At 35.6% G+C, this 71,657-nt stretch overlaps 7 protein-coding genes across 8 annotated transcripts; 5 read left to right on the top strand and 2 right to left on the bottom strand.

Annotated features, from left to right (window-relative positions):
• Positions 1-5,541: 5,541 nt before the first annotated feature.
• LOC142532376 (uncharacterized) lies at positions 5,542-8,628 on the top strand. Its single transcript, XM_075638689.1, has 3 exons — positions 5,542-5,693; positions 5,911-6,904; positions 7,002-8,628. The coding sequence occupies exons 1-3, from the start codon at positions 5,542-5,544 to the stop codon at positions 7,251-7,253; spliced, it is 1,398 nt and encodes a 465-aa protein (XP_075494804.1). The 3' UTR covers positions 7,254-8,628.
• A 16,746-nt stretch (positions 8,629-25,374) lies between these two features.
• On the bottom strand, positions 25,375-27,038 carry LOC142533719 (uncharacterized). Of its 2 annotated transcripts, XM_075640585.1 has the most exons (5): positions 26,855-27,038; positions 26,588-26,736; positions 25,978-26,490; positions 25,595-25,875; positions 25,375-25,472 (listed from the first exon to the last, which is right to left on the bottom strand). In XM_075640585.1, the coding sequence occupies exons 3-4, from the start codon at positions 26,227-26,229 to the stop codon at positions 25,618-25,620; spliced, it is 510 nt and encodes a 169-aa protein (XP_075496700.1). In that variant the 5' UTR covers positions 26,230-26,490; positions 26,588-26,736; positions 26,855-27,038; the 3' UTR covers positions 25,375-25,472; positions 25,595-25,617. The 2 variants fall into 2 exon arrangements, with proteins under 2 accessions (XP_075496700.1, XP_075496699.1); XM_075640584.1 differs by lacking the exon at positions 25,375-25,472 and having other exon boundaries at positions 25,538-25,875.
• A 2,977-nt stretch (positions 27,039-30,015) lies between these two features.
• On the top strand, positions 30,016-35,830 carry LOC142533239 (plant UBX domain-containing protein 7). The gene is made up of 10 exons (XM_075639928.1): positions 30,016-30,254; positions 31,401-31,528; positions 31,623-31,736; positions 32,271-32,469; positions 33,076-33,153; positions 33,998-34,066; positions 34,166-34,309; positions 34,478-34,589; positions 34,985-35,232; positions 35,451-35,830. Exons 1-10 carry the CDS (start codon positions 30,153-30,155, stop codon positions 35,619-35,621), a joined length of 1,365 nt encoding a protein of 454 aa, XP_075496043.1. The 5' UTR covers positions 30,016-30,152; the 3' UTR covers positions 35,622-35,830.
• Positions 35,831-38,817: 2,987 nt separating this feature from the next.
• Positions 38,818-42,794, top strand: LOC142532671 (uncharacterized). Its single transcript, XM_075639018.1, has 6 exons — positions 38,818-39,443; positions 39,539-39,637; positions 40,439-40,616; positions 40,961-41,058; positions 42,315-42,376; positions 42,474-42,794. Exons 1-6 carry the CDS (start codon positions 39,000-39,002, stop codon positions 42,598-42,600), a joined length of 1,008 nt encoding a protein of 335 aa, XP_075495133.1. The 5' UTR covers positions 38,818-38,999; the 3' UTR covers positions 42,601-42,794.
• A 702-nt stretch (positions 42,795-43,496) lies between these two features.
• On the top strand, positions 43,497-46,806 carry LOC142532670 (lipoyl synthase, chloroplastic). The gene is made up of 6 exons (XM_075639017.1): positions 43,497-44,116; positions 44,678-44,768; positions 44,979-45,136; positions 45,734-45,905; positions 46,249-46,359; positions 46,473-46,806. The coding sequence occupies exons 1-6, from the start codon at positions 43,656-43,658 to the stop codon at positions 46,545-46,547; spliced, it is 1,068 nt and encodes a 355-aa protein (XP_075495132.1). The 5' UTR covers positions 43,497-43,655; the 3' UTR covers positions 46,548-46,806.
• A 685-nt stretch (positions 46,807-47,491) lies between these two features.
• On the bottom strand, positions 47,492-48,741 carry LOC142533685 (uncharacterized). Its single transcript, XM_075640533.1, has one exon. It carries the CDS (start codon positions 48,665-48,667, stop codon positions 47,807-47,809), a length of 861 nt encoding a protein of 286 aa, XP_075496648.1. The 5' UTR covers positions 48,668-48,741; the 3' UTR covers positions 47,492-47,806.
• Positions 48,742-59,277: 10,536 nt separating this feature from the next.
• Positions 59,278-61,480, top strand: LOC142532375 (uncharacterized). Its single transcript, XM_075638688.1, has 4 exons — positions 59,278-59,830; positions 60,072-60,277; positions 60,378-60,613; positions 61,327-61,480. Exons 1-4 carry the CDS (start codon positions 59,278-59,280, stop codon positions 61,478-61,480), a joined length of 1,149 nt encoding a protein of 382 aa, XP_075494803.1.
• Positions 61,481-71,657: the final 10,177 nt, after the last annotated feature.

The following is a 71,657-nucleotide window of genomic DNA, read 5'->3' as shown; positions in this document are numbered from 1 at the left end:
TACCATGTCGTGTAATGCTTTGATTAAATCATTGCGTGTAAATTCATCAGAGTCAAAGTCAAATACCTCTCCGGATGTCGAGGTTGACTCGGTATTTGCCATCAGACATTTGATCTCATCTTCATCACTTTCACTCGAATGGCTTTCAGAACCAGAAGATTCAGAACTTGAGTCTGCCCATTTGGACTTACTTTCTTCTGCAACCATTGCCTTCCTGTCTCTTCTGGTCTTTTTATCATTGCGTTTGACACCCTTCTTCCTCTGGTCATCCTTCTTTGGTTTTGGACAATCAGCAATGAAGTGTCCAACTTTTCCACAGTTAAAGCATGCCATATCACTAGGTGATGATTCTTTTTTGAAATTGCGGTTGGGACTTTGAAATGTTCTATGATTCTTTCTCATGAATCTGGAAAACTTCTTAACAAATAATGACATTGCGTCATTGCTTATCTGTTCAGCACTTCTCTCAGAAGTGTTCTCTAAAGCAGTAGCAGAAGATGAACTTGGAGCAACTGTAGTAGTAGAGTTAACAGTAGCTACGAGAGCTTTGGTTGGTGGATTTGCTAAGGGCTCTTCTCCACTTCGAACTTCAAGTTCAAACTCATATGCCCTTAAATCCGAGAACAAGTCGTGTAGTTCTAACTTGTTGAGATCCTTGGAAGCTCTCATTGCCATTGTTTTGACGTCCCATTCTCTGGGTAGGCCTCTCATTACCTTTAATGCAATTTCTCTATTGCCAAAGTCTTTCCCAAGAGCTGAGAGTTCATTTACGAGGCTGCTGAATCGTTCATCAAATTCATTCATAGTTTCTCCAGCCCTCATTTTCATATTCTCAAACTTCTGCATAGCTAAAGACAGTTTGTTTTCCTTTGTTTCTTCGTTTCCTTCACAAATCTGAATTAATTTTTCCCAGATTTCCTTGGCAGTATGGCACATCTTGATTTTGCTGAAGGTATTTTTGTCGAGTGTCTTGTATAAAATGTCCTTCGCAACGTTGTCAAGATTGGCTTTCTTCTTGTCCTCACTTGTCCATTCATATCTTGGTTATTCAAGCATCTGAGGTGCACCTTCGGTGATAGCAATAGCTAGATTTGGCTTTAAGATCTTTAATGGACCATCAGTGATGACATACCACATGTCATCATCTTGAGCCACAAGATGAGCGTGCATTCTGATTTTCCAATCATCGAAATCTTCTTTTGAGAACATTGGAACTTTCCTGAAATGAGCCATATCTATTAAATATTTTTCAGAACACGAATAACTCTGCTCTGATACCACTTGTTGAGGATCGGGTTGAGTTTAGAATGGGGGGTTGAATAAACTCAATGGCTAACTTAATAAATTCTTTCGAATGATGTGCTAAAATCCTGTTAGAGATTTTAACGATTCTTGTTCAAGTATGAAAACCAGCAGATCACAAGATAATGTGCGGAAAACGATCTGTTGGTTAGTGGGTGAAAAATGATAAAGCCGAAAAGCAGTAGATAGCACAAGGTTTGTTTCTGGAAGTTCGAAGATGAATCTTCTACGTCTCCTCTTCTTCTGTTTCCAGAAGGTATCACTAAAAGACTTTGGTGAATACAGCACAACAATTGTACACACCCACTTCAACAGGACTTACCCTTCGCCTATTGAAACTCTTAGCTTTACAACTCAACTTCTTGAATGATCTTAAGTTCTGGAAAATACTCTTTTCCAGTTACAAATTCTTCTATCAATGAAATAGTGAAGTGAATAGCTTGAGAAGATATAACGAAAATAGCTAGCACAATATGATCTCAATGATCAAGAGTATGCAATGAAGCGTGTGCTGCTTTTTCAGTGTTTGAGATCTTTAGATAACTGAAAGTTCTAACAATGCTCGAATGATTTTTTTTTTCAATTCAGATTTTTGTTCAATGCTACATCCTACTTCACGAAATCCTTCATCTCCATATATAGGCTCTATTCAACATTCAAAAACTGAACAGTTCTTTTCTTTTTGGTGGTTCAGCTTTATTGCTTAAAATGGACCCTGCAGAATACATCAAAAGTAATCAGTCGCAGTTCATACCAAAAATGGTATACCGTCTTAAATGTTCTTGTATAGCATTTAATGGCATTTAATGAAGCAATAAATGCTGGTATCACGTTAATAGATCAACGGTAATATTTAGAGATTTTGAGATACACAAGATTCTGTTAGTGTATATTTCGAATTTTGTATCCTTCTAGTTCTGGTTTTAGCTAAGAAATTATTTAAGCAGGTTTTAGCGCGATACAAGTACTTCTGGTTTACAACATCTATTGGTTCTACTGGTTTTGAACTGATCCAACATCTACTGGTTTTGTACTTAATCCAACATCTACTGGTTTTGTACTTAATCCAACATCTACTGGTTTTTCCTTAGCATCTCCACAATAAATTTAATTCTAACAATAATAATCGTTTTTAGATGACCTATCGTCATGATTCATGCATTTTATTTTCTCCTATGGTAAATGAGATATATGTGTCAAGTGGGAGAATGTAAGAAATATGACACATGTTAAAAGAAATATCGTGTAGGAATTGGCGATGGCCATTGCCTACATATTTTGACGAAAACTTGCGTACGCAACCTCAACTTTAAAAAATTGAGATGCGTACACGTTTCTTCTTTTGACATTCAGACTCCCGATTTTTCTCGTTGATGGTATGAGATGCCTATAAATAGAGACGATTGAGGTCCCTAAGTACACACACCTCATAAGAAATATACACCATCTATCGAGAGGTTGGAGTGTTTAGAAGACTTCAACCGGAAGGAAAAGCAGATAAATCAAAATTATTCAATGGCCGGAGATAATTCTCGATCCGCTTCCGCATATTATATCATGTTTATATATACGTGAAAACGTGATTTTTTGAGAAAAATTCTAACAAAGAAAAGTAATATTTTTTACTTTAAATATGAATCGAGTCAATCATTGAGTATGTTCGACTTATATATGAGTGAACCAATATTTGATTTATATATTTTTATTTAAGAATCAAGAAAAAGAAAGACAGAGAAAATGTATACCAGTACATCCATATTGACAGAAGTAGGTATTTTTGCTCATATAAAATCTTGGAATTCATATAATATTCGTAAATAAAATTTTTCTATTTTATACTAGCAAAAAATTTAAAAAACAAATTATATTTTAAAGTTCGCCCACCTTCGTTCGAAATCTTACGCCCATATCCCTACTCCTTCCTTACATAAGCTTTGACAAAAAACAATTATGTGGAAACTATAAAAACTCCAACAATCACTTTCCTTGCGTAGATATTATTAATTATCTCATATCCTATCACTAGTTAAGATATATTAGTGACCTATGTAAGTTTTGTATGTTTACGAGTTGAAATATTTATCTAAACATACTAATTTTTGTTATTTTCGATATCTTGTGAGACAGTCTCATGGATATTATATTTGTAAGATTGGTCGATCTGGTCCATATCTATAACGAAAATAATATTTTTGACCTAAAAAAGTTAAAAGTTGTCATATGTCGGATTGAATCGGAGATTCGTCTCACAAAATTGATATGAAAGACGATTTCATAGAAGTTTTGTGATTTTGAAACTAATAATTTTTCTATATTTTTTTTATTAAGAATGACAGATTATCTAAAATTTTAAAAATATACATCAAGATATAATTGAAGATTTAAAAATAATGATTATTTTGAGAAACTAAAAAAAATATTTCATCAATAAAGTTATATAATGAGGCTATGATTGTAATTTCAAATACGATTTCATCAAATCAATTAGAAATTAACTAATTTATGCGCCTCAACTTTGTTAGTATTAATGCTTTTCATCGAGATATGTGCATACATATTATTATTTTTTAATTTCGAGAGATTATATTAATATTTAAAACTTTGAAAGATTTTTTTTATATTAGGAGTATATGATTATTTAATTTAAAAATATAAATATAGATAGAGATAAATAAAATATTTTATTAGGATATATGAAATATATAAATAAGATACAAAACTACAATTTTTTTAGTTATATTTTTTGTTAAAAAAAATAACGGTAATTTGTAGAAAAATGCATCTGTCTTTGATTTTGTTATGATTCAGTACCCACTAGTTATTTCTTGTGTTTTAGTTCCTGACCAAAAGCCAGCTTTCTTTTTACTACATGGGTCACCTAATTTTACATTTTTACCCTTTTCTAATGAATAAAAAATTGTAAGAATCTCTATTATTGATGTTCATCTTCCCTTTCTGCTCTCCTTCCCACTTCCCCACCCTCTTGTCTTCTGTGCGAGCAACCAATTTATTTTCCTTTAATTTCCTACTAGCCATTATGTATGAAACCCTCTCCCATTCTCCATTGGCAGATTTTACCGTTTTTCCGCTGGTCTAATTAACCGACTCTTCACACAAACCCGTTGACTAAAATCGTGAATCTGCGCAACCGAGCGTAGAAATTTCCCAGCAAAGCCGATTCCCAACCAGGTCAAACCAGCTTCCATTGCCCTCATGTTGCTGCAAACTTTTCCAAAACCAGAATTTCTGGGTCGAAGCAATTTCTGGGTTGAAGCAGCATCTGTGAGGAGGAGAAAATAGGCGTTCATTTTCGGATTTGCGTGGAACTACCACCCTATAAAACTAATAAAGGATGATTAAAGGGTACACATTTCAATTGTAGTTTATTTGTGATCATTTATGTGGGTGTAATTGTTTTTGTGCGTAAAAACTTTTTCTTTTCTTCAATCGCATTTCGGATACACAAATGTGTTTATGACGTTGTATGTTCGTAATAGGATTGTCATTTGCGGAATGAACCATCGGCCCCCTAAAAGACAGCAGAATTGAAATAGTTGAAGAGGGCATGGAGCAAAGTTTAGGACTGCGATTTGCGGACAGAATCTTGAATTTAGGGCAGAGAATTTCCTCAGACAAACACCATTTGCACGAATAAGGTTGAACAAAATAATATGCTTGAATAAATCCAATTTAGGTTTTTTCTGTTAATTAATATTTGTGTCTTATCGTGAAATTGAATTTTATCCCAGTGTTGTGAAATTGAATTTTTTTTTGACTGAATACGGACATTAATTTTATCCCTGTATTTCTGAAATGAGTACCAAAAATTTTGGATGATTTTGCTGAAATATGATGTGAGTAGATAAATTTATGCTTCAATATTGTTTGAGCACAAAGGCAATTTTGGTTCAGTTGTGATTTTATTTTATATAATTCATTTATCCCCATTATTTGAGTTCTTATTTAAAGTAAGAAATTGTAGGACTGATTTTTTTTATGTCCATTTTATTTGACGCCTAAATCGGCATAATCAAATTTTAATATTTTAGATATTCCACAATCGATTTATTGATGGAAGTCGGTTCTAGGAGCGCAATATTTTCGTTTCTTGGAAGTTGCCGCTACGTCAATGGTCTTTATTTGATTTCAATTCCTAATAGCGCAACTCTGATAGAGATATTCGAGAGTTTAGGACGAAAATGTGCGGCTATTAATTCAGAATGAACGATATTGCAATACATGGCACCCCATGAGCAGATTGCAGTAAACCTGAATGAAGATGATGATGTCCGAAATATGATAAACCTTCACAGTTGTTTGAAATTAAATATAATCAAATTGATAGCAGTTGATAAAGATTATCAGAGCCCGGTCAACATAAATGTTGCGAGGTAACTTCCTTATTTTTTTGTTTGCATTTTTTTATTGTTTGTTTGTAAATTTCAGAAATTGCAAAGTTGATAAATGAGTTATTGCTTTTCTTTTTTTTTTTACTACTGTGCAATACTAGAGAATTATTTGCTATATTTTATAGTTCAATTTAAATTAGGTAAAAGAATATTGATGTGTTTCCTCATGTATTTTATTGATTTGTATTAAAATGGTTAGGTTTGATTTTGGTGATGAAGTTTGTTTTGACGGAGTTGACGATCTTGACGTTGGCACTTTAATCAATCCTATTGATGCTTGGATTCATTGCATACGTGGTGTTGGGCAAAAATTTAAAGATGCAGCCGAATTCAGGATTTGTCTTAAAAATTATGTTATTGCCAGTAGAAGATCTTTTAGATACAAGAGAAATGAAAGTGGTAAGATCTTAGTTGTTTGCAGCAAAGAGAATTGTCGGTGGAAAATTTATGCCTCCAAACATAAAGCGGACAATTCATTCGGCATAAGAAAGTGCAACCTAAGCCATAGTTGTGGGGATGACAATTTGCGGAGTAGAGGTCACCCTAAAGCTGATTCATCCTGGGTAGCTAATGTTGTGAAGGAGAAGTTAAGGGGAGAGCCATCATATCACCCATGTACAATGCTGAAAGACATTGAAAGAGATTATGGAGTAGAACATGAGTATCATAAAGTTTGGGCGGGTAAAGAGATGGCAATGCATGATATTCACGGAACTGATAAGGGGTCATATGATAAATTACGATGGTATTGTCATGCTGTTAAAGAAACAAATCCCGGGAGTTTTGTTGGATGTGAAATTGATTCGATGACAAACAAATTTAGACGTGTATTCATTTGTTTTCACGCATGTCTTGTTGGTTTTGTTAGTGGTTGTCGGCCATTAATATTTTTGGATGGAACTCACATTAAGAACAAGTACAAAGAATGTTTATTAGGCGTTGTGGCAAAGGATGCGAATGAAGATATTTTTACACTTGCGTATGCAGTTGTTGATGCAGAAAATGATTCTAATTGGGAATGGTTTTGCTACCAATTAAAACATGTCTTGGCATCCCAATACGTAATGATATTCCGTAGCTACATTTTTTTCTCTGACCGACATCCTGGACTTATCAAAGCTATTCAGTCTATGTTCCCTGGTAGTCACCATTCTTATTGTTTAAGACATATGGTCGATAACTTTGTCAAGCAGGTTTGGCTTATTTTGATTTTTCAATATTTTAGCCATCTTTTTTATTATTATTTTTCAGTTGGTTATTATCTTAATGTTTTAAATTTAAATTTTGTAGGTATTGCGGAGGTATCCTCTCCATAACAAGAAACATTGGTATTCTGTTTTGAAGAAAGCTGCGTACACCCCATCAAGACATGAGTTCTCGCAACATATCAAAAGCATAATCGATTCGATGCCGCTCGCCCAGGATTTTTTTGTGAGTGTGTCCCCAGAAAATTGGGCCAATTCTATGTTTGTGGGTGAGCGATGGGGTGTCATTAATAATAATATTGTTGAAAGCTGGAACAACTGGGTAAAAACAGCGTGATACCTACCTATTGTGGGTATGATAGATAATATACGAATTCAAATAATGACCACGATGCACAAAAGACGAGAAAAAACATTGGAGATGACCGGAGAACTAAGTCCAAGAAAGGAGAAGGATGTGTCAATTGCATACAGACAATCTTGAACCTTAAAGGTGCACAAGTCATGTGGAGCTCTGTTTGAGGTGATAGATGGAGACAAAAGTTTTTCAGTGGATTTGAATGCATGCCGTTGTTCATGTCGATATTGGCAGATTTATAAGCTACCATGCAAGCATGCTTGCTCGTGCATAGAATCGAAGTCTCTGTCGGTTTATCAATTCTGTGATGGATATTTTAAGATCAACATGTACCGCCAAGCTTATAAAGGAATCATAAATCCAATTCCAACATATGACACGAGTGAGGGATATCTGAATGATGGACCTACAATTTATGCTCCTACAACCCGTAGCCAGCCAAGACGTAGAAGGACTAAACGGATACCTTCTCAAGTTGAACAACGTGTGACAACGTGTGGGAGATGTCATGGGCGAGGTCATAATAGACGAACTTGCAAAGAACCAGTGCCATAATTGGTTTGATTGACATAGACATTAATACTATATCGTTTACTTCAATTATCTTTATTTTATTTTAATGTTATTTATTTTTAAAATTCCAAATCGCTATCTTAATTATTTTAATTTATTGCAGGCATGTAGTAGAGTAAGAAAGCTGCTGGGAAGGTTGTTCAAAAAAACTACAAGATGTGGTGGCATTTTGTGAATATATTTGTTTTTGTTCCTTGAATTAATCGACCTTTTGGAGCATTACGTTTATGGTATCCATTTTTTGTTTGCTGTTTTGACGTTATGGTAAGACGTTATTTTAATTTATTGCAGGCATGTAGTAGAGTAAGAAAGCTGCAGGTAAGGTTGTTCAAAAAAACTACAAGATGTAGTGGCATTTTGTGAATATATTTGTTTTTGTTCCTTGAAGTAATCGACCTTTGAAGCATTACGTTTATGGTATCTATTTTTTGTTTGCTGTTTTGACGTGATGGTAAGACGTTATTTTAATTTATTGCAGGCATGTAGTAGAGTAAGAAAGCTGCAGGTAAGGTTGTTCAAAAAAACTACAAGATGTGGTGGCATTTTGTGAATATATTTGTTTTTGTTGCTTGAATTAATCGACCTTTTGGAGCATTACGTTTATGGTATGCATTTTTTGTTTGTTGTTTTGACGTGATGGTAAGACGTTATTTTAATTTATTGCAGGCATGTAGTAGAGTAAGAAAGCTGCTGGGAAGGTTGTTCAAAAAAACTACAAGATGTGGTGGCATTTTGTGAATATATTTGTTTTTTATCCTTGAATTAATCGACCTTTTGGAGCATTACGTTTATGGTATCCATTTTTTGTTTGTTGTTTTGACGTGATGGTAAGACGTTATCGTGCGTTAATGGCATGACAATTTTTTTGTAAACCAATAATGAATATGTTCAATTGCTTCAGTGAGATTGAGTATATAAATACTGGATTGCTTCTGTGATATTGGAAAAGTGTATGAAGTTGAACAAAATACATCAGGATTGCTTTTGTGAATAAATTGTTTTGTTCACTGTTAGTTTCATATTTGTTGTGAGTTGTTGTGGTTTCTTATCATTACAAATATTTCCTTGCAATTGTTTTCCAGGACTTTTAAGCTTTAGTACAAATATTTTCTTTCAAATTTTTTCCAGGACTTTTAAGGTTCCGTACTCTTTTACCCAAATTTGTTGTTAGTTAATATATTATAAATGGAAATATCATTTTTATGCATTCTCAAAATTTTCAGTTACTGTAGTTGTTTCAATGGAACGTTTGGAAGAAAAACAAATTAACAACTGCACATACAACATTTTGAAAAAAACAGTACTTAGTTAAGTAAAAAAAAATTTTACAGCGTTCTAAAAAACATATTTACAACATAATGGAAACAGTACTTGTTGAAACAAATTTATAGCATTCTAAAAAAAAAATTCACAACTGAACTATTTGAATTACATAGTTTTACTTTTGAAATACCTAATTTTACTTTTTAAATACTTGCTTTGGTAAAGGAAATACTGATAATGGATATTACAATACTTGATATTCGAATATGCCTTTCACTTATAAATATCCTCTCACATTTTGCATCCAAGATGCATTTGGACGACATGTAAATGGATATTTAAAAAAATGAATAAATAAATTTGGCAACTAAGCATTGCACTTTTTGACGCATACTTAGTCTTACTTTCAAAATACCAAAATGTAACTTTTAAATAATTGATTTTGTAAATAAAATACTATGAATGAGTATGTAAATACTGGATATTGTAGTAGACAATGTAAGTTCATCAAGTCCTCCCATTTGTATCCAAGATGTATTTGGATGACATGTTCATTTCACTTAAATATTTTTCTTACTTTAAAAAAACAAATTCGCAGTTGAACGTTTTGAAGTACTTAGTTTTACTCTCGAGCTACCTAATTTTACTTTTTAAATACTTGTTTTGGTAAGGTAACTACTCAGAATGGATATTAAAATACTGGATATTCGTATATGGCTTTCACTTTTAAATATCCTCACATTTGCATCCAAGATGCATTTGGATGACATGTAAATGGATATTTAAAAAAATGAATAAATAAATTTGGCAACTAAGCATTGCACTTTTTGACGCATACTTAGTCTTACTTTCAAAATACCAAAATGTAACTTTTAAATACTTGATTTTGTAAATAAAATACTATGAATGAGTATGTAAATACTGGATATTGTAGTAGACAATGTAAGTTCACCAAGTCCTCCCATTTGTATCCAAGATGTATTTGGATGACATGTTCATTTCACTTAAATATTTTTCTTACTTTAAAAAAACAAATTCGCAGTTGAACGTTTTGAAGTACTTAGTTTTACTCTCGAGCTACCTAATTTTACTTTTTAAATACTTGTTTTGGTAAGGTAACTACTCAGAATGGATATTAAAATACTGGATATTCGTATATGGCTTTCACTTTTAAATATCCTCACATTTGCATCCAAGATGCATTTGGATGACATGTAAATGGATATTTAAAAAAATGAATAAATAAATTTGGCAACTAAGCATTGCACTTTTTGACGCATACTTAGTCTTACTTTCAAAATACCAAAATGTAACTTTTAAATACTTGATTTTGTAAATAAAATACTATGAATGAGTATGTAAATACTGGATATTGTAGTAGACAATGTAAGTTCACCAAGTCCTCCCATTTGTATCCAAGATGTATTTGGATGACATGTTCATTTCACTTAAATATTTTTCTTACTTTAAAAAAACAAATTCGCAGTTGAACGTTTTGAAGTACTTAGTTTTACTCTCGAGCTACCTAATTTTACTTTTTAAATACTTGTTTTGGTAAGGTAACTACTCAGAATGGATATTAAAATACTGGATATTCGTATATGGCTTTCACTTTTAAATATCCTCACATTTGCATCCAAGATGCATTTGGATGACATGTAAATTTTATTTAGTTTAGTTTTTGTTCTCCAAATTATTTTAAATAAATTTGGCAACTAAGCATTGCACTTTTTGACGCACACTTAGTTTTACTTTCAAAATACCAAAATGTAAATTTTAAATACTTGATTTTGTAAATAAAATACTATGAATGGGTATGTAAATACTGAATATTGTAATAGACAATGTAAGTTCACCAAGTCCGCGCATTTGTATCCAAGATGTATTTGGATGACATGTTCATTTCACTTAAATATTTTTCTTACTTTAAAAAAACAAATTCGCAGTTGAACGTTTTGAAGTACTTAGTTTTACTCTCGAGCTACCTAATTTTACTTTTTAAATACTTGTTTTGGTAAGGTAACTACTCAGAATGAATATTAAAATACTGGATATTCGTATATGGCTTTCACTTTTAAATATCCTCACATTTGCATCCAAGATGCATTTGGATGACATGTAAATTTCATTTAGTTTAGTTTTTGTTTTCCAAATTGTTTTAAATAAATTTGGCAACTAAGCATTGCACTTTTTGACGCACACTTAGTTTTACTTTCAAAATACTAAAATGTAAATTTTAAATACTTAATTTTGTAAATAAAATACTAAGAATGAGTATGTAAATACTGGATATTCTAGTAGACAATTTAAGTTCACCAAATCGTCGCATTTGTATTCAAGATGTATTTGGATGATATATTCGTCTCACGTGTCATAATTTTTTGTGAAAAAAAAAATTCAAAGGAAAGTTAAGTCAGAGTGTTTGTGGACGAAGTGCTTATTATGATCTACGAACAACTTAAAAAATTTGATACTAATACCATTTGAAATTTTTTTTTACAGAAAAAGATAACACGTGGTACGAATATGTCTGCAAAGGCCCTAGAACTTCTTGCTTGAAAATTTGCGGAAAATTAAAAATTTTCTTTTTAAAAGAACTTAAATGGCCTCATTCATAAAATCACTGGTGAATCAAGTTCAATATTTAAAATATCGCAGCGGAAGAAATAAAGTTTACCAAAAATCACAATTTAAAAATATCCAACGACTGATAAAATGTTTGCGGAATAAAATAACAACTGCTGCACTGAGGTCCTCGGGTGCCACTACTGCCGACCCAAGCTGGCTCACTGGTCCCCGCCCTCGGCCCTGGCCTCATCAGTACCTACAATAATCAAGTCTAGTGAGCCTAAAGACTCAGCATGCATATATCGCAGGTAACGAGTAAAAATCTGAATTAAGATATGCATGAGATAAAATATCATGTCATGAGGCATGCTGAAAATAATCTGTACTGAGCAATTATAATACGTGCATAACTGAACTGATAATCACAGTAAAAATGTTTGCTCCTTGGAGCCTGTACTGAAATAACTGGTAAAATTTTCTGTTGAGATTATGTTTTACGCCTGTGGCCCCTGCACTAAGCTGAACTGATCGGTAACTGGCTACCGGGGAGGCTGAAACTGAACTGAGCTGGTCGGTCACTGGCGACCGGGTGGTACCATACTGAACTGATCGGTCACTGGCGACCATATAAAATAACAATCCCACATAGTGAATGAACCACAAGCCATATCACATAAATCTCAAAAATAATCATTTTCTATTTAATGCACGTAAAATAATTAACTGGCATAATGAAAAGGTCCCGTAATTTTACCAACTGGATTGGATTGGATCGTCCCCAGGCTCGCTGCAACTTAACTGTGCCATGAAAAACATGCAAATGCTAAAACTTGACCAACCATGCAATTTACGTTCAAAAGATGCGACTATGACGCCTAACGACTTCGTATTCAATCATGACTCCGAACCAACCTGAACTGACACTGAACCGACATATAGTCATAATTAAAATACGCTTAAAATACTGAAATGATGCATCTAAAATGATTAGGGTCGAAATCTAGGTGAAATGGAGGCCAAAACATGAAACGCTCTTTCGAGAGTCAATTTGGCACATCGCACCGTAAATTCTCGTACGACCTCAAAAATGATCCGAATGACAAACGGTCAAAAACATGACCTTCCTAGCTCAATGAGGCACTGTCCAGTCCAAGGCCATGGGCTAAAAGCCAACCAAGAACTCGAACGAGCCTTCTAAACGACACAGCAACTTGCTGTAAAGTTCCCAGCAGCTGCGCACCCGTGCGTCTTATGTTGGTTTCGAGTCTATCGGCCATTGGGGCGTGAACCACCCACCTAGAGACCCTTACCAACATCCTAAGGAATGATTCGAACCATGGCTAAGGGCCCTAGGCCAGCCACAATCCGCGTCACACCAAAACTCAACCGAAACTCCAACCAAGAACCAACGTGCATGCGTGTGTAGTGTTTTGCCTAGATCGATATCTTGCGTCGTTCCAGTGGCCATTTGATTGACCATGGCCTGATCTGGACATCTAGGAGCATGATATGAACCGTGGCTAAGGGCCATAGGCCAACCAAGATCCATACCAAGCAACAAAAGAAACGAAACCATATGCTGAAAAATGGAAGGGGCCGAAGGGATATAGGGGTTGTTCTTGATGTTTTGATTAAAAACCTGAGGAGCCATGGACCAAGCCACCAAAAGGGAAACTTAGTCACATCTTAGACATGCTAGGGAAGTGATCTAACCATGGCTTTAGGCCCTTGGGGCAGCCAAGATCAGATCCTTCCTCCATGACAACCAAACTGAATTTTCGAACTCAAAAAGGGACACAAATGGTGTTGCTGTCATTTCTTGCTTTCCAGCGAGCATGGGCTGAAACCGATGGACAAATGTGGTCCTAATGCATCCTATTACATGTATATAAGTCGCCTTGGGAGCCTGGAGTCGAACCAATCACCTGAAACTCACAAACCAAGAAAAACGTGAAGCTTGCCAAGGAATATCAAAAATTCTGCATGTGTTGTTTCAAAATATTTTGACATGGATCTCGATTTTTGCTTGAATAAACATGATCATGTACTGAAAAATAAATGATAATATGACTTGATTGAGGTTTATAAAGAATCTAGACATGCCTTGTTATCGTTTGAAATAGAAACGAAAAGAAAAGACGAGACGGCGCGGAGGAGTGGAACGTTTCTCTTGATTCTTGCTCTCGATTTTTCTCTCTACTCTTAGGCTATGAACTCATGACTTTTCTACACTGAAAATGGATCTGAATGATGAGGTATTTCGGTGGTGAGGGAGGGGAGATAAGTGGTTATGGGAGTGAGGGGGATAGGTGCAAGATATAAGGAAAGATATCAAGACTAAGTCTCCTAAATTTGAATTTTGAATGGTTGTTTGATATCAAGTCTATGTTGGGTGTTTCTAGAATGGTGATGGCCGATTTTTACATGCTAGACTAGGATAGAATAATGCTAATTAGATCATTAAATGGTGCTAGAAAGATCAAAGAATTATGTTCCTAATTAAATACAAGAAAGGGTCAAAGGTGGCAAGGCAAATGAATTGTTTAATAGTCTAAGGGGTGGCCGAAATTCACTAAATAAAAGGAAGGGAAAAATAATTATCTAGTGAATTAATAACCCTTAAAAACTTTACTAATCCTTTAATTAATTTGGTGAGCTAACCCCTTAATTATGCAACTTAAATGAGCTTATTTCTTAATCACCTCAAATAATTAAATTAAATCCTCAAACCTCCCTTTCTAACTTAAATGAACTTACTTGCTAGCTAAATTAACTTCTGAAATATTTTCTGGATCTTAAATTCTATCTCAAAACTCCAACTCCGGTCCGGCCTCACTTGAAATAACTGAAATGCTAAAAATCAAACTACTGAACTGAAATAATAAAATAATTAACTTCAAAGAAATGCATTTAAATAATCATGCAATGAAGTCAATTAAATTTAAAAATCTAGAATTATGCATGGCTTATACGTAGACTGATTTACGGGTTCTACAATCCTTCCCCCCTTAAAAGAAATTTCGTCCTCGAACTTAGAACTCACCGAATAACTCGGGGTAATGCTCTCTCATCTCCGGCTCAGACTCCCACGTAGCTTCCTCCTCAGAATGGTTGAGCCATTTGACTTTGACTCGCTTAACCAACTTGTTCCGAAGTTTCTTCTCCTGACGGTCTAGGATCTGCACTGGTCTCTCCTCATAAGATAAGTTCGGAGTAAGCTGCAACGGCTCAAAGTTCAGGACATGCGAAGGGTTCGCCATGTACTTTCTCAGCATGGAGACATGAAAGACATTGTGTACTCCGGCCAGATTCGGCGGAAGAGCCACACGATAAGCAAGCGTCCCAACTCTGTCAAGGATCTCAAACGGTCCAATGAATCTCGGACTGAGCTTCTCTTTCTTGCCAAATCTCATGACACCCTTCATAGGTGCCACTTTCACGAAGACATGATCGCCCACTGCAAACTCTAACTCTCTCCTCCGCTGATCGGCATAACTCTTCTCTCGGCTCTGAGCAGTCCTCATCCTATCACGGATCTTGACTACTACCTCTGCTGCCTGCTGGACAATCTCTGGACCCAACTCTGCTCTCTCTCCTACTTCATCCCAATGAACAGGAGATCTGCACTTGCGGCCATACAGTGCTTCATACGGAGCCATACCAATAGAAGACTGGAAGCTGTTGTTGTAGGTGAACTCAACCAGTGGTAAGTTCGTCTCCCAACTCCCTGAGAAATCGATGACGCAAGCGCGAAGAAGATCCTCCAAAATCTGAATAACTCGCTCCGACTGCCCATCTGTCTGCGGATGGAAAGCTGTGCTAAACAGCAACTTCGTACCCAAAGTCGAATTCAAGCTCTTCCAAAATGAGGAAGTGAATCTGGGATCTCTGTCGGATACGATCGAAACTGGAATACCATGGAGTCGGACTATCTCTCGGATATACAGCTCTGCATACTGAATCATGGTGAAAGTCGTCTTAATAGGCAAGAAGTGCGCTGATTTGGTAAGACGATCTACAATCACCCAAATAGCATTCGATCCCCTGGCTGACTTCGGCAATCCGGTCACAAAATCCATGGTAATGTTCTCCCACTTCCACTCAGGAATAGGAAGAGGCTTGAGCAAACCTGCTGGTCTCTGATGCTCGGCCTTCACTAACTGACAGGTCAGACACTCGGACACAAACCGTCTGATGTCCTTCTTCATACCGGGCCACCAATACAATAGCTGCAGATCTTTGTACATCTTCGTACTCCCAGGGTGAATGGAGTACGGGGACGTATGGGCCTCTGATAAGATGTCTGCTCGGATAAAATCACTGCTAGGAACCCATATCCTATCTCGGTATCTCACAATACCGTCGCTGACTGAATACAAAACACTGCCCTTGGCTTCATCTCTCTTCTTCCACTGTGCCAACTGCTCATCTGCGGCCTGACCACTGCGAATACGGTCCAAAAGGGAAGACTGAATGGTCAAGGTAGATAGACGAGGAACTCTACCTCGAGGGTAAGTCTCAAGATCAAACCTCTGCATCTCAATCTGAAGAGGTTTCTGCATCGTCAAATGAGCCATCACTGCGACTTTCCTGCTCAAAGCATCCGCAACTACATTAGCTTTACCCGAGTGGTAGCTAATGTCACAATCGTAGTCTTTCACAAGCTCCAACCAACGCCTCTGACGCATGTTCAGCTCCTTCTACGTGAAGAAATACTTGAGGCTCTTGTGGTCGGTAAAGATCTGACACTTCTCTCCATACAGATAGTGCCTCCAAATCTTCAAAACAAAAACTACGGCCTCTAACTCTAGATCATGGGTAGGGTAGTTCTTCTCGTGGATTTTCAGCTGTCGAGAAGCATACGCTATCACTCTCCCATGCTGCATCAAAACTGCACCTAAACCAAGCTTCGAAGCATCGGTATAAAGGACAAACTCACCAGATCCTGACGGTACAGCCAAAACGGGTGCTGAGATAAGAGCTTGCTTCAAAGTATCGAAGCTCTTCTGACACTCCTCGCTCCACACAAACTTCACATTTTTCTTGGTCAGTGCTGTGAGTGGAACGGCAATGGATGAGAATCCCTGAATGAACTTCCTGTAATATCCTGCTAGCCCAAGAAAACTGCGGATCTCGGATGCATTCTGAGGCACAACCCAATCTCTGACTGCAGCGACTTTCGCCGGGTCTACCTCAATGCCAATGCTAGAAACAAGGTGGCCCAAGAACGCCACTTTTTCTAACCAGAATTCGCACTTACTGAACTTTGCGAATAGTTTGTGCTTCTGCAATGTCTGCAACACTGTGGTCAGATGCCTGCTGTGCTCCTCCCGACTCTTGGAGTAGACGAGAATGTCATCTATGAACACTATCACAAACTGGTCGAGGTACGGCTGAAATACGCGATTCATGAGATCCATGAAGATCGCTGGCGCATTCGTCAGATCGAACGGCATCACAAGAAACTCGTAGTGACCATAACGAGTCCTGAAAGCTGTCTTCGAAACATCAGCATCTCTCACCCTCAACTGGTGATAACCCGAACGCAGATCTATCTTGGAGAAAATCGAAGCTCCCTGCAACTGGTCAAACAGATCCTCAATCCTCGGCAGTGGGTATTTATTCTTCACTGTAACCCTGTTCAACTCCCGATAGTCAATGCAAAGCCTCATCGTGCCATCCTTCTTCTTCACAAATAAGACCGGCGCGCCCCATGGAGAAAAGCTCGGGCGAATGAACTCCTTGTCGAGAAGTTCCTGAATCTGCTTCTTAAGCTATGCCATCTCTGTCGGTGCTAGTCGGTACGGCGCTTTGGATATCGGAGCCGTACCTGGCATAAGCTCAATGGAAAACTTCCACCTCTCTCTCGGGTGGCATACCAGAGACGTCTTTGGGAAAAACATCTAAGAAATCTCTGACAATCAGAACATCTGAGGCTGACTGGCTGGGTTCCTCGGGGACAGATAAAAAGGTCGCTAGAAATGCCCGACACCCTCTATGCATGAGTTTCCTAGCCTGAACATACGGAATAATGCGCGGTAAAGGAAAGTACCTGTCCGGCTCAAATAAGAACTGCTCCATTCCAGGCGGTCGGACAAGAACAGATCTCCGCTGGAAGTCTATCAACACTCTGTTCCTCAATAGCCAGTCCATCCCTAGGATGATGTCAAATTCCGGCATCGGTATCACAATCAGATCCGCATAAACAAGATTACCGTGCAGCTCAAGGTCTATATCTCGGATAACATTGGTGGCTGCCATCTCTTCTCCTGACGGCAACAGCTACTGAAAAGGCTGTATCTAGCCCAATGGTCTGGATCTTGAGAAAGTTTGCAAAGACCTCCGAAATAAACGAGTGAGTGGCCCCTGAATCTATCAAGGCCTTGGTAGCGGAACCAGATATAAAAATTCTCCCTGAAAGAGCGGAGCTCTAAGTTGAATCCAGTAGTTACAAGAACTAAACTTATAGACATGCAAAGGTCAAGGTTCTTCTAGCTTAATTTCCCCCAAAATAAATCTGAGTAGAGCATGCAATCCTATAACAGTTCTAAGTTCAAATCTAAATCCCGATTCCCAAAACACGAGAAATTCAAATAATAACTTAAAGTCTAAAGGTACCTGTCAACAACATAATCTCAGGGTTGGTTTCCGCGGCATGGAGAGCAAAAACCCTGCCCTGAGTAGGAAGATTCCTCTGAGGGCACTGCAGCAACATGTGGTCTGGACTGCCGTACTTAAAACACTTTCTGAGCCAGCCATGCATGCTCCAGGATGGCGACGTGAGCACCTGGGGCACACGGGGTGCTCCTGAGTCCTCGGGGCTGGGCGTCCCCGCTGCTGCTGCTGCTGGCCTCGGTTCCTGGGCGGTCCATGAAAAGGCCTCTTATTCTGCTGCTGATGCTGATGAGGAGGAGGGCGGTGCGGTGCCTGGACTGGGCGCTTGCCCTGGCGATCCCTCTCGATATCCCGCAGATCCTGCTCTGCGGCTAAGGCCTTGGAGACGGCAATCTCATAAGTAGCAGGGTCAGATACCCTAACATCCCGGCGCAAGATCGGCCGTAAACCCACCAGGAAGTGCATCAGCTTGGCTCTGGCATCATTTGCGATCAGGGGCACAAAGTGACAGCCCCTCTCGAACTTACGGATAAACTCCGTAACCGTCATATCCCCCTGTCTCAGACTCATGAACTCGGTGGTCAGCCTGGTGCGAACCTCCTCAGAAAAATACTTGGAGTAGAAAACTTCCGCAAAGCGGGTCCATGAAAGTGTAGCCAAAGTCAAGGCTACCGAAGCTCCTTCCCACCATAAGCGGGCGTCTCCAGTGAACAGGTAGGTGGCACATCGGACTCGGTCTGCGTCCCCCAGCTCCATAAACTCAAAGATGATCTCGAGGGATTTGATCCATCCCTCGGCAACCATGGGGTCAGATGTCCCAGAGAATTCCTTCGGGCGCATCTTCATGAATCGCTCATAAACAGCCTCGGGCCCTGTCGGCCTGGCTGCGGCTGCGGCTACGGCTGCGGCATTGTTCCCCGCAAACTGTGCGAAGAACTGTGCCATCCCAGCTAACATCTGGGCACTCATGTCCGGTGGGGGTGGTGGAGGAGGTGGTAGGTCTCCCTCCGGTCTACGCTCCTCCCTGTCCTCTCGGCGAGGCTCCTCCTCTCTGTTGCGCTCCAAAATGCGTCTAGGGGGCATACTGTTCCAACATAACCCATACGTAACTAACATGCATAATTCCATAGTTTATTTTAAATGAACACTGAAGTATTGAAAATCTGGAAGCATGCTGACAAAATAATTCATGCTTTAACTGAAATGCTTGAACAAAATGCTGAACTGAAAAACTTACAGACCGAAGACGTGGCTTCGTGAGCTTCTCGCGGTCAGTAGTAGTGAAACCCTATACAGAACAACCGCTCTGATACCAATTGCAAAGGCCCTAGAACTTCTTGCTTGAAAATTTGCGGAAAATTAAAAATTTTCTTTTTAAAAGAACTTAAATGGCCTCATTCATAAAATCACTGGTGAATCAAGTTCAATATTTAAAATATCGCAGCGGAAGAAATAAAGTTTACCAAAAATCACAATTTAAAAATATCCAACGACTGATAAAATGTTTGCGGAATAAAATAACAACTGCTGCACTGAGGTCCTCGGGTGCCACTACTGCCGACCCAAGCTGGCTCACTGGTCCCCGCCCTCGGCCCTGGCCTCATCAGTACCTACAACAATCAAGTCTAGTGAGCCTAAAGACTCAGCATGCATATATCGCAGGTAACGAGTAAAAATCTGAAATAAAATATGCATGGGATAAAATATCATGTCATGAGGCATGTTGAAAATAATCTGTACTTACGTGCATAACTGAACTGATAATCACAGTAAAAATGTTTGCTCCTTGGAGCCTGTACTGAAATAACTGGTAAAATTTTCTGTTGAGATTATGTTTTACGCCTGTGGCCCCTGTACTAAGCTGAACTGATCGGTAACTGGCTACCGGGGAGGCTGAAACTGAACTGAGCTGGCCGGTCACTGGCGACCGGGTGGTACCATACTGAACTGATCGGTCACTAGCGACCGTATAAAATAACACTCCCACATAGTGAATGAACCACAAGCCATATCGCATAAATCTCAAAAATAATCATTTTCTATTTAATGCACGTAAAATAATTAACTGGCATAATGAAAATGTCCCGTAATTTTACCAACTGGATTGGATTGGATCGTCCCCAGGCTCGCTGCAACTTAACTGTGCCGTGAAAAACATGCAAATGCTAAAACTTGACCAACTATGCAATTTACGTTCAAAAGATGCGACTATGACGCCTAACGACTTCGTATTCAATCATGACTCCGAACCAACCTGAACCGACACTGGACCGACATATAGTCATAATTAAAATACGCTTAAAATACTGAAATGATGCACCTAAAATGATTAGGGTCGAAAAAATCTAGGTGAAATGGAGGCCAAAACATGAAACGCTCTTTCGAGAGTCAATTTGGCACATCGCACCGTAAATTCTCGTACGACCTCAAAAATGATCCGAATGACAAACGGTCAAAAACATGACCTTCCTAGCTCAATGAGGCACTGTCCAGTCCAAGGCCATGGGCTAAAAGCCAACCAAGAACTCGAACGAGCCTTCTAAACGACACAGCAACTTTCTGTAAATTCCCAGCAGCTGCGCACCCGTGCGTCTTGTGTTGGTTTCGAGTCTATCGGCCATTGGGGCGTGAACCACCCACCATAGGCCCTTACCAACATCCTAAGGAATGATTCGAACCATGGCTAAGGGCCCTAGGCCAGCCACAATCCGCGTCACACCAAAACCCAACGGAAACTCCAACCAAGAACCAACGTGCATGCGTGTGTAGTGTTTTGCCTAGATCGATGTCTTGCGTCGTTCCAGTGGCCATTTGATTGACCATGGCCCGATCTAGACATCTAGGAGCATGATATGAACCGTGGCTAAGGGCCATAGGCCAACCAAGATCCATACCAAGCAACAAAATAAACGAAACCATTTGCTGAAAAATGGAAGGGGCCGAAGGGATATAGGGGTTGTTCTTGATGTTTTGATTAAAAACCGAGGAGCCATGGACCAAGCCACCAAAAGGGCGACTTAGTCACGTCTTAGACATGCTAGGGAAGTGATCTAACCATGGCTTTAGGCCCTTGGGGCAGCCAAGATCAGATCCTTCCTCCATGACAACCAAACTGAATTTTCGAACTCAAAAAGGGACACAAATGGTGTTGCTGTCATTTCTTGCTTTCCAGCGAGCATGGGCTGAAACCGATGGACAAATGTGGTCCTAATGCATCCTATTACATGTATATAAGTCGCCTTGGGAGCCTGGAGTCGAACCAATCACCTGAAACTCACAAACCAAGAAAAACGTGAAGCTTGCCAAGGAATATCAAAAATTCTGCATGTGTTGTTTCAAAATGTTTTGACATGGATCTCGATTTTTGCTTGAATAAACATGATCATGTACTGAAAAATAAATGATAATATGACTTGATTGAGGTTTAGAAAGAATCTAGACATGCCTTGTTATCGTTTGAAATAGAAACGAAAAGAAAAGACGAGACGGCGCGGAGGAGTGGAACGTTTCTCTTGATTCTTGCTCTCGATTTTTCTCTCTACTCTTAGGCTATGAACTCACGACTTTTCTACACTGAAAATGGATCTGAATGATGAGGTATTTCGGTGGTGAGGGAGGGGAGATAAGTGGTTATGGGAGTGAGGGGGATAGGTGCAAGATATAAGGAAAGATATCAAGACTAAGTCTCCTAAATTTGAATTTTGAATGGTTGTTTGATATCAAGTCTATGTTGGGTGTTCCTAGAATGGTGATGGCCGATTTTTACATGCTAGACTAGGATAGGATAATGCTAATTAGATCATTAAATGGTGCTAGAAAGATCAAAGAATTATGTTCCTAATTAAATACAAGAAAGGGTCAAAGGTGGCAAGGCAAATGAATTGTTTAATAGTCTAAGGGGTGGCCGAAATTCACTAAATAAAAGGAAGGGAAAAATAATTATCTAGTGAATTAATAACCCTTAAAAACTTTACTAATCCTTTAATTAATTTGGTGAGCTAACCCCTTAATTATGCAACTTAAATGAGCTTATTTCTTAATCACCTCAAATAATTAAATTAAATCCTCAAACCTCCCTTTCTAACTTAAATGAACTTACTTGCTAGCTAAATTAACTTCTGGAAATATTTTCTAGATCTTAAATTCTATCTCAAAACTCCAACTCCGGTCCGGCCTCACTGAAATAACTGAAATGCTAAAAATCAAACTACTGAACTGAAATAATAAAATAATTAACTTCAAAGAAATGCATTTAAATAATCATGCAATGAAGTCAATTAAATTTAAAAATCTAGAATTATGCATGGCTTATACGTAGACTGATTTACTGGGTTCTACAATGTCACCCAAATGAAACTTCGAAGGAAAGACGAACATTTGGTGAACTTACGTTGCCTACTAGAATATCCAGTATTTTATTAAACATTTTAAGTATTTAGTTTGGGCAATCACGTATTTGAAATATGATATCAAGTATTTGGCAAGTAAAACTAAGTACTTAAAATAGTTTGCAACTTAGAAGGGAATTTGAAATTCTTTCCTTCGAAGAAACTAAAACACGTGAGACGAATATATCATACAAATACATCTTCGAAGGAAAGACCAACATTTGGTGAACTTACGTTGCCTACTAGAATATCCAGTATTTTATTAACCATTTTACGTATTTCGTGTGGGGAATCACGTATTTTAAATATGATATTAAGTATTTCGTGTGGGCAATCCGAATGCATCTTGGATGAAAATGCGATGACTTGGTGAACTTACATTGCCTATTAGAATATCCAGTATTTTAATACACATTACGAGTATTTGATTTACAAAATCAAGTATTTAAAATTTAAAATTAGGTATTTAGGAAATAAAACTAAGTATTTGAAAATGTTCAATGCTTAGTTGTGAATTTTTTAAAAAAATTAGAAAGAATTTAAATGAAATGTAAATGTCATCCAAATGCATCTTGGATACAAATGTGAGAATATTTAGAAGTGAAAGCCATATTCGAATATCCAGTATTTAAATATTCATTTTCAGTATTTCGTCTACCAAATCAAGTACTTTAAAAGTAAACGTTGGTATTTATTAAGTCAAACTAAGTACTTAAAAAAGTTCAGTTGTGAATTTTTTTTTTAAATAACAAAAAAAATGAATGAAATGTAGATGTCATCCAAATGCATCTTGGATGCAAATGTGAGGATTTAGAAGTGAAAGCCATATTCGAATATCCAGTATTTAAATATCCATTCTCCGTATTTAGTCTAGCAAATCAAGTGCTTTAAAAGTAAACGTTGGTATTTATGAAGTCAAACTAAGTACTTAAAAAAGTTCAGTTGTGAATTTGTTTTTTTAAATAACAAAATAAAATGAATGAAATGTAGATGTCATCCAAATGCATCTTGGATGCAAATGTGAGGATATTTAGAAGTGAAAGCCTATATTCGAATATCCAGTATTTAAATATTCATTCTCCATATTTAGTCTAGCAAATCAAGTACTTTAAAAGTAAACGTTGGTATTTAGCATAGTAAAACTAAGTACTTCAAAAATTTCAGTTGCGAAATTGTTTTTTTAAATAACAAAAAAAATGAATGAAATGTAGATGTCATCCGAATGCATCTTGGATGCAAATGTGAGGATATTTAGAAGTGAAAGCCATATTCGAATATCCAGTATTTAAATATCCATTCTCCGTATTTCGTCTAGAAAATCAAGTACTTTAAAAGTAAACGTTGGTATTTACATAGTAAAACTAAGTACTTCGAAAATTTCAGTTGCGAAATTGTTTTTTTAAATAACAACAAAAAATTTAAATGAAATGTACATGTCATCCGAATGCATCTTGGATGGAAATGCGATGACTTGGTGAACTTATATTGCCTATTAGAATATCCAGTATTTTAATACCAATTACGAGTATTTCATTTACAAAATCAAGTATTTAAAATTAAAAATTTGGTATTTCAGAAATAAAATTAAGTACTTGAAAAAGTTCAATGCTAAGTTGTCAAATATTTTTAAACAAATTTATTAAAAAATTTAAATGAAATGTTCATGTCATCCGAATGCATCTTGGATGCAAATGTGAGGATATTTAGAAGTGAAAGCCATATTCGAATATCCATTATTTAAATATTCATTCTTAGTATTTCGTCTACCAAATCAAGTACTTTAAAAGTAAACGTTGGTATTTATGAAGTCAAACTAAGTACTTAAAAAAGTTCAGTTGTGAATTTGTTTTTTTAAATAACAAAAAAAAAATGAATGAAATGTAGATGTCATCCAAATGCATCTTGGATGCAAATGTGAGGATATTTAGAAGTGAAAGTCATATTCGAATATCCAGTATTTAAATATTCATTCTTAGTATTTCGTCTAGCAAATCAAGTACTTTAAAAGTAAACGTTGGTATTTAGCAAGTAAAACTAAGTGTTTCAAAAATTTCAGTTGCGAAATTGTTTTTTTAAATAACAAAAAAAAATTTAAATGAAATGTACATGTCATCCGAATGCATATTGGATGGAAATGCGATGACTTGATGAACTTACATTGCCTACTAGAATATCCACTATTTTAATACCCATTCCGAGTATTTTATTTACAAAATCAAGTGTTTAAAATTTAAAATTAGGTGTTTAGAAAATAAAACTAAGTACTTCAAAAAGTTTAATGCTTAGTTGTCAAATATTTTTAAACAAATTTATACAAAAAAATTAAATGAAACGAACATGTCATCCAAATGCATCTTCGATACAAATGCGAGCACTTGGTGAACTTACATTGTCCTACTAGAATATCCAGTGTTTTTTTAAATTTTTTGAGTATCTCATTTAATAAATCAAGTATTCTAAAATAGAAATTAAGTATTTCGCAAGTAAAAGTAAGTTTTCAAAATGTTGTGTGCGTAGTTGCAAATTTGTTTTTCTTCAAAACGTTCCATTGAAACACCTACAGTAACTGAATATTTTGAGAATGCATTTAAATGATATTTCCATTTATAATATATTAAGTAAAATTTGCAAGGAAAAATATTTGTAATGATAAGAAACCACAACAACTCACAACAAATATGAAACTATCGGTGACATAAATTGTAGTCTTCTTCATTTCAAACCTTAAATACTACCTAATACTTCTGAACACATTCAGTGTTGGTTTACAAAACATTGACATGCCATCAAACTCCTATAAGTCTTACCATTATGTCAAAACAGCAAACAAAAAATGGCTACCATAAATGTAATGCTCCAAAAGGTGCGGGAACAACACCAACTTACAAAAACCAACATTGTTATCCTCATCACTCATCATTCACCTCATGGACAAATCATTTTAAACCTTTGAACAAGCCTCGTTCATCAGACAAAATCGCCAAAGCAATCCGAGCTCTATACCCTTCCATTGAAGTACTCCATTCTTCATTCCAAAATGTCGGGTTATCTCTAGCAAAACATTCACCCCATAGACAAACATAAACACCACAATTCAAATCATTTCCTTGTTGCCTACATTTTAACGCAATCACTTCACCTTTGCCAACATCACAATTTTTCACATTCCAAAGATATCCAGACATAAATTTGGCCTGAAAAAGCATTTCAATCAATATTAGTTTTCCAACAAATCATAAAAGATGTGTGTTGTGCATTTTTGTTTAAAACAAATTTTTTTTTTGTAGCCAACTTACAATTTTCATGGCTGCACCTTTGTAAACAGGACCACTAAGAGAATCCCTTAGTGTGAAATACTTATCGCCTCGAGTATACCCGAGCAAGATCCAATGTGCTCTGTAACTAATCGGGAAAATTATGTGCTTACAGCGTTCTAGAACCTCGTTGTTTAGTTCAGGCAACTTGCTCAATGTACTCCCGTCCAACTGTGATGTAAATTCAGAAAAATCTTTATCTTTGACCCTCTTCTGCTTCATTTTCTCGAGCATCCGAATCACGTTAATCTATGCAAATTTTAAAAAAATATTGCTAACTATCATTTTCATAAAAATATTCTTTAATTAACATCAAAAAATTTTATCTGCACATTGGGAGACATGCAGTATATGTCATGCCCATATTTATGTTTTCTATTGTTCAAAGTATTGAAATAGGCATGAATAAGGTCAGATCGTAGTTCGCTGCCAAACAAACAAAGCAGCAACTCGTGCCCATGCAATATCACGTCATCATCTTGTCAAACTATACCACTACAAAGACAAAATAACAAACATAACAACTCAAACAAACAAAAACTGACAAATTATGATTTCGCTATAATTTAAAAAAATACAAGTATCTTTTTACCCCAAAATATCCCCGCATAAGTACTTTTCAATTATGTCTCTCTCTTCCTTTGATATCTGATCATGACCATCATAGTCATGTCTTCCTCGGAACTCCTGCAAAGATTCCTCTACGGCAATTTCAGCTATACCTTTAACATCAATATCATCCTATATAAAAACAGTAAATATGCAAACACAAAATTCATTAACAAAATTTAATGCTTAACAAATCATACAAAATATAAATTATTTTTAGCTATTGCCAAAAAAATTAATTTTAAATTACCAGATCCAAGACGAGTGATGATTCTTGTTTTCTCTTACGCTTTGGGGTCGTACTAGGCGGTGTCAAATAGTCAGGATGTTTTCTCTTTTTCAACCGATCTATTCTTTTTTGAACCGTCTTCACAATAGATGATTTTGAATTAAAAATAATCATTTCTTTCTCTTCTCCAATGTCATTACCTACGTGCACGTTGTCTCCAGAATTTGTGTTCTTTTCCAATTCGTACACAAATACTCTCACATAACTCTCCACTTTAACGTTGTCTTCTGTGTCCGTTTTCATTTTGTTCTCAACCACTTCATTCAAACTTTCAAATGCAGCATCAATATGTGCATCCACATCTTGCTCGGTATGACCTTCATCATACTATGTGTCGCATCCTTGAAGACAAATTGGGTTGTATCATCTTCAACCACTTCAATTTTTCCTTCAACCCTTTAATCTCATTTTCAAGTCTTTTTATATGCTCCAACAATTTTGAATCATTGTATCGAGACTGAACCTGAAAATATAAGTGCTCTTTAAATATTAAAATTCATTAAATAGCATACTATTAAAAAATTGACTATCATCAAATACAAATGTTTACCTCAAAAATCCTCTCTATATCATCAACGAGTTTTTTTTCTCCTCGAATGGTTTGATCGGCACTATCTAACAACAATAAAGAAAAACTTTTAGTTATATTAATACATGTACGCAAAACTATAGGATGATGTAGATTAAATTGCGCAAACCTTGTTCAATCTCACCGCCATTAAAGCAGCCTCTGTCCTTTATAGGATTCACGGGAATCTTGCTCTCTACCCACTTGAATAAACGAGGAAAGCAATGTGAAACACGCGGTTCACCAAGCATAGGAACTCTTTCATACACCCAAGCTTATACAAATAAAATGAATAGCATTTACTACAACCAACAATAACATATATAAGCTTCAAAAATAAAAAAGATAATACCATCAATCCAACTATGCAACCTCCCATATACTTTTTATCATTTCTTTTCACTTTAGAGAATCCAAGATGGTCTTCAATTTCATCACGCAAAAACCTAAAGGCTGCATCTCCCCAACCATATCCAAAAAAAGTTTCCAAATTGTCCAAGTATGGGAAAATAAACTTTGGTGTTCCAAAATTACTAATAGGAAATATAACACAATTAAAAAGCAGCAAAATAAAAAATCTGAAAAAATCATCAATCTCAAGATCATTCCCGGCCAACTCAAACAACTTCTCTGTTATGACATTTCTCTGCACACAGTGCACCCCCTTGAAATGACGCTCAAGGAAGTTTGAACCCAACTTTAAATCCAGGTTAACGGGTTGACCAACTCTCGCCAACCCTATAACGATAGAGAATTCCCTCGAAGTGAATGGCACCTTGATATTGCTTCCAAAACAAAAGCTGCATGTCTCTACTTCAAAGCGTTTAAGCATTGAGTAGACTCTTGATGTGCTTATAGAAAGCTTTTCGATCTTCAACCAAGGTGCCACAGGTGAAGCTTCTATCCTCTTCAATTGTAACTCACTTAATCTAGGAACCAATTGCTCCATCACGGCTAAAAACTTTGTTGGCGAACACCTTGAGTAACCCTCTTTAACAGAATGACCAATATTTGCATCATTATCAGCCGTGTTTGATTTACTCCTCTTTTTAGTCGTCGTCATTCTAATCCACATTAAAAAAAAAATTTACACACGAATAATAACTCAATAAATGTCACAGTAAATTGCCACAAATAATTCAAGAAATTAGACAAACAAGTTGCTACAAACATGAACAACCAATCTCAAATAAATATCTCACGACAGTACATAATGATCTTAAATGTCGAAACATTGATAATGATGTTACATGCGGAAACTAATATCAAATAACAATCAATTCATGTCAAACTAAATCAAACAAATTCTATCAAAATAAACTATAACAAACTCATTTTCACAAGCCGAAATAATCTCACATATCTAGCATTCCAACCATATTCTCTACACTAACACATTCAACCAAATTCGTGCAAATGGAGTTTCACTGACCAACTCTCTGCCTTAAATTCAAGCTTCTTTCCATTGTTTTTTACGGGGCCGACGGTTCTTTTAGCAAATTTCAATCCTATTACGAACATACGTCATAAATCCATTTTTGTATCCAAAATGAGATTGAAGAAAAGATTTTGATTTTACGCAAAAAAAAAAAAAAACAATACAACTACAAATTTTATCACAAATAAACAACAATTGAAATGTGTACCCTTCAATTGTCCTTTATTAGTTTTATAGAGTTGTAGTTCCACGAAAATCTGAAATTGAAGCGCCTCTTTTCTCCTCCTCACCTAAGCTGCTTTGACCCAGAAATTGCTTCCACCCACAAAATCTGGTTTTTGCAACGTTTACGGAAATAGGACAGCAATGGATGCTATGACGTCTGGTCTTCGTTGGTACGGACTCGGATTTGCTGGGAATTTTCTAGGCTTCGCTACGCAGAGGTAGGGATTTGAGCGACGGATTTGTGGCCAGATTCAGTTACACTCAACAGTGGAAACGATGGTAAATTGTGCAAACAAAGGAGAATGAAGGAAAATGGCCAGTACGAAAATGGCGACTAAGAAAATGATGGAAAAACCAACAAATTCTCGCACAGATGAGAAGAGTGGAAGCGGGAAGGAGAGTAGCCGATTAGAAAGATAACATGACCAACAACATTTGGGATTCTAATTATTTTTTATTAATTAATAAAGGGTAAAAAGGTAAAAATGCAAAAAAACAGGTAGTAAAAAGTAATTTGTAATTTAGTCAGATATTAAAACACAAAAAGAAACTGAAGAGTACTGAATCTTAAATAAAACATAGTCACATGCATTTTTCTCCAAATTCCCCAAAAACTAAAACCTTTATAAATATTTCTAATATGTTAAAAAACATATTATGATATCAAAATTAGTTAATTTAACGATAACTTTAATTAAGTATTAATAAAATAACTCATTTATTTATTAGAATATAATAAAATTCCAAAACAAAATCTCTGATATCTTTTTAACTCATATTTATTTTATTTTTTATTTTTATTTTTATTTTTGGAAAACTAATTTATTTATAAAGATACGATAAGATCTAATCTAAATCTAAAATAATAAAATTTGCAAACGTAATGAGATTATTTTCCCCTGTTGAAGATAAGTCATATTCGAAGTCTGCTGCGCCTGTCGTACATCGGTGTTCTATATATACCCAATTCGCACCTCTTCTGGAACCCTACCAAATCAATTTACAAAACCCAGATAAAAAATTGAAAGATGGAAGGTATTCCATCTGCTACGGATCAGCAGATTATGGTGTCTTCGTTTCTCGAGATCGCCGTTGGCCAGACCGCCGAGACGGCTCGCCAGTTCCTTCAGGTGAATGGGGTTTTGGTTCAGTTGTTTGCGATTGCAGTTAATGTGGGATTGTTGATGTATGATTGAATTTCGCAATCTACTGATTGGTTCCTGGCCCATTGCGTTCTTTGCTACTTGAGTGGTCGGTTTATTTATTTTTTTTATCATGTTAAATCGGTTGCTTTTGTTGATTTGTTTGATGTCGAGTTGATGGGCATTTGTGGTTAGTGAATGGAATTGTAGGGGAACTAGTTATGACTGGTTGCTATGTATGCTTATGCTTCTCAGTGGGGAGGTCTGTCTGCTAACTTCTGGTGCTAACTGCTAAATTATGAAAGAGGCTTGTTATGAATTATTATGACTCTAAGATACGGATTTGACTCTGTATTTGCATTGGAAAATGAATGGGATCGGGAAAATACTTTAATTATCATGTTTTCATAAGTGTTTACATAACTAGCTTTTGGAACCATATGCTATAATTTTGACCATAGCTACTGTACAATACCGCTGAATTGATTATTAATTTTACTAAAGCATGTGTCAAGACTAAATTTTGCCTTAGAGATCAAATATGTTTTGGCCGTGAAAGAAGAACTATAAACGCGTGTTCAAATTTGGAGCTTTGTTGGATGGCCCAATGACTGGGATTCCTTCAATTGAAATGAGACGGAAAGACGATAATTGTATCACTGCATTCGATTTCGAATTAAATAGGAAAGAGATCTATCAAAAAATCCATAGCTAATTTTGGCGAAAGAATAACATAAAGACTCTACGAATCTTTTCTATCCTTTTAATTTACAGAGAGTTTCTATTGTGCAAATTTTGAGAAACCAGGGCTATTACCTGAACTTCTAATAGTGAGAGAGTACAAATTGGTTAGCTGTGTTCCTATCAATCGTTGGGACTGAGAGATAAGTCTATTATTTGTAAAGCAGTAGCGACTGGAGGCTAACCAACCTAACCTTGATGTAATTTAAAAAGCACAGTTTCATGGGGTGAAAGTTTTTGTGGTTATTACTTCACATAGTTTTCTCCCTCTCAAATCATGATTTACTGTAGGATGGCCAACTGCTGTTCATCGATGGGTTTATTTGACATCTTAAAAATATTGGATCTAAATCCTTAAATTATGAAATGTTATGTAATGTCTATATGACGCAGGCCTCTAGCTGGAGGCTCGAAGAAGCTATTCAACTTTTTTATGTGGGAAATGATGGTGGAACAACTGCATCTTCAGTATATTCTCCACCTGTGGAAAATGATCTCCCACCCCATGACTCAAACTTAAGGTATGTCATTCATATGAACTTTTTTTAAAAAAATTATTTTTAGTTTTTTGTATATTCCAGTCATGCCTTACTTTTTTCATGTGGGAAACCACAGTGATTGGCATAAAGATTTGACAGATCAAGATTGGGGACAAGGTGAAGGAGATAACATACGATCACCTTTACCTGTGAAAAGGGATGTTCTTTATGACAGTCCTTCGGTCTATGGGTATAGTACTCTCAGTGCTACACTTTTAAACTAGGCTACAGTTATAACTCTGTGTTTAAAGAAAAAAAATATCCGTTCCAAAATGTATCATGTATTAGAGGCAAACAAAAATACACTAGATTTCCGGCTTAATAGTTAATGGCACATGTGTGGGAGTACAAATTAGGACTTTCTAACACTATGAAATTAAGTTATCTTAGGATCTTTTTGTTCTAACTATGGGGATAGCTAACTTTGTGAATTCTCTTTGGTTGAATTTTGAATGCTTTTAATTGAGTGGACAATCCATTATCCTCTATGTATCCCGTCATCTATTTATGGTTTTCTGACAAATCTTTTGTAGTCAACCTACATTTTCTGGAAATATCAAGTTCCTACATTTGAAACTAGCTCAAGGCTTGTTAACCTGGTTATGACTTACGAGACAAATATTTTTTGTCAGTTTGCCCCTATTCATTTTTTTATGCTCTTATTTGTTGTTGATTATCAATTGCAATTTATTGTCGTTAAAGCTTATTTTGTTATATTCACCAGAACAATGAGGATGGGTGGTTCATCGCATGGAACTCATTCTGTAGTCCCGTTCCGCAATTTTGAGGAGGAAATGAAACGTCCTAGAGTCTGGGAATCAGAACAAGGCTCATCCTCTTCTGTAATTAATAAAACACAGGATAACCTTGCATCTTTGTACAGGCCTCCATTTGCTCTGATGTTTCATGGACCATTTGAAAAGGTACGTCATGTAGGTATATAATTTGGAAAATAATTGTGCTATCCTGTGAAAGAACTCTGGTATGCTGACCGTCTCCTTCTGATTTTCTCTATCAAGAAATTGCCAGGCCGCGTTGGTGTACCTTTACATTTGTCTTTATTTGAATTGCTTTCTGTTTCCATTGTCATTGATCTCTATTGACATGTATTGATTTGCTTGTTAAGAGATAATTGCAGCAGCAGACGAGCTAGATTTTTGTTGTACGTTTTGTTCTTGAAACTTGGTGGGAGGATATATCATTTGCTAATCGAAACTAATGAAAATATCCTACTTTCCTTCTCTCTCATGTTCTTCAACTTTGAAACCTCCATACTTTTTTCTTCAATGTTTTACTTATTTTTTCTTGTGATCTTCTCTGTAATTGAATCAAGATGCTTATATGCTTGTTTTTATTCCGGCGACATCTTTAAGATCGATAAAGCAAAAGCTAGAAAATCACGTTGAGGGTTCCTTGTTAAAAAATAATAATTAGTGGGATTGATGCACGTGAATTGATTTATTTATTTTTGCTTTGTTTTCACCATGAATTCAAATAATTACTTCCACTACTTGTTTTTTTAATGCCAGGCTAAAGATCATGCAAAAATACAGAATAAGTGGCTCCTTGTAAACATGCAGTCAACCAAGGAATTTAGCTCCCATATGGTATTATTTATTTCTCTCTTTCATGCAGCAATAGCTTAAAAATTAAAATAACTTTGCTATCAACAAAAGTTTGATTCTATGTAATACCAAAATAACAAACCCATGGAACTGATAAAATTATTGATTTTGCTGCCTTCTATTTGAACCTAGTAAACATTGATTATTGATTGTCCAAGTTTATTTCCAAGTTAGGTTTGTCCAAATTTGAGCTCAGGACTGAAACTCGCGTGGTAATCTAATTTATAATCATCTTCTAATGGATGATAATCTAATAAAAACCAGGACAATATGTCTGCTTCATGTGTCCCAGATGACTGAGTGACAAACATCCCTTGCTAATAGAATTTAGAAATTTCTTAAAGTACAATGCTACCAATTTAGAATAACTACACAAACTCCTTTTTGTTTAGAGTGCCTTTTCTCAATCAATGAACGGCTCTAATTTTAGCGTCTAGCAGTCCCAAATGTTTTCTGAATATCACATTGCACAACTATTTTTGATTAAAAGACCATAACCTTTCTCACCATATAGTCTCTCTCTCTCTCTCTCTCTCTCTCTCTCTCTCTCTCTCTCTCGCGCTCGCGCTCGCTCTCTCTCCCTCTCCCTCTCCCTCTCGCCCTCTCTCGCTCCCTCTCCCTCTCGCCCTCTCTCCCTCTCGCCCTCTCTCGCTCTCGCTCTCGCTCTCGCTCTCGCTCTCGCTCTCGCTCTCGCTCTCTCCCTCTCTCTCTCTCTCTCTCCCTCCCTCCCTCCCTCCCTCTCTCTCTCTCTCTCTCGTGCTTTGATTGACAAGTTTTCTCACCACATGTCCTGACTTTCTCTTGAACTGTATTTGCTGCTTTGAAGTTAAACCGTGACACATGGGCAAATGAAGCTGTTGCTCAAACCATCAAAACGAACTTCATCTTCTGGCAGGTTTGTATTATTCTGCTGCTGACTGTCTATATTATATTATTATGATTGTTGTGATTATTTTTGTTCATTGTGTTGATATTTCAATCATATGTGCTATAGGCATATGATGATACAGAAGAGGGCAGCAAAGTTTGTACCTATTACAAATTAGACTCTGTCCCTATCATCCTTGTGATTGATTCAATAACGGGTCAGAAATTGCGATCTTGGAGCGGAATGGTTCAACCAGAAAGTTTACTGGAGGTATATGAGCTGTTCATGTTATCGCTAAATGCAATTGCACTGAAATATGCAATTGTTCGTTTATTCGTTTTCAATATCAATGCACACTTTCACCTGAAAGATTTCGACTTTTAATTTACGAAAAATTCTTTCATGTCTCCTAACAAGTCTTTCTTCCTTCTGCTCTAGGATCTGTTACAATTTATGGACGGAAGCCCCTCAGATCATCATATTAGTCTATCTCATAAACGTCCTAGAGAAAGTTCTAAGACACCAGTTTCTCATGTTCATTACATACCAGGTTTTTCCCCATACTTTTGGGACTGCTTGGTTCTATAGCTCTTTCATGTTTAGCTAATTCCGCTTCTGACACTTCAACTTATACTAGAGGCAATACGAGAGGCAATATAAATTCAAAAGGCAAAAAACCCAGTGGCTTATATTGAACTTGGAGTTCAGGCATTTATTTGGCATGCTCTTAAATTTCTTTTGGCTACTAAATGGCAATGAAAGCCCTTGTGCACAATAAGAAATATGTGTAGTAATTGACATTTGAAATAACATACAGGTGCTTGATAATTTCATCACCTAGTATGACTTGGTATCAATTTTTTATTATCAGCGACTTGCTCAACTCTGAAAATGACATGGTTGTCTCACGTGATTTTAATTTTAAAAATGCTTAATTGGATGCAGATGAAAGTAATGACGAGGATGAAGAATTGCAGCGAGCACTTGCAGCCTCGATGGAGAATAATGAGTTCGATGGAGGTGCCGTGACTGAAGCAGATGATGCCAATGTCGAGGATAAAGTGAAGAAGCCTGCTTATTTACATTTACCCGAAGAACCCAAGGGCGATAAAAATCTGCTTTGCCGGGTTGGAGTTCGTCTCCCTGATGGGCGCCGAGTTCAGAGGAATTTCCTTCGGAGTGACTCGGTTCAGGTATAAATGCCTTCTGATCATTTTCTGTATTTGCTTGTAGATTAAGTTGAGATTTGCTCTCTAAAGAAGGAAATTGCAGGCATTAATATTATGCGGTGGGGAAACCCCTTTCTTTCTAGATCCCATCTCTGCTAATTCGATTAAGAAACTCGCGATTATAGGATTTTTCAAGGAACTATTTTTATTGCTGCCCGTATGTAATGCATTTTGATTTACAGCTTTTGTGGTCATTCTGCCATTCCGAGCTGGAGAAAGATGGCAAAGGCACGCAGTCATTTCGCCTGACTCAAGCTATTCCAGGCGCTTCCAAAACTTTGGACTCTGCTTCGAATTCGACATTGGAGGAATCGGGTCTTGGCAACACAATGGTATCCGTTACCTGGGAATGAAGATGAGTTGCTGCTGTATTCGGATTGCGGAATTTTCATCTCAACTGCAGCAAAACAGTATTTATGCCCCTTTTCTTGTCTGTTTTTTTTAGGGGTGGAAGAAGGCAAGAAAACATAATACTTGCTCAACTCATCTATCATATCTTGTATATATACCATGAACTACATTTTACCGTTTGGCAACTATTTAATTGGAACCTTTTTTTTTTTTGGTTTTCAAGATTAATTTCAATCTTTATTTTGGCCCTTTATTTTGTTATTCTCACTTTTATTTTTATAGCAAAATCTGTCTAGTACGGGATAATTCAGCGCATATAGCTTTATACTTGTATACCAATTTTTTGATAATTTATTTTTACTCCTTATTTTCTCGTTGCATTAATAATTACTAAATTTCGATTTTTTATTACTAGGGTATTATTTATACCTCATTTTGGTTAATAATCTCCCACCTTTTAACTTTTAAAAGTGTATCAACGTTTGTATAATATTTTTATAATTCATATGGTTTATATTTATATGATGATCAAAATATAATTATAAGAAATAATGACAGATTATATTGTAATTTTGATATATGAATTAAAAAATAAATAAAAAAAAAGAGAAAAAATTATCAAGGTAAGACCTATAATTTAATGGTTATGAAATACAGATTCTATCTGTTAAGTTAGATATAACTTGCTTTAAAGTTTTAATATTTTATTAATATATATAATTATATAACTTACTTTAAAGTTTTAATATTTTATTAATATATATAATTATTTAAATAAACTATGACACCAAAAGTTAGTTAGTTTAAGGGGGGTGTATTGGTTATAGACTTTTAATGACTTATATGGAGTTTAAAAGTTTAGAGATATTCAAACTAGACTTTTATATACTACATAAAAGTTTAGTGATATTCAATGTAAACTTTTGTAGAATTTTAAAAAGTCATGTGGTATTCAAATTTGACTTTTAAAAACTCTACAAAAGTCTATAGGTATTCAAAATGTCAATAGACTTTTAATGACTCTATGGAATTCTATTAAGTACAAGAATTATAGTCTAAGGTACAACAATAAAATGTCAACAAAAGTCTTTGATTCAACCTAAAGATTTGGATGTACATTTAATTGAGAAATCTCCCAAATTCAATTCAAACTTCCATTCTTTTCTCATCTATTTATTTTTCCTTTTATTTGTACTTTTTAAAAACATAATTAAAATTTAATTTTTTATTAATTATTATATAACATTTTATTTTTAATTATTTTCTTTAATTTTAGTTAATCTATATATTAAATTATTGTATAAGCAAATTCATACCGATACTATACCAAAATTTTCGGTATACCGAACCAAAAAAACCTTACATTTTAAAAAAATTTATAATTTATTGTTTTAAAATATTATATATTTTAAAATTTTTGTATATTTTTCCGGTATTTCGGTATATACCAAAATTTTCAAATTAGATATCGTTGTCGTACCGAAAATTCGGTATTGTTACCGTACCGTATCGAAATCTTCGGTATACTTAAAATTCGGTAAATTCAATATTTTTTTGTTATAGTAATCTCGGTATACCGAAAATTCGGTATTTTTTCCCACCCCTAATAGGGTTTGTATTGGCATGTGCTATATTACACAATTTTCTTTGAAAGAAGTGTCAATTTGATGAATTTCAAATTGAACTAGATAATGAAGCTCAATTGTCTTCATCAGCACAAGTTTATGAAGGTGACGATTTTGATTAGTTATTTAATACTCAAAAACAACAACGAGCAAATGCTAATGCATGAAAGGATATCATAGCCAATGGTATGCAGAACGATGTTGATCAAATTGTCAGTAATGATTAGATTTTTTTTTATAAAAGCCTACTCATTATTTTGAGTGTTCTTTTAATAAAATTTTATTATGAACTTATAAAAATATTATTCGTTAATACGTTGAATTGACATAAAGAATTGAAATTTTGATTTCAATAAATTGGATAGTTCATTTGTCGTTTTTCACAAATTAAATTGATTTAACTTTTAAGTAAGTAAAATTCATTTACATTCATAAATAAAAATAATAATTTAAAATTGAATTGGTTATCTATGTCCAATAATTATTTTAAAAAAATTAATAAAAAATAAATCACAATTATAAACTACAAAATTCACATAATTCTATGAAAAAGTTTACAAAAGTCTTCAAAAATCTTGAAAAAAAGTCTATAAGAGTCTATGAAATTTGTTTTACAATTCTATAAGATTCCATAAAAGTCAATAAAAATCTATCAACTCCACAAAAGTCCATCATTTAAAAAAAATCATTAAAAATCTTTGAAAGTATAGAATGAATACACTCCCCTAAGATTTTCAAACTTAATAATATAATAGTATAGATGTAAAATTCAAAGAATGACCTCTTATTATTTCTTAAAAATTTCTGGAACAATATAAATTCAAAGAGTGGGTCTTATGTGAATCCGATCCGTCTCACATGTGCAACCCGTGAGACCGTCTAACACAAGTTTTTGCCAAATTGAAAGAGTGAGTCTTATGTGAGACCGTCTCACGGATCTTAATCTGTGAGACGGGTCAACCCTACCCATATTAACAATAAAAAGTAATACTCTTAGCATAAAAAGTAATACTTTTTCATGGATGACCCAAATAAGAAATCCGTCTCACAGATACGACCCGTGAGACCGTCTCACACAAGTTTTTGCCAAATTGAAATATCATTTTATTAAAAATTCATGTATGCTAATAAAGTTCTTATTATAAATTAAAAATGTGAAAATAACAATTTTATACTTAAATAAATTATAAACCAAGATTTATTTTTAAGTGATAATTTTCAAATTTTTTTACTAATCAAGTGGTGTGCTGATGTTGATAAATGTATTTGTTTATTTAAATACTCTTTTAAGTTATATTTAATTTCATCTAAGTACGTTGGTACAAACTTTTTATAGGGTTGTTTTGGAAATAATATCAGACTCTCCTTGCTTAATTTTGTTCGTAAAAATCAAATCAAATCAAATCAAATAACAATTTACATATAATTAATTATTAATTTTTATTTTTTAATTATTCAATAATCTGAACCAATTTTCACTATTCTGACGAAAAATTTATTAATATAATAACAATATTTGTTTTTAAAAAATAAACAATATCATAATTTTCGTGGAAAATGGGATTTTGAATTGAATTTTATAATTACCACAACACTGCCCTTCGTCCTTCTTCTGCTAAGCCTCCGCGTAGGGCCAATTCCAAGGCCGGCAACTACAACTGCAACCGCAACCGCCGCCGCCGCATCCATTGCTTCCGCTCAGATCGGATTCAATCCCTGTACTTCCATTTCTCCATTTACAATCGTGGAATCTCCATGGCAACCCTTTACACTAGCTGCAGCTCTTGTTACAATTCCACAAGCAGAGTTTCTCGTTCGATCAATCCCCGTGCATTGTTTCCCAAATCCTCGTCCCCTTTTCTCATTTCATTGTCGAGAACGAAACCCAATCGTTCTTTGAAGGCGAAAGCATCTCGAAACAAGTCTAACGACACCAGTATTCCCGCTAAGAAGAATGAACTGGCAAAGGAGGAGGAAGAGGAAGTAGAGGAGGAGCTGCCATGGATACAGGATAAGGCTCTGGATTTGGTGGAATTCACTGGCTCCGTCACTCAGGCCATTCCAGGTCCGCGTGTCGGCAGTAGCACCCTTCCATGGATTCTGGCTGTTCCCTTGGCTTATGTCGGCATCACTTTTGTAATTGCCTTTGTAAAGACTGTTCGGAAGTTCAATTCCCCGCGGGAGAAGCGCCGCAAATTGGTCAGTTTTCTTAATGTGTTTTTATGGCCCGAAATAAGTTTATACCCACACAAAAAATACATGTCTGGTGACTGGACGAGTTAAATTTTTTTCAGGTCAATAAAAATGCTTTGCTTTGCAAATCTATAGATGAGCTGTTTGAGAAGGGGATCAATGAAGCAGGCCCATCAGCTTTAGTGGAACTGGCACAAAAGGTGAGTTATACATTAACCTCTGTTTCTCCTTTGATGATAATCTTGGAATAACTCACACAATGGATTCAAAAGTTTTATTAGAGATTCTTTAGCTTCACTCTACCCAGGCATCTTAATAGGTTTGACATTGTAGAGTTTGATCAATGGCATGTCATCTTGCTCCAAGTTTTGTGGAAAAAATGTTATACTGTAAACCATTTTATCGGCGGTATATTACAAAATTTTCTATTAAAAATGCTTCTCAGGTAAACATTCATGATGAAATTGTATGAAATATATAGATTTGAATTGTTGGAAATATTTGTTCTCTTCATGCAGTGCATTCTTTGATTTCTTTCAGAATTATTTGGTACGGCATTTAATATGGTAGCATCTATTTGGGAAAGATGAAGTCATGATTTTATAATTTTGTGAAAAGATTTGGGTGTACAGATTTGATCATCCTTCTATTTAAAAAATTGAGGGGGAAAAATAGAAAAATCGATTATTTATTACTGCACATATGCACACCTTTATTCGTTGGGAGAGGCAGCAGGTAGAGGAATAGGGTTGTTAGAAGATATCACTTCTGAGATGCCGCTAGAGGATTACGAGTGATTCCTGTACCACAATTCGGCAAAGTTTAGTAATCCATCAATTTATACTTTCCATTGGTTCTTGCTAGCAGCAGTTGCGTGGTTCTCACTTTGTTGATTTATAACGAGTGGCGTGCGTTTCCCTTGTGACTCTTTCCTTTTGTTCCTTGTAGATTGATGAATTGTCTTCATGCAGCTTGATCTGACCACGTTGTTGTATTTCCAGACAGGTTTTAACATGGAGGAGATATTGCGCAAATACATTCGGTACGTGTTGAATGAAAAGCCTTTTAATCCAGATCTGATAGCAAATTTGATCCAGCTCAGGGAAAAATCAATGTTGGATGATTCCCAAGTGGCTGGAATTTTGAATGAGATTTCAAAAAGAATCGTGGCAGAAAAAGGTAGCTCAGAAATCTTATCAATTATTTTGGTTGAAAACATCCTCCTATAGTAAAATCAGTTGATTCTTAATATTTCGTATAATTTCATTAATTTTATTCTTAAATGCAAACTATGCAACGTGAAGATGTGAATGCCGCAATTTAATGGTTCGTGTACGCGATCTCACATTTTTTGTGTAAAAGATAAAATTGCCTTAAGCAACTTGAATCACTGGTCAACAACTGAGCTAATTTACTTGTGTAATCGAATAAACAATTGAATCACTGATTGTAAAATAAGAACTAATTTTAAGAAATATATCTAGCGGGTTTACTCACTGAATGGAACGTGCCTGCATTTTTAGGTCCTGTTGTCATGGATATGTCTGGATATTCTGAAAAGGGGTTCAAAAGAAAACTCGCTGTACAAGCTCTTTTTGGAAAGATTTTTTATCTGGCTGAGGTATGGACAGCATTGATTGCAAATGTTATTTTATTTTATTCTTTTGAATATTGAATGATTTGTTGTTTAGAGTTTATGCATTTATTTTGTCAAGTGTTTCCTGATGGTGGTTGAATAAAACAATGTTGTATCTAGGCTTTGGGGAATTTTTCTGTCAACTGAAAATGTCTCCCTACTTGTATTCTGAATCAAAATAATGCATCATTTACATTATATCTCCTCTTGTACCTGTGTTCAAGTGAAAGTATATTTTTTGCATCCATATTTTTACAAATGTTCTTCATGTCTCACTTTATTCTCTCGTGCTCTAATCGTTCTACTGGTCTGTACATTTGACATGAGAATCGCAAACAATCTGCTGCATCAAATTTTCTCTTCTTGATATGTGTTTTCCCATTATGGACAATAGTATTATTTTTAACATGCATAGTGGCTTTGCTTGCATATATAAGTTTCCACATCATTTTTCAACCAAAGAAGTTCCACTTAGTATGCCACAGCCCTTTGCTCAGATTTTGCATTTGACCCAGATAAATTCGGTTAGTTTACAAAGCCATGATTGTTCAATAGTATACATGTATAATTTCGGAGATATGGAGTTGATGTAACTGAATGGGCACGTGTGATATTCTTTGATGCTCATTATTATCATTGCTAGAATTTCAGTTGATCTATGTTATTATTGATGAGCATTGCTTATTTTAACATCAGTATATATTTTGTTATTTGATATATATTATTAAAGACCTCAATTATGTCTGATGGAAGATTCCAATTATATAGTTGATTTATTGTTGAAAAGATCACCTCCCTGGACACTACAAAAAAAAAAAAAAAAAATTGTGACGGTTTTTGCGACGTGTAGATTATTCAACACTAAACCCGTGATCTATTTGGCTTGGTACTGTAGCTTTTAAATTTTTTGTTGTACTGTTCTTTTGACTATTGTCTATTGTCTTCTAAGTCTCGGAATCCTTGCTGAAAGGAAAATGTGTCGCTTCCCTTTTGATGAAGTTTACTGTATATTTGTGTTGTTGTGGGTGAGTTGGCTTCGGTTAGTTTCTTCCTTTGATTTCACAAAACTCAACGCGGACTCAGAAAGCCGTCATCTGAAAACACCCTTTTTATGTTCTGCAGAATATTCGATGAGAAGGTTTCATGTATGAAGTAATGAACTATTTAGTAAACTTCTCTGGTTAACATATTTTAGTATCTTAATGCTTCTCTTGATAAGTTCTTTTCTTGTCATAAACTAGCTACCCGAATTCTGTGCAAAGGATAGCTCCCTCACCGTCAAAGAAATATTTGGAGTAGCAGAGTAAGTTCTATCATTCACAACATCATTGACGATTGATGCTTTATGCGATCTTCACAGGTCACCAGGTGACTCATTTTGTTGTTTAAATCTTTTTCAGTGAGGATGCAGAGAAGCTTAGGTTACACACAGTTTCAGATGTCGGGGATCTGAATTCACTAGAGAAGATGATTGACGACGATTCAGATAAAGAGGATGAGAACAATGAGTCGTCTGAATTGCCTTGATACAACATCTAACGTGATAAAGAGAAATACCCGAGACAAAGTAATGTAGGTGACATCAAGTTTGATTCGGATATGTAGCATATACACCATCTATTAGATCAGTTTTGTACCTCATTTCCTGGGGAATGTTTTGTCTGAGGATTCTTTAATTCGTGTTCATCAACTTTATCTTAAAATCCAAGTTTTTTATATAATTTGGTGTTTATAGTTTGGTCCAAATTTGACTGATGCGAGGTTGATAACTTCGCTAATCGTTTAGTACATTCCATCGCTTCAATTTAAGATTTCCAATTAAAAAAACCATTACATATTGCATGAGTAAAGTGCAATAATTTGCTCGAAAGTTTTTTTTTTCCCAAACAATAAAGTCAGGTGAACTATATAAGCTAAGAAAACATTAGTCTTTTAGTTATCATTAATGTTATAATAATTTAATATTTAATAAATTTGTAGATTGTTTTTCCATTAGAAAAACTTTGGCTTGATTATTTTCTTCGATATAAAATTTATGCATTTAATTTTAAATTTAGTATGCTAATACATTATTATTTTATCTATTATTTAACTCTGAATATTTTTATATGCTAATACATTATTATTTTATCTATTATTTAACTCTGAATATTTTTTTTATGGGCAATATTTAAAATATATTACAAATTAAATACACATTATACAAGCTTTAGAAAATTTGTCGATTATTTAAGTACTTCTTTTGTACTAAAAATATAGAGATTTATTCGTTTTTTTTTTACATATAAATTAAAAAAACAAATCTGCATACGTTTTTCTAAGCTTTTATTTTAGTTAATAGAGATATATGGGTAAAATTAAAAAAAAAAATACAACTAAACTTAGAAAATGAAATAAATAATTAAGGAGTATTATTCATGTCTTGAAATGAATTATAACGATACCCAGTTCGAAGAGTACGGGCGACGGAGATTCCAACGGCTGGAACCCACATCGCTCCCTCGACTCTTCCGCCATAAATCTTGTTTCAGCTTGCATTTCAGCTCGATTTCGTATCATTTGAGCGAAACCCACTCCCAAAAATGACGCACCAATGTATCTTCAAGACCCCTTCATCTCCCCTGTTCACGTTCAAAACTGCGCATCATCATTCAACGAAACCAAAATCGGATAATTCTACGATTCGGTGCGAATCCCAGGTCGAACCAAGGCCTAAATCGATGACCCTTCACACGGGAAGAGACCCGAATGTGAAGAAGCCCGAATGGCTAAGGCAGAAGGCGCCGCAGGGGGAGAAGTACGAGGAGGTGAAGGAATCTCTATCAAGGCTCAAATTAAACACCGTCTGTGAGGAAGCTCAGTGTCCCAATATCGGGGAATGCTGGAATGGTGGCGGCGATGGCGTTGCCACCGCTACGATTATGTTGCTAGGTGACACTTGTACTCGCGGGTGCCGGTTTTGTGCTGTGAAGACTAGTAGGAACCCTGCCCCGCCTGATCCAATGGAGCCTTACAACACTGCGGAGGCTATTGCCAGCTGGGGGTAGAATTTGCCATTTCCTTTGTAGTTCTTTTATTTACCTTGCTTTTTGAAATTAATTTATTGCACACGGTTCATTTATATGATTTGGGGATTGCTTTAAATTTGGTAGCTGATTATGTAAGTTAATGTTGAACACACTACAAGATGAGCTCCATGATAATCAAGAAATTATGTGCATTGCTGCGATATAAGCTTATTTACTTACGATTGGTGGTGTTTTATGGTCATGTCCTGAGAGAAAGGGGAGCTTTTAGGTTGCTGTGGCGAGAGCAAAAGATTTCATGTCGGCTGAAAAATCTAACCGATGACAGCTAAAGCAAAATTGAATCATAACACAATCAAGAGTATTCTGATTAAGTCTAATAATCTTTTGATGTGACATTTTTCTGTGACTTTCTTTGTCTGCTGGTCTCTCTTCAGAGCAGAATCAATAGAATATATCACATGCAAAAACGTTAGAATAATCAGTTATGAAAGCAGTGACTTAGATCTCATTACTGTCTAAGAGGAGAACTAATGGCAGTGTATGTTCGGCTGTTTATTTTTGTTTACATTTTGCAGTGTGGATTATATTGTCCTGACCAGTGTTGACCGTGATGATATACCAGATGGTGGCAGCGGTCACTTTGCTGAAACAGTCAAAGCCATGAAGGTTATTTATTAATCTTGAAACTTATTTTCTTCACTGTCTAGACTGAGATACACCGCATACTTTTCAGATGTATGTGTGCTTAAATGTGTCTTTGACTTCTTGAAAAGCTTTGGATTATTATTGTCTAAAGGTCAAGCATGGACACAGTTATGTCTGTGCCACGATGACGGCAGTTACCTCATTTAACTTATTATAAACTTCTGTTGGCAGAGGCTGAAACCTGATATCATGGTCGAGTGTTTAACTTCAGATTTCCGAGGTGACTTAAAGGCTGTCTCCATTCTGGTTCACTCGGGCTTAGATGTTTTTGCTCACAATGTTGAAACTGTAAAACGACTGCAGCGTATTGTTAGAGATCCTAGGGCTGGGTAAGTTGTTGAGTGATGTGACTGCTGTTCATTTCAACGGTTTCAATGATTTTAAGCCTGTGCTGTTTAGTCACTCAGGGAAGTGTACTAGAATATCTAAAATGACTTTTACTTGTTAAGGTATCAACTAAATCTCTTGCCTATGAAATTTTATGGTTTAGTGCTTGTGCTGACCGGAAATCTTCCATATTTAAACAACATCTCTTCTTTCTATTAACTTTTTAGTTGGAAAACTTTGATGGTTGTTTTTCAGAAGTCATTGAGGGGCTGAGAACAGTTTGCATGATGCGGACATTCAAAAGTATTAAACTTAGTAAAAATGTCATGCATGAATTACCTCTGATATTAACTGGACATGCAAACTATATCACAAGTTCGATAAAATAAAAATTTGTCGCTCTATTAAACACAAGAAGCATATGCCACCAGCTACTTTATTGTCATGCCACTCTTAGGAAACCTGCTGATTTTCATGTAATTATCTGAATTTTCGGTATTTAGGTCCCTTTTTGTTTTTAAAAAACCCGGTACGCAGGAGAGAGGAGTCAAAGTTGACCTTCATGCTCTTCTTGAATGCTGTTTGGTTCCTTGATACAGGTATGAGCAAAGTTTGTCTGTTCTGAAGCATGCGAAGACAAGCAAGAAAGGGATGATAACAAAATCATCAATCATGTTGGGACTTGGCGAAACTGATGATGAGCTGAAGGAAACCATGGCTGATTTAAGGACCATAGATGTTGACATTTTGACTCTAGGACAGTATTTACAGGTGAGTTTTACGAATTGTGCTTTTATGACAATGAGCTTTTGGAAATTAATTATCGTGCCCAAATTTTTGCAATCATTTCCTAATCCCATCCGACAATATCAACCTTTTCATTTTAGAATTTTACGATATCGTCATTTTCATTTGGCCTTGCAACTGTATTCTCTGATGAAGAATCTGATCCCTAAAGGAGGCAAAACCAATATTTTTCTTGTTCTTCTATGATGGGTTTTACCTCAGATTTAGTCAGTTATTTTCTTTTATGAAGAAAGTAAAAGTTTCTAATAATCTGAACCCTACGGGATGTAATAATCTTAGTTGACTTGTTTCCATCTATTACATGCAGCCAACTCCTTTGCATCTTACTGTAAAAGAGTACGTTACCCCTGAAAAATTTGCTGTCTGGAAGGAATATGGCGAGTCCATTGGTTTCCGCTACGTAGCCAGTGGACCCTTGGTGAAATTCTCTTCCTAACTACTTTCCAAGTTTCTTAAATATGTGGAAGTCGTGTACTCCACAGAATTCGGGACTGTAATTTTTTGTTTGGATTCATTCGGCTCTGTTTTCAGGTCCGATCTTCGTACAGAGCTGGCGAACTGTTTGTCAAGACTATGGTGAAAGAGATGGCAAGTAACACGTCTTGACGTTCATGAGAAAATGCATGGTACAAGAAATTTCATTGCTATGGTCATCCGATGCGACAGTGACTTTCTCCACAGGAGTTCCATTTATCAAATACGAATTTAAACTCTATAATCCATTCTAAAATCTCGTATATTCAAGAGAAAGGGGTTCGTTTTTTGGGACAAAGAGATACCTATATATATTAATTTATTGATTGATAAAATTAGTTGTTACACTTTTAGACATGAAATTTAACCTTGTATCAAGATGTTACGTATCTTTCCTTTTGTTAGTTGGGTCAATTTAGTCAGAAAGTCAGGTAATTGTGAAGGGATCTTACAGTTAAAAGAAATACGGAAGGGCAAAAAATTTGTAATTAACAAGGAAAAAATGCATAAAATTTGAGGGGGTCGTAATGTCATTATATTTTCATGTCCTGTGATCTTATGCATATGCTCGTGGCCCAAGTATCCGAGTCTCACAAGTCACAACAATAACTTGTACGTGTTGGTGAGTAAATAACCAAATCTGAACGAAAGTATTCGTAATAGAAGGGCAAAAAAGCTGTTCATTGGGGAGGAAGGAGCTGGTTTGTCTAGATGAAATTCCAACGACTAAAGCAACTTTTCGACATTTCTAATCGAGGGTAACTACTTGTCCAATTTCACCATTTATGGCACAGGGGAGTGTGTGTTCAACACTACATCAGATTCTGCAGAAAGTTCAAGTTCTCAACAAAGGGATAAACATGAATTATGACTCAATAACTTTAACTCCCTCTATATTGCATGATCCCAATAGTTAAGATCCTCGACGGACTGAAGCGAAGCGGATTTTGGAAACAACTAAATTTGACAGTTTCGAATTATGAACTCAGTCAATCTATCTCTTCCCCTTCCAATGCCAAATTCGATTCACCATCCAATACAAGAAATATCAAGACAGTCTCCGAACTTATAATATAATTGAAAGTGGTTTTTATCAATTAATCGAAAATTTTATCTCTCACCCAAAATCAATTGAACAAAACAAGAAACACAAACCACACATAAGGAGGTATATCAAACATGTAAACAGATTAAGAATCACTAATATGCATCAACAATTGCCAGCAATCTAAATTCTAAAATGCTAGAGAAGGGATGCATATTTGGGTTAAACCATCATCAAGATCTTAGCTTTAGATAGAGTCCTGTCGAGATTCCAAGTGATGATATGGAACTTCTAGCCAAAATGGATTACCGTTCCACCCTCGATAATCTTTTCAACGATAATGAACTCATCCCTTCTCCTTTCTGCCAGATTCTTGAAGCAATCCACCTCTCTTGCTCTTATTCCCAACAACTAAACCTACCTTATCATCGTCTGTCACCAACGCAGGCTGATACTCGTAAATAGGCAGCGCCACGGAGTCGGAAAACTTCAAATGAAAGCATTTGATCCCACCCCATTTCTTTGGAACAATCTCTATCAAACCATCAACAGCCTGAAACACATTTTCGACAATATCATCTCTCTCCATAACACCCCATCTCCCAACTCTAACAGCACTGCAAGTCCCACCACTCAAACATAGTAAACTAGAGGCAAATGCCTTCTCCATCTCCTCCTTCCAATCACCATTAACTCTCAAGTCTACTGGTACAGGAATCTTCTTCTTTTTATTGTAAAATACCCTTCCTAACACCTTGGGAAGTAAAGGGATGACACCCTTTACCGCGAAAAACACATCGAATGAATCGTAAAGCTTTTTCTTGGAATCAAAAGATTTATAATCAGACTTGAGCTTCGATAGCTTGATAACCTGTGATATGGGTATGCCTTGAGATTCCAAAATCTTGTGGGCACCTTCGGAAGTGATTCTTTTCCCGTCGATAATGAGGCAGGTGTTCGATAAGGAAGATCCATCGTGCGAGAAAAGAGAGTGGCGAAGACGGATTCTATGAGGTGCGAGAGTTAGGTTTTCGGGTAGGACTTTTCTCAGGGTCATGGAGAGGTACATAAAATCATCGGTTTCTCCTTCCTCGTTTTCGGAATTCTGCTGCGATTTTAGTTGCAGATTCTTCCACTTCAGAAGGGCTTTCACTGCCTTTAGAACAGTTTCTTCTTCGATTAACTTCGTAGCAGCAGCAGCCGCCATCGCCGGAGAGCTGAGCGAGGTTGTGGAGAGACGCTGCGTCTGGTGGTAGGCTTAAAATGGGCCCAGAACAATGAGGTTTAAATAAAATCAATTTCGGCCCAAACACAGATGACAGGCACTTGGGTCCTCCAGGTCGAAGGCCCATCTACAGCCCATATATACATACATATATATATATATATATATATATATATATATTCTTTTTATAGACAAAATATATGTCCTTTTTCTCACTCAATTTTTACAGACATAATGAAATATATTATTTATATTACAAATATAAATGTTATAAAAATATTGAAATATTAGTATTCTCACTCAATTTTTATTTTTGGATTTATTTACCTTTTTCCTCATTTATGTTGGTTTTCTGTATCAAATTTTGTTTATTATTATTATTATTATTATTATTATTATTATTATTACTATCGAGTAAAATTAAATCAACTTATTGGAATGTTGGTGAAGTTTTTTTTTATTTCAAAATATCATTTAATCATCAAACTTTATATGTTATGTTTCTCTTTTCATCCTATTTTTTCTCGGATTATTTTAATTTCAAATATTGATAATTTTTATTTTTAAATTTAAAAATATTTGCTTCTTTCTACATTTTTTTTATACGGACCACTCTCATATATCGTATGTGCTAGCCTACAACTCACTGGTTATTATAATATATGAACTTGTTAGGATACCCCAAAAAATCTCATGAGTCCAACTCACGGATCAAATTTATTAGACGTATTTCCGACCCGACATATGCAAAATATTATTATTATTATTACAAATACTATTTTACTACATATATGAATCGGATTGATCCATCTCATGTGAAACTTATTTTTTGGATTAACGTTTTTGGTTTGACATGTGACATCAATTTTGTTTTCCAATTTTCTGTGCATTATGTTTGATAAAGATGTTTAAATTTCAATATGTGTGTATATAAATAATTTGACAATATCTCATCGATTTTTTCCCACTTTGTTTTTGCTAACTACTAAAAATAAGATAAATAAATTTTATTACATTTACATAATATTATATATATAAACCATTATTAATTCAAATATTTGAGACAATCTTTATATTTTATAAAATATCAAACTAATTGACTTATTTTGAAAAAAAAACATTATTCATAAATAACTTGATATATGTTATATTATCATAGTCGTGATACTAGCTGTGACAAAATATTTAAGGAAGAGTAGTCGTTATTTTATATATTTTTACCATTATATAATATTTGATCGCTTTAGACTAACCGTGTTGGTATGTGAAATTAAAGTTTATTGAGTAGATATCTTGTGAGATGATCTCATAAATCTTTTTCTGTGAGACGGGTCAACTCTACCGATATTCACAATAAAAAACAATACTCTTAGCATAAAAAATAATATTTTTTCATGGATGACCAAAATAAGAAATCTGTATTACAAAATATGACCCGTAAAACCGTCTCACACAAGTTTTTGCTAAGTTTATTTCAAATCTCATGTATAATTTGTTATATAACTTTAATGGTGTGAGAGTTTATTAGAAAATCTTCGTACTTTACTCCAACATCTTACCGTTTTTTTTCTAAATTATCTCCATTTATTTCAAAGTTCACATGTTTATTTTTTTAAAAAAATTAAATTTATTTCAAAAAAATAATGAAATTATGTGAGCAAGTGAAAACTTTGTGTGATTGTTACCAGTAAGATTAAAAATTAGATGCATGTTTAGTACTAAAAAGATCATTGTCTTATCTTATATTAGTCAAATATTTGTGCATGTGTGGTAATATATTGCAACTTTGAATTTGGATGGTTTTCTCGATATATTAAATAACTAAATAAAATATTATTATTTATTTGCATGAGGTTAAAATAGGTTTTCCCTCGAATTTCACCAAAGAAAAAAAAAATTAATTGACCGGGATTGCACAAAGATGTACCAATTAATTAAGCTAAATAATACAAATTAGAGATAATTACATTCATATCACCAAAGTTTCGTCATGATTACAAAAAAAAATTCCAACACCAATTAAATATTACATATACATATCTTAAATTTTGTAAAAAAAAATAATAAATCCGATAATTTCTAAAATTACACTTTCCTCCAACTTCTTCCCATTTTTTTTCTTTAAATTCTCTTTATTTTATTTCAAGATTCACATGATTGTTTTTTGTTTTGTTTTTTAAAAAAAAGAAGTTTTACACTTTTAGTAGATTAAAATAAAGCTAAATCGAAAGTGAGTGGATTCTTGTAAGTTTACAATTAACTGGATATTTTTATTATAATTCGAAAACCTAATGGAGTTTTTTGCAAAATTTAAATATGATTATATTTTTCTATACCAATTTGTTGTTTAATAAAATAGTTTGTGTAAGGAAATATTTTTCACTCAAGAATTTATTGTTCAATAATTTTCTTTTATTACATTTATTATTTATTTCCATCTTATCTTATCTTACCATTCAAGCGAGCCACAAATGTTGCTTTTTTCTCGTGTGGTCTGCCAAAATTAATTAATGGTCTCTCTCTACTTTCACTCTTTTCCCCATTTTCAGAGTGAAATATTTAAATGTCATTACTGCTTTTTTAAAACTGCCTTTATTATAGCCACTACCCATGCATGTCTCATGAATTTATACATATATATATATATATATATATATTATAAATTCATTATAATATAAGTCATTTAAATCATGCTCTTTTATTCAATGCCCAAGATATTTAAATAAATCTAAAATAGAGGAAAATTTCATGTGTTCCATTGTTATGTTTGGGTTAGTACTTCAACATACAGTGGTGAGGTTTACAGGTTTTTGTATAACTCGGGACCGGCGCAAGAGGGGGAGCACACTCTCCTAGCTCGCCTTTTTTGAGGATTGAGATATTACCGACTCAACTATTTCACGTGACGGAGCTGTGTGTTGGCGAAAGCTCAAAATAAGTTGGCCAACTCTTCAGTCAAACTAGTTGGCTCATATTTTAAGCGTTGTCAAATTTGAATGAAGGCAAATACAATTTGAATTTGCACGTTCACATGCCAGGGGAGCTCTATAAATAGAGCTCTCCTCCGTCACTTTATAATCATCCCATTCTCAAGCCTCATGTTGAGTTTTCTTATTCCTCCTATTAGTTTTATAATATTTGTGAGGTGTTTGTTCTCATGTATTAAGAGAGTGTGTGTTCTCTTTAGAAACACAGTACGTGAGTTATACACCACAAAATATTATAATGAAATTCTTTTCATCTTGCCCGTGGTTTTTACCCTAATAGTTTTTAGGGGTTTTCCACGTAAATCTCGGTGTCCAGTTTATTCTTTATTTTCATATTTATTTTCTCAATTTGGCGCACGTGGGACCAACAAGTGGTATCAGAGCTTTGGTTTAAAATTTCTTAAAATTCTGAGTATGCTCAGGGGTTGCAGCCTAGACTGATCTTCCACATCAGAAAATATTTTTTGAGATTTTTTATTAAGGCGAGATTATTTTGTCCAGTCTACTGAAATTGTTGTAGACATAATGGTGGGCAGGTACGAGATATAAAAATTCAATAAGCAATTTTATGCTGTGAAAAATAAAGATACAAGCAGTTTTAAGAAAGAAAAATTGTTTGGCGGCTATTGGAGATAGACCGGTGAAAATTACGGATGATGGAAAGTGGAATGAGATGAATGACAATGTTGTTGCCAATTTACAATTGGCTATAACAGACGAAGTATTGTAAATTATCTCTGAGATAAAAACGACAAAAGTTATCTGGGATACTCTGACAAAGATGTACGAGGTCAAGTCGCTACACAACATGATTTTCCTAAAGAGAATGATTTATACTCTTCAGATGACGGAATCCTCATCGATGACCGACCATATCAACACACTAAATACTTTATTTGCCCAACTCACTTCCATGGGGCATAAAATAGGGGAAAATATACGTGTGGAGCTTCTACTTCAAAGTCTACCAGATTCATGTGATCAACTTATCATCAACATAACCAACAATATTCTTATGGGCTTTCTAAGATTCGACGATGTCTTAACTGCGGTTCTCGGAGAAGAAAGTCGACGCAAGAATAAGGAAGATAGGTTGGTAACCTCGAAGTAGGCATAGGCTTTACCGATGATAAGAGGAAGATTCATGGACCGTGACTCCAGTGGGAGCCAAAGACGAGGTAGATCAAAGTCGAGAAGTAAGAAGAAAAAAATTTATTGCTTTAAATGTGGCCGTAAAGGGCACTTCAAGAGAGAGTGTACGAGTATCGACAAGAGTTCTCAAGGAAATGTGGTCAATACTTCAGGCGGTGGTGAAATATTATTCAGCGAAGCGGCAATAGCTGCAGAAGGCAGACACAAATTTTGTGACAGATGGATTATGGATTCAGGAGCGACGTGGCACGTGATGTCTCGGAGAGAATGGTTTGATCATTATGAACCAGTCTCAGAAAGATCTGTATTCATGGGAAATGATCATGCCTTGGAAATCGCTGGGGTCGGTACTATCAAAATTAAAATATTTGATGGCACCATTCGCACCATACAGGAGGTACGACATGTGAAAGGACTGACGAAGAATCTTTTGTCCTTGGGGAAATTGGATGACATCGGGTGCAAAACCCGTATCGATAATGAGATCATGAAAATTGTGAAGGTTGCGCTTGTGGTTATGAAGGCGGAAAAAATTGTTGCAAATCTGTATGTACTTTTGGGAGAAACATATAAAGAGGCGGAACTAGCTGTTGCATCAATTGGTTCAGGAGAAAAATTAACAGTATTATGGCATAGAAAGCTCGGGCATATGTCAGAACGAGGGTTGAAAATTTTTTCAGAACGGAAGCTGCTGCCGGGACTTACAAAAGTTTCATTACCCTTTTGTGAACACTATGTTACCAGTAAACAACACAGATTAAAGTTTGAAACTTCTACTGCCAGGAACAAAAGCATATTGGAGCTGATTTAATCGGATGTTTTGCAAGCACCGGTTGTATCCCTAGGAGGAGCGAGATACTTTCTCTCGTTCATTGATGATTTATCTAGGAGATATTGTGTGTATCCAATCAAGATGAAATCAGACGCTTTCCAGATCTTCAAAGATTTCAAAGTGCGGGTTGAACTTGATTCTGAAAAGAAAATCAAGTGTCTGAGGACTGACAATGGAGGAGAATATGCCAGTGATGAATTTGATGCATATTGTCAACATGAGGCCATCAAAAGACAGTTCACGACGGCTTACACATTTCAACAGAATGGAGTGGCGTAGTGGATGAACAAAACCTTATTGGACAGAACAAGAGCTATGTTGATGATTGCAGGTTTAGAAAAGTCATTTTGGGCGGAAGCAACAAAACCGCTTGTTATATTATCAATCGTTCTCCTTCAGTGGCGATTGATCTGAAGACTCCGATGGAGATGTGGACTGGAAAGCCGACATATTATTCTAATTTGCATACATTTGTAAGTCATGTGTACGTTCTGTACAATGAGCAAGAAAGATCGAAGTTGAATTCAAAATCCAGAAAATGTATCTTCTTGGGTTATGCTGATGGAGTAAAGGGGTTTCGCTTGTAGGATCCTACTGTTCACAAGCTTGTCATCAGCAGGGATGTTATCTTCGAGGAAGATAAAGTAAAGGGAGACAAAGGCACACTAAATTCAGAAACTACTATATTTCAGGTGGAGAATAAGATAGACGAAGGTCAAATTTCTTGTGATGCAGTACCAGAGCACGAAGAACTTGAACATGTTGATTCTGAAGTTTCCAATGTGAGGCAGTCAACTCGAGACAGAAGACCATCATGTTGGCTTTCAGATTATGTCACTGAAAGCAATATTGCATATTGTCTATTATCAGAGGATGGTGAGTCATCGAGTTTCCACGAGGCTACTCAAATCTCGGATGTATCCTTGTGGATGATAGCAATGCAAGAAGAGTTTGAGGCTTTAGACAAGAATAAAACTCGGGATCTTGTTATACTATCACGAGGAAGGAAAGCCATTGGTAACAGATGGTTCTATAAGATCAAACGTGATGGCAATAACCAAGTGAAACGGTATCGTGACTAGATTGGTGATAAAAGAGTATGCTCAGAAAGAACGCATTGAATTCAATGAGATATTTTCTCTTGTGGTTCGGCTTACAACAGTCAGAGTGGTGCTGGCATTGTGTGCGGTGTTTGACCTACATCTAGAACAGCTAGATGTGAAAACATCATTTCTTCATGGAGATCTTGAAGAAGAAATCTATATGCTCCAGCCAGAAGGTTTTGCGGAAAAAGGCAAAGAGAATTTGGTTTTCAGGTTGAACAAATCTCTGTACGGTCTCAAACAGGCGCCGAGGTGTTGGTACAAGAGATTTGATTCCTATATCATGAGCCTTGGATACAACAGACTTAGTGCATACCCTTGTACATATTTCAAGAGGTCTGGTGATGATTATATTATTTTATTGTTGTATGTAGACGACATGTTGGTAGCAAGCCCAACAAAGATCAGGTCCAAGGATTGAAGGCACAGTTGGCTAGGAAATTTGATATGAAGGACTTGATACCAGCAAAAAAGATTCTAGGGATGCAAGTTCACCGAGATAGAAGTAACAGAAAGATTTGGTTTTCCCAGAAAAATTATTTGAAAAAATCTTGCAATGCTTCAACATGCAAGATAGTAAGACCATTTCGACCCCTCCTCCTGTTAACTTCAAGTTATCCTCCGATATGTGTCCTAATAGTGAAGCAGAGAGGATGGAGATGTCTCGAGTACCATATGCATCAGTAGTTGGAAGTTTGATGTTCGCCATGATCTATACAAGACCGGACATTGCTCAAGCAGTGGGAGCAGTTAGTCGGTATATGGCAATCCTAGACAAGAGCATTGTAGCACTGTCAAGAGGATCCTTAGATATAGTAAGGGTACCTCAAATGCTGCATTATGTTATGGAGGATCGGAATTTACACTCATGGGCTATGTCGATTCAGATTATGCAGGTGATCCTGATAAAAGAAAATCTACTACTGATTATGTGTTTATGCTTGCAAGGGGAGTAGTAAGCTGGGTCTCAAAACTGCAAACAGTTGTGGCATTATCTACAACAGAGGCAGAATACATGGCAGCTACTCAAGCTTGCAAGGAGGCAAATATGGATTAAAAAGTTATTGGAGGAGATTGGGCACAAACAAGAGAAGCTTTCTTTATTTTGTTACAGTCAGAGTGCCTTGCACATCGCAAGGAATCCAGCCTTTCATTCCAGGACGAAACACATTGGAGTCCAATTTCACTTTGTACGGGAAGTAGTAGAAGAAGGAAATGTGGATATGCAGAAGATCCATACAAAAGATAACATAGCTGATTTTCCGACCAAGCCAGTGAACACTGATAAGTTTGAGTGGTGTAGATCCTCAAGTGGTCTAGCAAAAATGTAAGCAGCGGGGAATGACAATATTGAAAAGATGAGTGGAGATGTATTTGATTCTCAATCAAATCTCCAAGTGGGAGAAATGTCGGCAAAGTCAAACTAAGTTGGCCAACTCTCCAGTCAAACTAAGTTGGCTCACATTTTAAGCGTTGTCAAATTTGGATGAAGGCAAATACAATTTGAATTTGCACGGTCACATGTCAGGAGAGCTCTCCTCCGTCAGTTGATAATCATCTCATTCTCAAGCCTCCTCTTGAGTTTTCTTATTCCTCATATTAGTTCTATAATATTTGTGAGGTGTTTGTTCTTCTATATTAAGAGAGTGTGTGTTCTCTTTGAAAACACAGTGAGTTAGTTGTACACCGTAAAATATTATAGTGGAATTTTTTTTATCTTGCCCGTGATTTTTACCCTAATAATTTTTAGGGGTTATCCACGTAATCTCGGTCTCCAATTTATTCTTTATTTTCATATTTATTATCTCAAATTACCGCACGTGGGACCAACACTGTGTAGGTTGGGTTTGTCATTTGGTAGTTGAGAAATTGTCAATCTAACCCACTTATTGTTATGTGATAGGGCTAGCCGACCATATTAGCACGTGCTTAACTCATTTTTGATATATCTACTTAGGGCACTACCCCAAAAATCTAAAGGTGAACATTTATCCTCAAGTATAGGTCCATTGAAAAAAATATGGATTTCAATATACTGATAAATCCAAAGAATTATTATAAAAAACCATATGTTATTATTTAAATATTATTACTTATTTGAATAATACATTACTTATAAAAATTAATTAACACCAAAAAATGTTATATACGAAAATGCAATTTAATTCATAAAAAATGTGTAGATGGAGGATAATATGCTTATTTCGTCACGAAACATGACCGATGTATTTAATTAATACATTTTTTATAATTTTATAATTTATTATTTATATCACGTCAATCAATAATTATAACAAAAAATTATATTATTATAAATTATATCTTTTATTTTATTTATATTCATTTATGGTAATCAAACCAAATATATTATAATTTTTATATAATATTTAATATCTTACTCATATGTTGTAATAGTTACGGTAATTTAGAGAAAAATTCATATGTCCGTTATTTTGTTATGATTCAGTCCCCATTAATTTTTTTTTTTTGTGTTTTAATACTTGACAAAAGTCCAGTTTTCTTTTTACTACATGTGTCATGCAATTTTACATTTTTACCATTTTTTAATGAATAAAAAATTGTATGAATCCCTATTATTGTTGGTCATCTTTTTTCTACTCTCCTTCCCGCTTCCCACTCATCTTCTCTTCTGTGCGAGCAACCATTTTTTTCCTTCAATTTCCTACTCGCCAGTATCTATGAAACCCTCTCCCGTTGTCCATCGGCACAATTTACCATATTTCCGCAGGTCTATGTAACTGACTCTTCCTAGAAACCCGTCGCTCAAAATCGTGAATCTGTGTAACCAAGCGTAGAAAATTCCCGCAAAGCAGAGTCCCTACCAGCGCAAACCACACGTCCCAGCATCCATTATCGTCCTGTTGCTGGAAACTTTGCAAAAACCAGAATTTCTGGTTCGAAGTAATTACTGGGTCGAAGCAGCGTATGTGAGGAGGAGAAAATAGGCGCTTCATTTTTGGATTTCCGTGGAACTACCACCCGATAAAACTAATAAAGGACGATTAAAGGGTACACATTTAAATTGTCGTTTATTTGTGATCATTTTTGTAGTTGTAATGGTTTTTGTGTGTAAAAACATTTTCTTTTCTTCAATCTCATTTTGGATACACAAATGGATTTATGACGTATGTTTGTAATAAGATTGTCATTTGCGGAAAGAACCACGAAGCAAAGTTTAGGGCTGCGATTTGCGGAAAGAAGCTTGAATTTAGGGCAGAGAATTTCCTCAGACAAACACCATTTGCATGAATAGTGTTGAACAAAGTAATATGCTTGATTAAATCCAATTTAGGTTTTTTTTTTTGTTAATAAATTTTGGTGCATTATCGTGAAATTGAATTTTAGCCCAGTATTGTAAATTGAATTTTGTTGTTTTGACCGAATACGGACATTAATGTGCATGATCTTGGGAACAAGTTTTGTTTAACAGAACATGTTAGTTTAGAGAATATGTTTGAAATGATAGTTATGTGAGATTAGTTTGGCTTGTCAAAATGAGTTAGTTTTAGTTTATTTTGACGGAATGTTTTTGATTTGGTTTGACAGAATGAGATTGTTATTTGATATTAGTTTCCGCATGTAAGATCATTATCATGTTTCCACTTGATTTCTTTTGTGAAGTATTTTTTGTTTGAATTGACTTACCTTTTATCAAACAATTTTGAAAAGAATTGTTAAATTATTACGATGATTTTGTAGTAAATATTTCTAAAATGAGTACCAAAAGATTTGGACGATATTGTTGAAATATAATGTGAATAGAAAAATTTCTGCTTCAATATTGTTTGAGCACAAAGGTCGATTTGGTTCGGTTGTGATTTTATTTTATGTAATTCATTTATCCCCATTATTTGAGTTGTTATTTGAAGTAAGAAATTGTAGAACTAATTTTTCTTTTGGATGTCCATTTTATTTGACGCGTAAATCGGCAGAAGCAAATTTTAATATTTTAGATATTCCACGATCGATTTGTTGATGGAAGTCGGTTCCGGGAGCACAATATTTTCGTTTCTTGGAAATTGACGCTACGTCAGTGGTCTTTATTTGATGTCAATTCCTAATAGCGCAACTCTGTTAGAGATATTCCAGAGTTTAGGACGAAAATGTGCGGCTATTAATTCTGAATTAACGATATTGTAATACATGGCACCCCATGAGCAGATTGCGGTAACCCTGAATGAAGATGATGATGTCCGAAATATGATAAACCTTCACAGTTGTTTGAAATTAAATATAATCAAATTAATAGCAGTTTCAAAGATTATCAGAGCCAGGTCAAAATAAATGTTGCGAGGTAACTTCGTTATTTTTTTGTTTGCATTGTTTTTATTGTTTGTTTGCAAATTTCAGAAATTTTAAAGTTGATAAATTAGTTATTTCTTGTTTTTTACTACTGTGTAGTACTTGAGTATTATTTGTTATATTTTATAATTCAATTTAAATTAGGTAAAAGAATATTAATGTGTTTCCTCATGTCTTTTATTGATTTGTATTAAAATGGTTAGGTTTGATTTTGATGATGAAGTTTGTTCTGACGGAGGTCACGAGCTTGACATTGGCACTTTAAACAATTCTATTGATGCTTGGATTCATTGCATACGTGGTGTTGGGCGAAAATTTAAAGATGCAGCCGAATTTAGGATTTGTCTTAAAAATAATGTTATTGCCAGTAGAAGATTTTTTAGTTACAAGAGAAATGAAAGTGGTAAGATCTTAGTTGTTTGCAGCAAAGAGAATTGTGAGTGGAAAATTTATGCCTCCAAACATAAATCGGACAATTCATTCTGCATAAGAAAGTGCAACCTAAGCCATAGTTGTGGGGATGACAATTTGCGGATTAGAGGTCACCCTAAAGCTGATTCATCCTGGGTAGCTAATGTTGTGAAGGAGAAGTTAAGGGGAGAGCCATCATATCACCAATGTACAATGCTGAAGGAAATTGAAAGAGATTATGGAATAGAACTTGAGTATCATAAAGTTTGGGGGGTAAAGAGATGGCAATGCATGATCTTCATGGAACTGATAAGGAGTCGTATGATAAATTACGATGGTATTGTCATGTTGTTAAAGAAACAAATCCCGGGAGTTTTGTTGAATGTGGAATTGATTCGACGACAAACAATTTTAGACGGCTATTCATATGTTTTCACGCATGCTTCTAAGTTTTATTAGTGGTTGTCGGCCATTAATATTTTTGGATGGAACTCACATTAAGAACAAGTACAAAAGATGTTTATTAGTCGATGTGGCAAAGGATGCGAATGATGATATTTTTACACTTGCGTATGCAGTTGTTGATGCAGAAAACGATTCTAATTGGGAATGGTTTTGCTATCAGTTAAAACATGTCTTGGCATCCCAATACATAATGATATTCCGTAGCTACATTTTTTACTCCGACCGACATCCTGGACTTATAAAAGCTATTCAGTATGTGTTCCCTAGTATTCACCATTCTTATTGTTTAAGACATATGGTCGATAACTTTGTCAAACAGGTTTGTCTTATGGTGATTTTTCAATATTTTTAGCCATCTGTTTTTTTATTCTTTATCAGTTGGTTATTATCTTTAATGTTTTTAAATTTAATTTCTGTAGGTATTGTGTATGTATCATCTCCATAACAAGAAACATTGGTCTTCTGTTTTGAAGAAAATTGCGTACACCCCATCAAGACATGAGTTCTCGCAACATATGAAAAGCATAATCGATTCGATGTCGTTCGCCCAGGAGTTTCTTGTGAGTGTGTCCACAAAAAATTGGGCCAATTCTATGTTTGTGGGTGAGCGATGGGGTGTCATTAATAAAATATTGTTGAAAGCTGGAACAATTGGGTAAAAGCAGCGTGATATCTACCTATTGTGGGTATGACAGATAATATACGAATTCAAATAATGACCACGATGCACAAAAGACGAGAAAAAACATTGGAGATGACCGGATAACTAAGTCCAAGAAAGGATAAGGATGTGTCAATTGCATGCAGTCAATCTCGAACCTTAAAGGTGCGCACAAGTCATGTGGAGCTCTGTTTGAGGTGATAGATGGGGACAAAAATTTTCAGTGGATTTGAATTCATGTTGTTGTTCATGTCGATATTGGAAGATCTATAGGCTACCGTGCAAGCATGCTTGCTCGTGCATAGAATCAAAGTCTCTGTCGGTTTATAAATTCTGTGTTGGATATTTTAATATGAACATGTACCGCCAAGCTTATAAAGGAATAATAAATCCAATTCCAACATATGACATGAGTGATGGCTATCTGAATGATGGGCCTACCATTAATGCTCCTACAACCCGTAGCCAGCCAGGACGTAGAAGGACTAAACGGATACCTTCTCAAGTTGAACAACGTGTGACAACGTGTGGGAGATGTCATGGGCGAGGGCATAATAGACGAACTTGCAAAGAACCGGTGCCATAATTGATTTGATTGACATAGACATTAATACTATATCGTTTACTTCAATTATCTTAATTTTATTGTAATTTAATTTATTTTAAAAATTCCAAATCGCTATCTTAATTTTTCTAATATATTGCAGGCATGTAAGTAAGAAAGCATCATGGAAGGTTGTTCAAAAAGACTACAAGATGTGGTGGCATTTTGTGAATTTATTTGGTGTTTTCCTTGAATTAATCAACCTTTTGGAGCATTACGTTTATGGTAGCCATTTTATGTTTACTGTTTTGACATGATGATAAGACTTATCATGCGTTGATGGCATGACAATTTTTTTGTAAACGACACTGAATATGTTCAATGTACAAGTATTAGGTTGTATTTGAGGTTTGTAATGAAGAAGACTACTGTGTTGATATCAAACTCAATTGATTCAGTGAGATTGGAAAAATGTATGCAGTTGAACAAAACATCGGATTATGTGTTTGTAATTGCAATTTGTAGATGTGTTATGAAGTGATTATGTCTTAATCATTAAATTGCTTTGTTCACTGATAGTTTCATATTTGTTGTGAGTTGTGGTTTGTTATCATTACTAACATTCCCCTTGCAAATTTTTTCCAGGAATGTTTCGCCAAAAATACTAACTTTTAAGCTTCAATACTTTTTTCCCCTAAGTGATCGGGAAAATTATGTGCCTACAGCGTTCTAAAACCTCTTTGTTTAGTTCGGACAGCTTGCTCAATGTACTCCTGTCCAATTGTGATGTAAATTCTGAAAAATCTTTATCTTTGACCCTCTTCTGCTTCATTTTTTCGAGCACCTGAATCGCGTTAATCTAAGAAAATTTTAAAAAATATTGTTAACTATCCTTTTGATAAAAATATTCTATAATTAACATCAAAAAATTTTACCTGGACATTGGGAGACATGCAGTATACGTCATGCTCATATTTATGTTTTCTATTGCTCAAAGTATTGAAATAGGCATGAATAAGGTCAGATCATAGTTCGCTGTCAAACAAACAAAGCAGTAACTCGTGTCCATGCAATATCACGTCATCATCTTGCCAAACTACACAACTACAAAGACAAAATAACAAACCTAACAACTCAAACAAACAAAAAATGACAAATTATGATTTCGCCAAAATTTAAAAAAAAAACAAGATCTTTTTACCCCAAAATATCCCTACATATGTACTTTTCAATTATGTCTCTCTCTTCCTTCGATATCTGATCGTGACCATCATAGTCATGTCTTCCTCAGAACTTCTGCAAAGATTCATCTACGGCACTTTTAGCTATACTTTTAACATCAATATCATCCTATATAAAAACAGGAAATATGCAAATACAAAACTCATTAACAAAATTTAAGCACTAACAAATCATAAAAAAATATAAATTATTTTTAGTTATTGCCAACAAATTAATTTTAAATTACCAGATACAAGACGAATGGATGATTCTTGTTTTCTCTTGCGCTTTGGGGTCGTACTAAAAGGTGTCAAATAGTCAGGATGTTTTCTCTTTTTCAACCGATATGTTCTTTTTTGAACCGTATTCACAATAGATGATTTTGGATTAGAAATAATCATTTCTTTCCATTCTCCAATGTCAGTACCTACGTGCACATTGTCTCCAGAATTTGTGTTCATTTCCACTTCGTCCACAACCACTCTCACATAACTCTCCACTTTAACGCTGTCTTCTGTGTCCGTTTTCACTTTGTTCTCAACCACTTCATTCAAACTTTCGACTGCAGCATCAATATGTTCATCCACATCTTGCTCGGTATGACCTTTATCATACATATTTGTCGCAGTCCTTGAAGACAAATCGGGTTGTATCATCTTCGACCACTTCATTTTTTTCTTCAACACTTTAATCTAATTTTCAAGCCTTATTATCTGCTCCAACAATTCTGAATCATTGTATCGGGACAGAACCTGAAAATATAAGTGCTCATTAAATATGGTAATTCGTTAAAGAGTATACTATTAATAAATTGACTATCATCAATTACAAATGTTTACCTCAACAATCCTCTCTATATCATCAACGAGTTTTTTTTCCTCCTCGAATGGTTTGATCGGCATAATTTAACAACATTAAAGACAAATTTTTAGTTTTATTAATATATGTACACAAAACTATAGGATGATATAAATTAAATTGCGCAAACCTTGTTCGATCTCACAGGCATTAAAGCATCCTCTGCCCCTTTAGGATTCACGGGAATCTTTCTCTCACCCCACTTGAATAAACGAAGAAAGCAATGTAAAACATGAGGTTCACCAAGCATAGGAACTCTTTCATACACCCAAGCCTGTACAAATAAAATGATTAGCATTTACTACAACCAACAATAACATATATAATCTTCAAAAAGAAAAAGATAATACCATCAATCCAACTATGCAACCTCCCATATACTTTTTATCCTTTCTTTTCACTTTAGAGAATCTAAGATGGTCTTCAATTTCATTACGCAAAAACCTAAAGGCTGCATCTCCCCAACCATATCAAGAAAAAGTTCCCAAATTGTCCAAGTATGGGAAAATAAACTTGGTGTTCCAAAATTACTAATAGGAAATATAACACAACTAAAAAGCAGCAAAATAAAAAATTTGAAAAAATCATCAATCTCAAGCTCATTCCCGGCCAAATCAAACTTGTCTATTATGACATTTCTCTGCACATAGTTCACCCCCTTGAAATGACGCTCAAGGAAGTTTGAACCCAACTTTAAATTCAGGTTAACAGGCTGACCAATGCTCGACAACCCTATAACGATCGAGAATTCCCTCGAAGTGAATGACACCATGATATTGCTTTCCAAACAAAAGCTGCATGTCTGTACTTCAAAGCGTTTAAGCATTGAGTAGACTCTTGATGTGCTTATAGAAAGCTTTTCGATCTTCAACCAAGGTGCCAAAGGTGAAGCTTCTATCCTCTTCAATTGTAACTCACCCAATCTAGGAACCAATTGCTCCATCACGACTAAAAACTTTGTTGGCGAACACCTTGAGTAACCTTCTTAAACAGAGGGTCCAATATCTGCATCATTATCAGCCGTATTTTCTTCACTCTTCTTTTTAGTCTTCGTCATTCTAATCCACATAAAAAAAATTACAATATTACACACGAATAATAACTCAATAAATGTCACAGTAAATTGACACGAATAACTCAAGAAATTAGACAAATAAGTTGCTACAAACATGAACAACCAATCTCAAATAAATATCTCACGACAGTATATAATGATCTTACATGTCAAAAAATGATAATGATCTTACATGCGGAAACTAATATCAAATAACAATCACATTCTGTCAAACCAAATCAAAAATATTCTGTCAAAATAAACTAAAACAAACTCATTTCGACAAGCCGAACTAATCTCACATAACTATCATTTCAAGCATATTCTCTAAACTAACACATTATGTTAAACAAAACTTGATCCCAAGATCATGCACATTAATGTCCGTATTCGGTCAAAACAACAAAATTCAGTTTCAGAATAATGGGCTAAAATTCAATTTCACAATAATGCACCAACATTTATTAACAAAAAAAAACCATACATGGGATTTAATCAAGCAGATTACTTTGTTCAACCTTATTCGTGCAAATGCTGTTTGACTGACAAATTCTCTGCCCTAACTTCAAGCTTCTTTCCGCTATCTTTTAAAAGGACGATGCTTCTTTCCGCAAATGACAATCCTATTACGAACATACGTCATAAATCCATTTGCGTATCCAAAATGAGATCGAAGAAAAGAAATTGCTTTTACGCAAAAAAAAAAAAAAACCATTACAACTAAAAAATAATCACAAATAAACGACAATTGAAATGTGTACCCTTTAATCATCTTTTATTAGTTTTATAGGGTGGTAGTTCCACAGAAATCCGAAAATAAAACGCCTATGTTCTCATCCTCAGCTACGCTGCTTCGACCCAGAAATTCTGGTTTTTGCAACGTTTTCGGCAATAGGACGGAAATGGATGCTGGGACGTGTGGTCTGTGCTGGTAGGGACTCTGTTTTGCTGAGAATTTTCTACGCTTGGTTACGCAGAGGTACGGTTTTGAGCGACGGAATTGTGGGAAGTTTCGGTTACAAAGACCGGCGAAAACTATGGTAAATTGTGCAAACGAATGAAGGAAAATGGCGATTAGGAAAATGAAGGAAAAACAAACAAATTCTCGCGCAGAAGAGAAGAGTGGGAAGCGGGAAGGAGGAGTAGAAAGATAACATGACCAACAAAATTAGGGATTCTTATAATTTTTTATTAATTAAAAAGGAGTAAAAAGGTAAAAACACAATAAACATGTAGTAAAAAATAATTTGGACTTTTGTCAGGTATTAAAACACAAAAAAAAAAACTGAATGAGACTGAATCTTAAATAAAACATGGTCAGATGTATTTTTTCCAAATTGCCCTAATAGTTACAGTATTATTTATCTACTTAGTCTCATCAATCCAATTTAACAGACCTTATATGATATGATATATTGCAGAAAGCGTATATAATAATTTTTTGAAAATCCACTTCAACAATCATTTGAGTTGAAACTTATAGAAACTAATCGACAACTTCAATATTTTCGGAAATTAGATTTATGATAGATACAATGTGGGGACCCGGACGCTAATCATATTCTTAATCATCATTGGGACAATTTAATCAAATTATAATAAACATGGTCTATTTTTTTTTAAATACAGTATTAAATGCGGAACGTAATGGAATACATTCTAATATACATGTCAGTATTAAAGTACAAGTCTTATACTATATACAATCATTCAACTAAGGTTTAACAACTAATATCAAGTGTCCAAACCCTATCTCTAATCAAGGTCCGTAGTCTCCACTCTAATCACGATCTCTCTTCATCTCCTCGACCCCGATCCTGTCCCACCTGTTGCCATGCACACATACAAACACGACAACAGCCGGATAACTCCGGTGAGAATTATAGGCCATAATAAATCAATGAAATATGCAATCATATAAACAATGTACAAGCATGTAACAGATATCAGTAACATGTATCAAAATCTGAAACATAACCAATATAAAATCGTAAATCAACTCATGACTTCATATCTCAGACTAGACTCATTCCTAGTCTAGGGATCCCTGTTTCCAGACGTTGGTGTTCCATATCGAATATCAGTAATAGAAGAAACTCCAATTCTATCTACTTCGATATAACCAAACATCTGGTGTCTTGACCTATCCGTCACAGACTTTGGCACTTTCGCCAAATCACTATCCTGTGACAATGTGCAATGTGCTAAGTGACGATTCCATCACAATTCGCCACCTATGTCACAAGATTACTCGTCTAATACTCGTCTAATACATGCTTCCTATAAATCAATAGAACAAGCATATCAATTCAAATCAATACCCACAATAACAATAAGTATGTGATTTAGGAAAACTCAAGTAGATCATACTCGAGTCGTTCTCCCGGTACCACATTGACTTATACCTTTCTTTAGTTGCAGTTCTTACAATGTTCAAGTCTGGAATTCGAAGTCTGTCAATACTCAATCTGGCAATGACAATATCAAGAAGTACAATATCAATATACTGCTCAAATCAATATCGAATATGATCAATCTGCATCTAACTCAAAATCAACGGCATAACGGAACAATCTGAATATCCCCGTCAATACAATATCAACAGATATAAATTACCACAACTCATAATCAATAACAACACCAATCTGATATCAATCTCAATCAAATCAACTCAGAAAATCATAACAATTTCATACGGTATCCGTTCTTCAATTCGGTTTCGATTATACGATGTCTAACATGTCAAGAACATCATTTATGAATCATATTCAATTCTGGCAATATCATACTTTCAAGACATATCAAAACTTAAGAAAACTTACGTAAAGTTGTAGCTCTCGTCGATAGGAACACAGTACTGAAGTCGGATTCAAAATCAGACGGACGGATCGAAAAATAAAGGCGTAAGGATTTGTAAGGAGACTTCTCGGTTCCTTTCTTGATTCTTTATGATGAATTCTGAAGGAATTGGCTTTATATATATATCCTCAGTTGCATGTATAGAAACGTGTCTCTTTTTCAAACATTGCTGTCGATGCTCGGGTGGTGCTAAACTACCGCTCGGGCGCGGCATGTTCTGTCCGAGCTTCCAAGTTTCTATACACTGGCGCTCGGGCGATCAAAAACTACCGCTCGGGCGCCAACCTTCTGTCCAAAACCCAAATCTTACAATGCATTGGCGCTCGGGCGGCCTTTTTCTACCGCTCGGGCACCAATAGTTCTGTCCAAAAAGTTGCATAATTCCTATGCCTTGCTCAATCTGGTCTCGGAATAGCCCGTCTATAATCATATCAATTCAAAATCAATCATCTCAGATTAATAGAATCAAAATCTCGGGCATTACATTTCTCCCCCCCTAAGATCTGATTTCGTCCCCGAAATCACAGGTAATCAAATCATATAAGAAAGAAATGTATAACAGAAGCTAAATAGAACTCACATCAGTGAAATAACTCTGGGAATCTCTGCCTCATCCACGTAGCTTCTTCAATGCCATGACTGACTCCACTGAATCTTCACAAGCGGAATAGTCTTCGTTCTGAGCTGTTTTTCTTTGCGATCGAGAATCTGAATCGGCTTTTCAAAATAGCTCAATGTCTCGTCCAGTTCGGCCTCGGCTGGCTGAATAACATGTGAAGCATCAGAAAGATATTTCCTCAATAACGATACATGAAAGACATCATGTATCCCTGATAAAGAAGGCGGTAAGGCGAGTCGATAGGCACGATCTCCTATCTTCTCGAGAATCTCATACGACCCAATATAACGTGGAGACAACTTCCCTTTCTTGCCAAATCTGACAACTCCTCGCAAAGGTGAAATCTTCAAGAACACTCGGTCTCCTGCCTCAAATACCAATGGTTTACGTCAAACATTGGCATATTTGACCTGTCTGTCCTGAACTGCCTTCATTCTCTTCTGAATCAGCTTCACTTTCTTAGTCATATCTCTGATCATGTCAGATCCAATCTCAGGAACCTCAGAGATATCATCCTAATAAAGAGGGGATCTGCATTTCTTACCGTACAACGCCTCGAAAGGAGCCATATCAATGCTCGTCTGATAGCTGTTGTTGTACGAGAACTCACAAAGTGGCAATGCATCTTGTCAACTAGTGCTAAAATCAAGCACTACGGCTCTCAGCATATCCTCCAGTGTCTGGATAGTCCGCTCTGACTGTCCGTCGGTCTGTGGATGATATGCGGTACTCAGATGTAACTTCGTACCTAGAGCCTGCTGTAAACTCTGCCAGAAGTGCGAAATAAACCGAGGATCACGGTATGAAACAATCGACTTCGGCACTCCGTGCAATCTGACCACTTCTCTTACATAAATATCGGCCATCTGGTCATGTCTGTATGTCATCTTGTATGGAATAAAGCATGCAGATTTGGTCAATCGATCAATCACGACCCAAATCGCATCACAACCTCTGGAGGATCTCGGTAACTGCGTCACAAAATCCATGGAAATTTGATCCCATTTCCATTCAGGAATAGACAAACTCTGTAACAATCCTCCTGGTTTCTTTCTTTCTGCTTTCACCTGTTGGCAATTCAGACACTTGGCTACAAATTCAGTAACATCAGATTTCATCTGTTTCCACCAATACTGTGTCTTCAAATCATTATACATTTTTATGCCACCAGGATGGATGCTAAAACGACTGTTGTGCGCTTCTGCTAGTATCCGCTGTCTCAAATCTGAAACATTCGGCACAACAATACGGTTATTCACATACAAAACACTGTCACGAACCTGATATTCCGATTGATGTCCAGCTCTGACCATGGCAATCGAATTCTGCACATTCTGATCAACTTTCTGTGCCTCTTTGATTCTCAATATCAGTTCTGGTTCAACCCGAATAGCACATAATCTCAGAGGCTGACAATCTGTTTCAAAAGCTAATCCAGACAAGCTGCACTCTTCTATCAAATTCGAAACACCAATCGTCGATAAGGATAAAGAACATACCTTTCGACTTAGTGCATCTGGTGCTGCATTGGATTTCCCCGGATAATACTTGATTTCACAATCGAAGTCTTTAAGTAAATCAAGTCATCTTCGTTGTCTCATATTCAGCTCGGACTGTGAAAATAGATATTTCAAGCTTTTATGATCAGAATAGATTTCAAACTTCTCACCGTATAGATAATGTCGCCATATCTTCAAAGCAAATACAATGACAGCAAATTCAAGATCATGAATTGAGTAACGAGTCTCATGTGGCTTCAGCTGTCTCGAAGCATATGCAATAACATGCCCTCGCTGCATCAGAACACAAACCAATCCTCGGTGAGATTCATCACAATAAACCACAAAATCACCAGTACCTGATGGAATAGTCAATATCGGAGCACTGGTCAGTCTTTTCTCCAGCTCAAGAAAACTAGACTCACAGTCTTCAGACCATATAAACAGAGCATTCTTCTGAGTCAATTGAGTAATAGGCTTGGCAATACTCGAGAAATCTTTAATAAATCGACGATAATATCCTGCCAAACCCATAAAACTACGAATCTCGGGTACAGAAGTCGGTCTCGGCCAAGAAATCACGGCTTCAACCTTTGATTTCTCGGGCGGTGCTAAACTACCGCTCAGGCGCGGCATGTTCTGTCCGAGCTTCCAAGTTGCTATACAATGGCGCTCGGGCGGTCAAAAACTACCGCTCGGGCGCCAACCTTCTGTCCAAAACCCAAATCTTACGATGCATTGGCGCTCGGGCGGCCCTTTTCTACCGCTCGGGCGCCAATAGTTCTGTCCAAAAAGTTGCATAATTCCTATGCCTTGCCCAATCTAGTCTCGGAATAGCCCGTCTATAATCATATCAATTCAAAATCAATCATCTCAGATTAATAGAATCAAAATCTCGAGCATTACATACAATCTTTCTCACTGCAAATCAGCAGAGTTATGCAAAATATCAATGAGAATAAACAAGTTCACAATATGATCCTGAATAAGACAACGAACATATATTTTATTCTGTTACATAGAGAAAATGATCGTCCTTGCTTATCGAATTTTAGGACTGTGTGTTTGCCGTTTTACCAAAAGCTATAACTGGTGGTAATGTTGCAACTCAAATCTTTTAAACTATAAAACAGTTCAAGCACCACGTTTCAATTGATCTACCTAGCAAGGATAATTATTGTACCCAAGAATATAAATCTCAACAATTGCACTAATTGCAATCAATAAAAATCGAACCCGTAACATTGACTCTGTTACCAATTGTAGAGCCGAATGTTTGTCGCTTTAACAAAAAATATAGTTGGTGCCTTGGTGGTAATAGTACAACTCAAATCTTTTAAACCATACAACAGCTCAAGCACCACGTTTCTATTGCTCTACCCAACAGGAAAAATTATTACACCCAACATAATTCAAATTCAACTCAGAGATAATTGTATCTTGTACTCGAGGTAGGGGTGTCAATCGGGTGGGTGGGTTGGGTTGGGTCGGGTTTCGGGTCAACCCGCGAAATTTTTTTTATTTTTTTTTCAACCCGAACGCGAAGCAACCCGAAAACCCCCAACCCGAACACGAACCCGTATAACCCGACTCAACCCGTCTAACCCGCCTAACCCGAATTTTATTTTATTTTTTAATTTTTTTAAAAAATTAATGAAAAAAATTCAAAAAAATAAAAAATAAAAATAATATTTTAATTTAAACACATAATAACAAAATTTTCGATTTAAATTTGAAAGTTTAATCGTAGAAAATTAAAAGTATATTTATTAAATCAAATAAAAATTGTTAAAAAAATAAAATATGCAAAATAAATGATGAAAATTTATCATATAAATATACAATAAATTTTGTTCAAACATACAATATATAAAAATATATGTAATATTTTCAAAAAAAAAAAGTTCAGCGGGTCAACCCGCGACCCAACCCGACCCAACCCGAAACCCGCCTAACATGGCACTAACCCGAACCCACCCAACCCGAACCCGAAAAATCCCACCCGAATCTGATTTTTTTTCGTGTTGGGTCGTGTCGGGATTGACGGATCGTGTCGCATTTTGACACCCCTAACTCGAGGATGTTTTCATATTAGTCCGATGATTAGCACGATTGATGTTTACCGACTTAACCGATTCAAGTCAATATATCTTCGACTCTTGTACAAGATCGGATGAGTACCATTCATTTTTTAAAACGTATCAAATCAATCTTAATTCACATGAGTTCATTTTAGTGATTGCTTGCTTTCTTTATTAGATCAGCATTGTTCAACGTACATTAGTTCAATACTTCAAATTAGATTTAATCCGTAGAAGATATGTGTCCGATAATCTAGTCTTATCGAATCATTTTAGTTTCAATCATCAAAACTTAAGTTCAAA

This window comes from Primulina tabacum, chromosome 18 (assembly GCF_025594145.1).
Source record: "Primulina tabacum isolate GXHZ01 chromosome 18, ASM2559414v2, whole genome shotgun sequence".
NCBI lineage: Eukaryota > Viridiplantae > Streptophyta > Magnoliopsida > Lamiales > Gesneriaceae > Primulina > Primulina tabacum.
This window is presented reverse-complemented; position numbering and strand designations above follow the sequence as displayed.

Bases quoted from the DNA above. Each gene is read 5' to 3' on its own strand.
- LOC142532671 (XM_075639018.1), top strand. From the start codon at position 39,000: ATGGCAACCCTTTACACTAGCTGCAGCTCTTGTTACAATTCCACAAGC. The intron at 41,059-42,314 runs GTATGGACAGCA...GTCATAAACTAG, and splicing joins AGATTTTTTATCTGGCTGAG to CTACCCGAATTCTGTGCAAA. The intron at 42,377-42,473 runs GTAAGTTCTATC...AATCTTTTTCAG, and splicing joins GAAATATTTGGAGTAGCAGA to TGAGGATGCAGAGAAGCTTA.
- LOC142533719 (XM_075640585.1), bottom strand. From the start codon at position 26,229: ATGCTCGAGAAAATGAAGCAGAAGAGGGTCAAAGATAAAGATTTTTCT. The intron at 25,876-25,977 runs GTAAGTTGGCTA...ATGCTTTTTCAG, and splicing joins AAGGTGCAGCCATGAAAATT to GCCAAATTTATGTCTGGATA.
- LOC142532670 (XM_075639017.1), top strand. From the start codon at position 43,656: ATGACGCACCAATGTATCTTCAAGACCCCTTCATCTCCCCTGTTCACG. The intron at 44,769-44,978 runs GTTATTTATTAA...TTCTGTTGGCAG, and splicing joins AAACAGTCAAAGCCATGAAG to AGGCTGAAACCTGATATCAT. The intron at 45,137-45,733 runs GTAAGTTGTTGA...TCCTTGATACAG, and splicing joins GTTAGAGATCCTAGGGCTGG to GTATGAGCAAAGTTTGTCTG.
- LOC142532376 (XM_075638689.1), top strand. From the start codon at position 5,542: ATGGCACCCCATGAGCAGATTGCAGTAAACCTGAATGAAGATGATGAT. The intron at 5,694-5,910 runs GTAACTTCCTTA...TAAAATGGTTAG, and splicing joins GTCAACATAAATGTTGCGAG to GTTTGATTTTGGTGATGAAG. The intron at 6,905-7,001 runs GTTTGGCTTATT...TAAATTTTGTAG, and splicing joins TCGATAACTTTGTCAAGCAG to GTATTGCGGAGGTATCCTCT.
- LOC142532375 (XM_075638688.1), top strand. From the start codon at position 59,278: ATGGTTAGGTTTGATTTTGATGATGAAGTTTGTTCTGACGGAGGTCAC. The intron at 60,278-60,377 runs GTTTGTCTTATG...TAATTTCTGTAG, and splicing joins TCGATAACTTTGTCAAACAG to GTATTGTGTATGTATCATCT. The intron at 60,614-61,326 runs GTAAAAGCAGCG...AATATATTGCAG, and splicing joins TTGAAAGCTGGAACAATTGG to GCATGTAAGTAAGAAAGCAT.
- LOC142533239 (XM_075639928.1), top strand. From the start codon at position 30,153: ATGGAAGGTATTCCATCTGCTACGGATCAGCAGATTATGGTGTCTTCG. The intron at 31,737-32,270 runs GTATAGTACTCT...TATATTCACCAG, and splicing joins GACAGTCCTTCGGTCTATGG to AACAATGAGGATGGGTGGTT. The intron at 35,233-35,450 runs GTATAAATGCCT...TTTGATTTACAG, and splicing joins TTCGGAGTGACTCGGTTCAG to CTTTTGTGGTCATTCTGCCA.
- LOC142533685 (XM_075640533.1), bottom strand. From the start codon at position 48,667: ATGGCGGCTGCTGCTGCTACGAAGTTAATCGAAGAAGAAACTGTTCTA.